This window comes from Balaenoptera ricei, chromosome 1, assembly GCF_028023285.1.
Source record: "Balaenoptera ricei isolate mBalRic1 chromosome 1, mBalRic1.hap2, whole genome shotgun sequence".
Classification (NCBI taxonomy): Eukaryota; Metazoa; Chordata; class Mammalia; order Artiodactyla; family Balaenopteridae; genus Balaenoptera; species Balaenoptera ricei.
In genome coordinates, this window is record NC_082639.1 from 139,739,888 (window position 1) to 139,811,976 (window position 72,089).

Consider the following 72,089-nt stretch of genomic DNA (forward strand, 5'->3'; position numbering starts at 1 on the left):
GTGCTCCATGCCCCTTGTCATCACAATGCTCCATATCTACTGTCATCACAATGATTCATTACCACTTTCATCACAATGATCCATGACCCGTCTCATCACAATGCTCCACGTTGAGGTTTTCTCCATGCTCCGTTCTTCTCCATGCCCAATGCCCTTGTCATCACTATGCTACATGACCCTTTTCATCACAATGTTAAATGGTCATTATCATCAAAATGCTCCATGATCCTTGTAATCGCAATGCTCCATGGCACTTCTCATCACAATGCGCTAAGACCCATATCATCACAATGTTCCATGCAGTGGTCTTCACCATGCTCCATGCCCTTGTCATCACAATTCTACATGACCCCTTTCATCACAAGGCTCCATGACAACTTTCATCCCAATGCTCGATGACACCTGTTGTCACAATTCTCATTGGCCCTTGTCATCACAATGCTACATGACCCCTGTCATCAAAAAGCCTCATGACCCCTTACATCACAATTCTCCATGACTCTTCTCATCACAGTGTTCCATGCCCGAGTCATCACAATGTTCTATGAATTTATCATCACAATACTCCAAGGCCCTTGTCATCACAATGCTCCATGACCCTTGTAATCACAATGCTCCTTGACACTTGTCATCACAATGCTCCCTGGCCCTTATCATCACAATGCCCTATGGTGCTTCCCAACACAATGATCCATGACTCCTTTCATCACAATAGTCAATCACCACTGTCACCACAAAGGTCCATGAACAGTTTCATCACAATTCTCCATGACCCATTTCATCACAATGCTCCATGAACGCTTTCATTACAATGCTCCATGATAGCTATCATCACAATAAACCATGATCCATTCCATCAGAATGCTGCAGTACCCCTTTCATCACAATGCTCCATGGCCCCTGTTATCATAATCCTCCATGACCCTTGTCATCTCAATGCTCCATGAACCCTGCATCACAATGCTCCATGACCCCTGTCATCACAGTGCTCCATGCCCCCTGTTGTCACAATGCTCCATAACAACATATACCACAAAGCCCTATGACCCGTTTCATCACAATGCAAAGAGCCTCTTCTCATCAAAATGTTCGATGAAGCTTGTCATCACAATGCTCCATGCCCAATGTCATCAAAATGCTGCATGACCACATTCATCACAATGCTCCATGACACGTTTCATCACAATGCTCCATGAACGCTTTCATGACAATGCTCCATGACCGCTGTCATCACATTGCTCAATGACCCCTTTCAGAACAATGCTTCATGCCCCCTTTCATCACAATGCTCCATAACAACATATATCACAAAGCCCTATGACCCGTTTCATCACAATGGTAAAAGCCCCTTGTCATCAAAATGTTCGATGGAGCTTGTCATCACAATGCTCCATGCCCAATGTCATCAAAATGCTCCATGACCACATTCATCACAATGCTCCATGACACGTTTCATCACAATGATAAATGGCCCATGTCATCACAATGCTCCACAGCGCTTCTCATCACAATGCTCCATACCCCTTGTCATCACAATGCCCCATAATCCCTTTTATCACAATAATACATGACCCCTTTCATTACAATACTCCAGTATGCCTTTCATCACAATGCTCCATGGCCCTTGTCATCACAATGCTCCATAGCCACTGTCATCACAATGATTCATTACCATTTTCATCACAATGCTCCACTTTGAGGTCTTCTCCATGCTCCGGTCTTCTCCATGCTCCATGCCCTTGTCATCACAATGCAACATGACCATTTTCATCACAATGTAAAATGGCCCTTATCATCAGAATGCTCCAGGACCCTTGTCATCACAATGCTCCATGACCCCTGTCATCAAAATGTTCATGTTCCATGCTGTGGTCTTCACCATGCTCCATGCCCTTGTCATCACAATTCTCCATGACCCCTTTCATCCCAATGCTCCATGACACCTGTTGTCACAATTTTCCATAGCCTTTGTCATCACAATGCTCCATGACTCCTGTCAACAAAAAGCCTCATGACCCCTGTCATCACAATGCCCGATGATCCCTGACATCACAATTCTCCATGACTCTTGTCATCACAATATTCCATGCCCGAGTCATTACAATGTTCCAAGAATTTATCATCACAATCCTCCAAGGCACTTGTCATCACAATGCTCTATGGCCCTTGCCATCACAATGATCCTTGACCCTTTTCATCACAATGCCCCATCACCACTGTCATCACAATGCTCCATGAACGCTGTCATCACATTGCTCCATGACACCTTTCACAACAATGCTCCATGACCCATTTCATCAAAATGCTCCATGAACGCTTTCATCACAATGCTCCATGATCGCTATCATCACAATAAACCATGACCCATTCCATCAGCATGCTGCAGTACCAATTTCATCACAATGCTCCATGGCCCCTCTTATCTCAATGCTCCATGACCCTTGTCATCCCAATGCTCCGTGACCACATTCATCACAAAACTCCATGACCCGTTTCATTACAATGCTAAAAGGCCCTTTTCATCACAATGCTCCATGGCCCTTGTCATCACAATGCTCCATTATCCATTTCATCACAATAATCCATGACCACTTTCATCACAATGCTCCAGACGCCTTTCATCACAATGCTCCATGATACCTGACATCACAATGCTTCATGACCCCAGTCATCACAGTGCTCCATGCCCCGTTTCATCCTAATGCTTCATGACACCTGTCATCACAATGCTCCATTGCCCTTTTTATCATAATGCTCCATGATCCCAGATATCACAATGCTCCGTGCCACATTTCTTCACAGTGATCCATGCCCCCGTCTTTACAATGCCCCATGACCACTGTCATCACAATTCTCCGTCACCACATTCATCACAAAGCTCCATGACACGGTTCATCACAATGCTAAATGGCTCTTGTCATCACAATGCTCCATGGCGCTTCTCATCACAATGCTCCATACACCCTGTCATCACAATGTTCCATGCTGTGGTCTTCTCCATGCTCCATGCCCTTTTCATCACAATTCTACATGACCCCTTTCACCACAATGCTCCATGACGAGTTTCATCCCAATGCTCCATGACACCTGTTGTCACAATTTTCCATAGCCCTTGTCATCACAATGCTCCATGACTCCTGTCAACAAAAAGCCTCATGACCCCTGTCATCACAATGCCCGATGACCCCTGACATCACAATTCTCCATGACTCTTGTCATCACAATATTCCATGCCCGAGTCATTACAATGTTCCAAGAATTTATCATCACAATCCTCCAAGGCACTTGTCATCACAATGCTCTATGGCCCTTGCCATCACAATGATCCTTGACTCTTTTCATAACAATGCCCCATCACCACTGTCATCACAATACTCCATGAACGCTTTCATCCAAAGGCTCCATGACACCTTTCTCAACAATGCTCCATGACCCATTTCATCACAATGCCCAATGAACGCTTTCATCACAATGCTCCATGATCACTATCATCACAATAAACCATGACCCATTCCATCAACATGCTCCAGTACCCCTTTCGTAAAAATGCTCCATGACCCCTGTCATCACAGTGCTCCATGCCCCCTGGCGTCACAATGCTCCATAACAACATATACCACAAAGCCCTATGACCCGTTTCATCACAATGCTAAAAGGCCCTTGTCATCAAAATGTTCGATGGAGCTTGTCATCACAATGCTCCATGCCCAATGTCATCAAAATGCTCCATGACCACATTCATCACAATGCTCCATGACACGTTTCATCAAAATGATAAGTGGCCCTTGTCATCACAATGCTCCATGGCGCTTCTCATCACAATGCTCCATACCCCCTGTCATCACAATGCCCCATAATCCCTTTTATCACAATAATACATCACCCCTTTCATTACAATACTCCAGTATGCCTTTCATCACAATGCTCCATGGCCCTTGTCATCACAATGCTCCATATCCACTGTCATCAAAATGATTCATTACCATTTTCATCACAATGATCCATGACCCGTCTCATCACAATGCTCCATGTTGAGGTCTTCTCCATGCTCTGTTCTTCTCCATGCTCCATGCCCTTGTCATCACAATGCAACATGGCCATTTTCATCACAATTGAAAATGGCCCTTATCATCAAAATTCTTCATGACCCTTGTCATCACAATGCTCCATGACGCCTGTCATCACAATGTTCCATGCTGTGGTCTTCACCATGCTCCATGCCCTTGTCATCACAATTCTACCGGACGCCTTTCATCATCATGCTCCATGACGAGTTTCATCCCAATGCTCCATGACACCTGTTGTCACAATTCTCCATGACTCTTGTCATCACAATGTTCCATGCCCGAGTCATTACAATATTCCAAGAATTTATCATCACAATGCTCCAAGGCACTTGTCATCACAATGCTCTATGTTCCTTGCCATCACAATGATCCTTGACTCTTTTCATCACAATGCTCCATCACCAGTGTCATCACAATGCTCCATGACCGCTGTCACCACTTTGCTCCAGGACCCTTTTCACAACAATGCTCCATGACCCATTTCATCACAGTGCTCCATGAAGGCTTTTATCACAATGCTCCACGATCGCTATCATCATAATAAACCATGACCCATTCCATCAACATGCTGCAGTACCAATTTCATCACAATGCTCCATGGCCCCTCTTATCTCAATGCTCCATGACCCTTGTCATCCCAATGCTCCGTGACCACATTCATCACAAAACTCCATGACCCGTTTCATTACAATGCTAAAAGGCCCTTCTCATCAAAATGCTCCATGGCGCTTATCATCACAATGCTCAATGCCCAATGTCACCACAATGCTCCTTGACCCCTTTCATCACAATGCTCCATGGCCCTTGTCATCACAATGCTCCATGGCCCTTGTCATCACAATGCTCCATTATCCATTTCATCACAATAATCCATGACCACTTTCATCACAATGCTCCAGACGCCTTTCATCACAATGCTCCATGACACCTGACATCACAATGCTTCATGACCCCAGTCATCACAATGCTCCATGCCCCGTTTCATCCTAATGCTTCATGACAGCTTTCATCACAATGCTCAATGACCCCTGTCATCACAATGCTCCATTGCCCTTGTTATCATAATGCTCCATGATCCCTGATATCACAATGCTCCGTGCCACATTTCTTCACAGTGATCCATGCCCCCGTCTTCACAATGCCCCATGACCACTGTCATCACAATGCTCCGTGACCACATTCATCACAAAGCTCCATGACACGTTTCATCACAATGCTAAATGGTTCTTGTCATCACAATGCTCCATGGCGCTTCTCATCACAATGCTCCGTACCCCCTGTCATCACAATGTTCCATGCTGTGGTCTTCTCCATGCTCCATGCCCTTTTCATCACAATTCTACATGACCCCTTTAACCACAATGCTCCATGACGAGTTTTATCCCAATGCTCCATGACACCTGTTGTCACAATTTTCCATAGCCCTTGTCATCACAATGCTCCATGACTCCTGTCAACAAAAAGCCTCATGACCCCTGTCATCACAATGCCCGATGACCCCTGACATCACAATTCTCCATGACTCTTGTCATCACAATATTCCATGCCCGAGTCATTACAATGTTCCAAGAATTTATCATCACAATCCTCCAAGGCACTTGTCATCACAATGCTCTATGGCCCTTGCCATCACAATGATCCTTGACTCTTTTCATCACAATGCCCCATCACCACTGTCATCACAATGCTCCATGAACGCTTTCATCACATTGCTCCATGACACCTTTCACAACAATGCTCCATGACCCATTTCATCAAAATGCTCCATGAACGCTTTCATCACAATGCTCCATGATCGCTATCATCACAATAAACCATGACCCATTCCATCAACATGCTGCAGTACCCATTTCATCACAATGCTCCATGGCCCCTGTTATCCCAAAGCTCCAAGACCCCTGTCATCACAGTGCTCCATGCCCCTTGTCATCACAATGCTCCATATCTACTGTCATCACAATGATTCATTACCACTTTCATCACAATGATCCATGACCCGTCTCATCACAATGCTCCACGTTGAGGTTTTCTCCATGCTCCGTTCTTCTCCATGCCCCATGCCCTTGTCATCACTATGCTACATGACCCTTTTCATCACAATGTTAAATGGTCATTATCATCAAAATGCTCCATGATCCTTGTAATCGCAATGCTCCGTGGCACTTCTCATCACAATGCGCTATGACCCATATCATCACAATGTTCCATGCAGTGGTCTTCACCATGCTCCATGCCCTTGTCATCACAATTCTACATGACCCCTTTCATCACAAGGCTCCATGACAACTTTCATCCCAATGCTCGATGACACCTGTTGTCACAATTCTCATTGGCCCTTGTCATCACAATGCTACATGACACCTGTCATCAAAAAGCCTCATGACCCCTGACATTACAATTCCCGATGACTCCTTACATCACAATTCTCCATGACTCTTGTCATCACAGTGTTCCATGCCCGAGTCATCACAATGTTCTATGAATTTATCATCACAATACTCCAAGGCCCTTGTCATCACAATGCTCCATGACCCTTGTAATCACAATGCTCCTTGACACTTGTCATCACAATGCTCCATGGGCCTTGTCATCACAATGCCCTATGGCGCTTCCCAACACAATGATCCATGACTCCTTTCATCACAATACTAAATCACCACTGTCACCACAAAGGTCCATGAACCGTTTCATAACAACGCTCCATGACCCATTTCATCACAATGCTCCATGAACGCTTTCATTACAATGCTCCATGATCGCTATCATCACAATAAACCATGACCCATTCCATCAAAATGCTCCAGTACCCCTTTCGTAAAAATGCTCCATGGCCCCTGTTATCACAATGCTCAATGACACTTGTCCTCACAATGCTCCATGAACCCTGACATCACAATGCTCCATGACCCCTGTCATCCCAGTGCTCCATGCCCCCTGGCATCACAATGCTCCATAACAACATATACCACAAAGCCCTATGACCCGTTTCATCACAATGCTGAAAGGCCCTTGTCATCAAAATGTTCGATGGAGCTTGTCATCACAATGCTCCATGCCCAATGTCATCAAAATGCTCCATAACCACATTCATCACAATGCTCCATGACACGTTTCATCACAATGCTAAATGGTCCTTGTCATCACAATGCTCCATGGCGCTTCTCATCACAATGCTCCATACCCCCTGTCATCACAATGCCCCATAATCCCTTTTATCACAATAATACATCACCCATTTCATTACAATACTCCAGTATGCCTTTCATCACAATGCTCCATGGCACTTGTCATCACAATTCTCCATGGCCCTTGTCATCACAATGCTCCATTTTCCATTTCATCACAATAATCCATGACCACTTTCATCACAATGCTCCAGACGCCTTTCATCACAATGCTCCATGACACCTGACATCACAATGCTTCATGACCCCAGTCATCACAATGCTCCATGCCCCGTTTCATCCTAATGCTTCATGACAGCTTTTATCACAATGCTCAATGACCCCTGTCATCACAATGCTCCATTGCCCTTGTTATCATAATGCTCCATGATCCCTGATATCACAATGCTCCGTGCCACATTCCTCACAGTGATCCATGCCCCCGTCTTCACAATGCCCCATGAACACTGTCATCACAATGCTCCGTGACCACATTCATCACAAAGCTCCATGACACGTTTCATCACAAGGCTACATGGCTCTTGTCATCACAATGCTCCATGGCGCTTCTCATCACAATGCTCCATACACCCTGTCATCACAATGTTCCATGCTGTGGTCTTCTCCATGCTCCATGCCCTTTTCATCACAATTCTACATGACCCCTTTAACCACAATGCTCCATGACGAGTTTTATCCCAATGCTCCATGACACCTGTTGTCACAATTTTCCATAGCCCTTGTCATCACAATGCTCCATGACTCCTGTCAACAAAAAGCCTCATGACCCCTGTCATCACAATGCCCGATGACCCCTGACATCACAATTCTCCATGACTCTTGTCATCACAATATTCCATGCCCGAGTCATTACAATGTTCCAAGAATTTATCATCACAATCCTCCAAGGCACTTGTCATCACAATGCTCTATGGCCCTTGCCATCACAATGATCCTTGACTCTTTTCATCACAATGCCCCATCACCACTGTCATCACAATGCTCCATGAACGCTTTCATCACATTGCTCCATGACACCTTTCACAACAATGCTCCATGACCCATTTCATCAAAATGCTCCATGAACGCTTTCATCACAATGCTCCATGATCGCTATCATCACAATAAACCATGACCCATTCCATCAACATGCTGCAGTACCCATTTCATCACAATGCTCCATGGCCCCTGTTATCCCAAAGCTCCAAGACCCCTGTCATCACAGTGCTCCATGCCCCTTGTCATCACAATGCTCCATATCTACTGTCATCACAATGATTCATTACCACTTTCATCACAATGATCCATGACCCGTCTCATCACAATGCTCCACGTTGAGGTTTTCTCCATGCTCCGTTCTTCTCCATGCCCCATGCCCTTGTCATCACTATGCTACATGACCCTTTTCATCACAATGTTAAATGGTCATTATCATCAAAATGCTCCATGATCCTTGTAATCGCAATGCTCCGTGGCACTTCTCATCACAATGCGCTATGACCCATATCATCACAATGTTCCATGCAGTGGTCTTCACCATGCTCCATGCCCTTGTCATCACAATTCTACATGACCCCTTTCATCACAAGGCTCCATGACAACTTTCATCCCAATGCTCGATGACACCTGTTGTCACAATTCTCATTGGCCCTTGTCATCACAATGCTACATGACACCTGTCATCAAAAAGCCTCATGACCCCTGACATTACAATTCCCGATGACTCCTTACATCACAATTCTCCATGACTCTTGTCATCACAGTGTTCCATGCCCGAGTCATCACAATGTTCTATGAATTTATCATCACAATACTCCAAGGCCCTTGTCATCACAATGCTCCATGACCCTTGTAATCACAATGCTCCTTGACACTTGTCATCACAATGCTCCATGGGCCTTGTCATCACAATGCCCTATGGCGCTTCCCAACACAATGATCCATGACTCCTTTCATCACAATACTAAATCACCACTGTCACCACAAAGGTCCATGAACCGTTTCATAACAACGCTCCATGACCCATTTCATCACAATGCTCCATGAACGCTTTCATTACAATGCTCCATGATCGCTATCATCACAATAAACCATGACCCATTCCATCAAAATGCTCCAGTACCCCTTTCGTAAAAATGCTCCATGGCCCCTGTTATCACAATGCTCAATGACACTTGTCCTCACAATGCTCCATGAACCCTGACATCACAATGCTCCATGACCCCTGTCATCCCAGTGCTCCATGCCCCCTGGCATCACAATGCTCCATAACAACATATACCACAAAGCCCTATGACCCGTTTCATCACAATGCTGAAAGGCCCTTGTCATCAAAATGTTCGATGGAGCTTGTCATCACAATGCTCCATGCCCAATGTCATCAAAATGCTCCATAACCACATTCATCACAATGCTCCATGACACGTTTCATCACAATGCTAAATGGTCCTTGTCATCACAATGCTCCATGGCGCTTCTCATCACAATGCTCCATACCCCCTGTCATCACAATGCCCCATAATCCCTTTTATCACAATAATACATCACCCATTTCATTACAATACTCCAGTATGCCTTTCATCACAATGCTCCATGGCACTTGTCATCACAATTCTCCATGGCCCTTGTCATCACAATGCTCCATTTTCCATTTCATCACAATAATCCATGACCACTTTCATCACAATGCTCCAGACGCCTTTCATCACAATGCTCCATGACACCTGACATCACAATGCTTCATGACCCCAGTCATCACAATGCTCCATGCCCCGTTTCATCCTAATGCTTCATGACAGCTTTTATCACAATGCTCAATGACCCCTGTCATCACAATGCTCCATTGCCCTTGTTATCATAATGCTCCATGATCCCTGATATCACAATGCTCCGTGCCACATTCCTCACAGTGATCCATGCCCCCGTCTTCACAATGCCCCATGAACACTGTCATCACAATGCTCCGTGACCACATTCATCACAAAGCTCCATGACACGTTTCATCACAAGGCTACATGGCTCTTGTCATCACAATGCTCCATGGCGCTTCTCATCACAATGCTCCATACACCCTGTCATCACAATGTTCCATGCTGTGGTCTTCTCCATGCTCCATGCCCTTTTCATCACAATTCTACATGACCCCTTTCACCACAATGCTCCATTACGAGTTTTATCCCAATGCTCCATGACACCTGTTGTCACAATTTTCCATAGCCCTTGTCATCACAATGCTCCATGACTCCTGTCAACAAAAAGCCTCATGACCCCTGTCATCACAATGCCCGATGACCCCTGACATCACAATTCTCCATGACTCTTGTCATCACAATATTCCATGCCCGAGTCATTACAATGTTCCAAGAATTTATCATCACAATCCTCCAAGGCACTTGTCATCACAATGCTCTATGGCCCTTGCCATCACAATGATCCTTGACTCTTTTCATCACAATGCCCCATCACCACTGTCATCACAATGCTCCATGAACGCTTTCATCCAAAGGCTCCATGACCCTTGTCATCACAATGCTCCATGACCGCTGTCATCACATTGCTCCATGACACCTTTCACAACAATGCTCCATGACCCATTTCATCAAAATGCTCCATGAACGCTTTCATCACAATGCTCCATGATCGCTATCATCACAATAAACCATGACCCATTCCATCAACATGCTGCAGTACCCATTTCATCACAATGCTCCATGGCCCCTGTTATCCCAAAGCTCCAAGACCCCTGTCATCACAGTGCTCCATGCCCCTTGTCATCACAATGCTCCATATCCACTGTCATCACAATGATTCATTACCACTTTCATCACAATGATCCATGACCCGTCTCATCACAATGCTCCACGTTGAGGTTTTCTCCATGCTCCGTTCTTCTCCATGCCCCATGCCCTTTTCATCACTATGCTACATGACCCTTTTCATCACAATGTTAAATGGTCATTATCATCAAAATGCTCCATGATCCTTGTAATCACAATGCTCCATGGCACTTCTCATCACAATGCGCTATGACCCATATCATCACAATGTTCCATGCAGTGGTCTTCACCATGCTCCATGCCCTTGTCATCACAATTCTACATGACCCCTTTCATCACAAGGCTCCATGACAACTTTCATCCCAATGCTCGATGACACCTGTTGTCACAATTCTCATTGGCCCTTGTCATCACAATGCTACATGACCCCTGTCATCAAAAAGCCTCACGACCCCTGACATCACAATTCCCGATGACTCCTTACATCACAATTCTCCATGACTCTTGTCATCACAGTGTTCCATGCCCGAGTCATCACAATGTTCTATGAATTTATCATCACAATACTCCAAGGCCCTTGTCATCACAATGCTCCATGACCCTTGTAATCACAATGCTCCTTGACACTTGTCATCACAATGCTCCATGGCCCTTGTCATCACAATGCCCTATGGCGCTTCCCAACACAATGATCCATGACTCCTTTCATCACAATACTAAATCACCACTGTCACCACAAAGGTCCATGAACCGTTTCATAACAACGCTCCATGACCCATTTCATCACAATGCTCCATGAACGCTTTCATTACAATGCTCCATGATCGCTATCATCACAATAAACCATGACCCATTCCATCAACATGCTCCAGTACCCCTTTCGTAAAAATGCTCCATGGCCCCTGTTATCACAATGCTCAATGACCCTTGTCCTCACAATGCTCCATGAACCCTGACATCACAATGCTCCATGACCCCTGTCATCCCAGTGCTCCATGCCCCCTGGCATCACAATGCTCCATAACAACATATACCACAAAGCCCTATGACCCGTTTCATCACAATGCTAAAAGGCCCTTGTCATCAAAATGTTCGATGGAGCTTGTCATCACAATGCTCCATGCCCAATGTCATCAAAATGCTCCATGACCACATTCATCACAATGCTCCATGACACGTTTCATCACAATGCTAAATGGTCCTTGTCATCACAATGCTCCATGGCGCTTCTCATCACAATGCTCTATACCCCCTGTCATCACAATGCCCTATAATCCCTTTTATCACAATAATACATCACCCCCTTTCATTACAATACTCCAGTAGGCCTTTCATCACAATGCTCCATGGCCCTTGTCATCACAATGCTCCATATCCACTGTCATCAAAATGATTCATTACCATTTTCATCACAATGATCCATGACCCGTCTCATCACAATGCTCCATGTTGAGGTCTTCTCCACGCTCCGGTCTTCTCCATGCTCCATGCCCTTGTCATCACAATGCAACATGGCCATTTTCATCACAATGTAAAATGGCCCTTATCATCAAAAGTCTTCATGACCCTTGTCATCACAATCCTCCATGACGCCTGTCATCACAATGTTCCATGCTGTGGTCTTCACCATGCTCCATGCCCTTGTCATCACAATTCTACCGGACGCCTTTCAGCATCATGCTCCATGAGGAGTTTCATCCCAATGCTCCATGACACCTGTTGTCACAATTCTCCATGGCCCTTTTCATCACAATGCTCCATGACTCCTGTCAACAAAAAGCCTCATGACCCCTGTCATCACAATGCCCGATGACCCCTGACATCACAATTCTCCATGACTCTTGTCATCACAATATTCCATGCCCGAGTCATTACAATGTTCCAAGAATTTATCATCACAATCCTCCAAGGCACTTGTCATCACAATGCTCTATGGCCCTTGCCATCACAATGATCCTTGACTCTTTTCATCACAATGCCCCATCACCACTGTCATCACAATGCTCCATGAACGCTTTCATCCAAAGGCTCCATGACCCTTGTCATCACAATGCTCCATGACCGCTGTCATCACATTGCTCCATGACACCTTTCACAACAATGCTCCATGACCCATTTCATCACAATGCTCCATGAACGCTTTCATCACAATGCTCCATGATCGCTATCATCACAATAAACCATGACCCATTCCATCAACATGCTGCAGTACCCATTTCATCACAATGCTCCATGGCCCCTGTTATCCCAAAGCTCCAAGACCCCTGTCATCACAGTGCTCCATGCCCCTTGTCATCACAATGCTCCATATCCACTGTCATCACAATGATTCATTACCACTTTCATCACAATGATCCATGACCCGTCTCATCACAATGCTCCACGTTGAGGTTTTCTCCATGCACCGTTCTTCTCCATGCCCCATGCCCTTGTCATCACTATGCTACATGACCCTTTTCATCACAATGTTAAATGGTCATTATCATCAAAATGCTCCATGATCCTTGTAATCACAATGCTCCATGGCACTTCTCATCACAATGCGCTATGACCCATATCATCACAATGTTCCATGCAGTGGTCTTCACCATGCTCCATGCCCTTGTCATCACAATTCTACATGACCCCTTTCATCACAAGGCTCCATGACAACTTTCATCCCAATGCTCGATGACACCTGTTGTCACAATTCTCATTGGCCCTTGTCATCACAATGCTACATGACCCCTGTCATCAAAAAGCCTCATGACCCCTGACATCACAATGCCCAATGACCCCTTACATCACAATTCTCCATGACTCTTGTCATCACAGTGTTCCATGCCCGAGTCATCACAATGTTCTATGAATTTATCATCACAGTACTCCTTGGCCCTTGTCATCACAATGCTCCATGACCCTTGTAATCACAATGCTCCTTGACATTTGTCATCACAATGCTCCATGGCCCTTGTCATCACAATGCCCTATGGCGCTTCCCAACACAATGATCCATGACTCCTTTCATCACAATACTAAATCACCACTGTCACCACAAAGGTCCATGAACCGTTTCATAACAACGCTCCATGACCCATTTCATCACAATGCTCCATGAACGCTTTCATTACAATGCTCCATGATCGCTATCATCACAATAAACCATGACCCATTCCATCAACATGCTCCAGTACCCCTATGGTAAAAATTCCCCATGGCCCCTGTTATCACAATGCTCAATGACCCTTGCCCTCACAATGCTCCATGAAACCTAACATCACAATGCTCCATGACCCCTGTCATCACAGTGCTCCATGCCCCCTGGCGTCACAATGCTCCATAACAACATATACCACAAAGCCCTATGACCCGTTTCATCACAATGCTAAAAGGCCCTTGTCATCAAAATGTTCGATGGAGCTTGTCATCACAATGCTCCATGCCCAATGTCATCAAAATGCTCCATGACCACATTCATCACAATGCTCCATGACACGTTTTATCAAAATGATAAATGGCCGTTATCATCACAATGCTCCATGGCGCTTCTCATCACAATGCTCCATACCCCCTGTCATCACAATGCCCCATAATCCCTTTTATCACAATAATACATCACCCCTTTCATTACAATACTCCAGTATGCCTTTCATCACAATGCTCCATGTCCCTTGTCATCACAATGCTCCATATCCACTGTCATCAAAATGATTCATTACCATTTTCATCACAATGATCCATGACCCGTCTCATCAAAATGCTCCATGTTGCGGTGTTCTCCATGCTCCGGTCTTCTCCATGCTCCATGCCCTTGTCATCACAATGCAACATGGTCATTTTCATCACAATTGAAAATGGCCCTTATCATCAAAATTCTTCATGACCCTTGTCATCACAATGCTCCATGACGCCTGTCATCACAATGTTCCATGCTGTGGTCTTCACCATGCTCCATGCCCTTGTCATCACAATTCTACCGGACGCCTTTCATCATCATGCTCCATGACGAGTTTCATCCCAATGCTCCATGACACCTGTTGTCACAATTCTCCATGACTCTTGTCATCACAATGTTCCATGCCCGAGTCATTACAATGTTCCAAGAATTTATCATCACAATGCTCCAAGGCACTTGTCATCACAATGCTCTATGTTCCTTGCCATCACAATGATCCCTGACTCTTTTCATCACAATGCTCCATCACCACTGTCATCACAATGCTCCATGACCGCTGCCACAACTTTCCTCCAGGACCCCTTTCACAACAATGCTCCATGACCCATTTCATCACAATGCTCCATGAAGGCTTTCAACACAATGCTCCATGATCGCTATCATCACAATAAACCATGACCCATTCCATCAACATGCTGCAGTACCAATTTCATCACAATGCTCCATGGCCCCTCTTATCTCAATGCTCCATGACCCTTGTCATCCCAATGCTCCGTGACCACATTCATCACAAAACTCCATGACCCGTTTCATTACAATGCTAAAAGGCCCTTCTCATCAAAATGCTCCATGGCGCTTATCATCACAATGCTCAATGCCCAATGTCACCACAATGCTCCTTGACCCCTTTCATCACAATGCTCCATGGCCCTTGTCATCACAATGCTCCATGGCCCTTGTCATCACAATGCTCCATTATCCATTTCATCACAATAATCCATGACCACTTTCATCACAATGCTCCAGACTCCTTTCATCACAATGCTCCATGACACCTGACATCACAATGCTTCATGACCACAGTCATCACAATGCTCCATGCCCCGTTTCATCCTAATGCTTCATGCCAGCTTTCATCACAATGCTCAATGACCCCTGTCATCACAATGCTCCATTGCCCTTGTTATCATAATGCTCCATGATCCCTGATATCACAATGCTCCGTGCCACATTTCTTCACAGTGATCCATGCCCCCGTCTTCACAATGCCCCATGACCACTGTCATCACAATGCTCCGTGACCACATTCATCACAAAGCTCCATGACACGTTTCATCACAATGCTAAATGGCTCTTGTCATCACAATGCTCCATGGCGCTTCTCATCACAATGCTCCATACCCCCTGTCATCACAATGATCCATGCTGTGGTCTTCTCCATGCTCCATGCCCTTGTCATCACAATTCTACATGACCCCTTTCACCACAATGCTCCATGACGAGTTTTATCCCAATGCTCCATGACACCTGTTGTCACAATTCTCCATAGCCCTTGTCATCACAATGCTCCATGACTCCTGTCAACAAAAAGCCTCATGACCCCTGTCATCACAATGCCCGATGACCCCTGACATCACAATTCTCCATGACTCTTGTCATCACAATATTCCATGCCCGAGTCATTACAATGTTCCAAGAATTTATCATCACAATCCTCCAAGGCACTTGTCATCACAATGCTCTATGGCCCTTGCCATCACAATGATCCTTGACTCTTTTCATCACAATGCCCCATCACCACTGTCATCACAATGCTCCATGAACGCTTTCATCCAAAGGCTCCATGACCCTTGTCATCACAATGCTCCATGACCGCTGTCATCACATTGCTCCATGACACCTTTCACAACAATGCTCCATGACCCATTTCATCAAAATGCTCCATGAACGCTTTCATCACAATGCTCCATGATCGCTATCATCCCAATAAACCATGACCCATTCCATCAACATGCTGCAGTACCCATTTCATCACAATGCTCCATGGCCCCTGTTATCCCAAAGCTCCAAGACCCCTGTCATCACAGTGCTCCATGCCCCTTGTCATCACAATGCTCCATATCCACTGTCATCACAATGATTCATTACCACTTTCATCACAATGATCCATGACCCGTCTCATCACAATGCTCCACGTTGAGGTTTTCTCCATGCTCCGTTCTTCTCCATGCCCCATGCCCTTGTCATCACTATGCTACATGACCCTTTTCATCACAATGTTAAATGGTCATTATCATCAAAATGCTCCATGATCCTTGTAATCGCAATGCTCCGTGGCACTTCTCATCACAATGCGCTATGACCCATATCATCACAATGTTCCATGCAGTGGTCTTCACCATGCTCCATGCCCTTGTCATCACAATTCTACATGACCCCTTTCATCACAAGGCTCCATGACAACTTTCATCCCAATGCTCGATGACACCTGTTTTCACAATTCTCATTGGCCCTTGTCATCACAATGCTACATGACCCCTGTCATCAAAAAGCCTCACGACCCCTGACATCAAAATGCCCGATGACCCCTTACATCACAATTCTCCATGACTCTTGTCATCACAGTGTTCCATGCCCGAGTCATCACAATGTTCTATGAATTTATCATCACAATACTCCAAGGCCCTTGTCATCACAATGCTCCATGACCCTTGTAATCACAATGCTCCTTGACACTTGTCATCACAATGCTCCATGGCCCTTGTCATCACAATGCCCTATGGCGCTTCCCAACACAATGATCCATGACTCCTTTCATCACAATACTAAATCACCACTGTCACCACAAAGGTCCATGAACCGTTTCATAACAACGCTCCATGACCCATTTCATCACAATGCTCCATGAACGCTTTCATTACAATGCTCCATGATCGCTATCATCACAATAAACCATGACCCATTCCATCAACATGCTCCAGTACCCCTTTCGTAAAAATGCTCCATGGCCCCTGTTATCACAATGCTCAATGACCCTTGTCCTCACAATGCTCCATGAACCCTGACATCACAATGCTCCATGAGCCCTGTCATCACAGTGCTCCATGCCCCCTGGCATCACAATGCTCCATAACAACATATACCACAAAGCCCTATGACCCGTTTCATCACAATGCTAAAAGGCCCTTGTCATCAAAATGTTTGATGGAGCTTGTCATCACAATGCTCCATGCCCAATGTCATCAAAATGCTCCATGACCACATTCATCACAATGCTCCATGACACGTTTCATCACAATGCTAAATGGTCCTTGTCATCACAATGCTCCATGGCGCTTCTCATCACAATGCTCCACACCCCCTGTCATCACAATGCCCCATAATCCCTTTTATCACAATAATACATCACCCCTTTCATTACAATACTCCAGTATGCCTTTCATCACAATGCTCCATGTCCCTTGTCATCACAATGCTCCATATCCACTGTCATCAAAATGATTCATTGCCATTTTCATCACAATGATCCATGACCCGTCTCATCACAATGCTCCATGTTGAGGTCTTCTCCATGCTCCGGTCTTCTCCATGCTCCATGCCCTTGTCATCACAATGCAACATGGCCATTTTCATCACAATGTAAAATGGCCCTTATCATCAAAATTCTTCATGACCCTTGTCATCACAATGCTCCATGACGCAGGTCATCACAATGTTCCATGCTGTGGTCTTCACCATGCTCCATGCCCTTGTCATCACAATTCTACCGGACGCCTTTCAGCATCATGCTCCATGAGGAGTTTCATCCCAATGCTCCATGACACCTGTTGTCACAATTCTCCATGGCCCTTTTCATCACAATGCTCCATGACACATGTCAACAAAAAGCCTCATGACCCCTGTCATCACAAGGCCGATGACACCTGACATCACAATTCTCCATGACTCTTGTCATCACAATATTCCATGCCCGAGTCATTACAATGTTCCAAGAATTTATCATCACAATCCTCCAAGGCACTTGTCATCACAATGCTCTATGGCCCTTGCCATCACAATGATCCTTGACTCTTTTCATCACAATGCCCCATCACCACTGTCATCACAATGCTCCATGAACGCTTTCATCCAAAGGCTCCATGACCCTTGTCATCACAATGCTCCATGACCGCTGTCATCACATTGCTCCATGACACCTTTCACAACAATGCTCCATGACCCATTTCATCAAAATGCTCCATGAACGCTTTCATCACAATGCTCCATGATCGCTATCATCACAATAAACCATGACCCATTCCATCAACATGCTGCAGTACCCATTTCATCACAATGCTCCATGGCCCCTGTTATCCCAAAGCTCCAAGACCCCTGTCATCACAGTGCTCCATGCCCCTTGTCATCACAATGCTCCATATCCACTGTCATCACAATGATTCATTACCACTTTCATCACAATGATCCATGACCCGTCTCATCACAATGCTCCACGTTGAGGTTTTCTCCATGCACCTTTCTTCTCCATGCCCCATGCCCTTCTCATCACTATGTTACATGACCCTTTTCATCACAATGTTAAATGGTCATTATCACCAAAATGCTCCATGATCCTTGTAATCGCAATGCTCCATGGCACTTCTCATCACAATGCGCTATGACCCATATCATCACAATGTTCCATGCAGTGGTCTTCACCATGCTCCATGCCCTTGTCATCACAATTCTACATGACCCCTTTCATCACAAGGCTCCATGACAACTTTCATCCCAATGCTCGATGACACCTTTTGTCACAATTCTCATTGGCCCTTGTCATCACAATGCTACATGACCCATGTCATCAAAAAGCCTCATGACCCCTGACATCACAATGCCCGATGACCCCTTACATCACAATTCTCCATGACTCTTGTCATCACAGTGTTCCATGCCCGAGTCATCACAATGTTCTATGAATTTATCATCACAGTACTCCAAGGCCCTTGTCATCACAATGCTCCATGACCCTTCTAATCACAATGCTCCTTGACATTTGTCATCACAATGCTCCATGGCCCTTGTCATCACAATGCCCTATGGCGCTTCCCAACACAATGATCCATGACTCCTTTCATCACAATACTAAATCACCACTGTCACCACAAAGGTCCATGAACCGTTTCATAACAATGCTCCATGACCCATTTCATCACAATGCTCTATGAACGCTTTCATTACAATGCTCCATGATCGCTATCATCACAATAAACCATGACCCATTCCATCAACATGCCCCAGTACCCCTTTCGTAAAAATGCTCCATGGCACCTGTTATCACAATGCTCAATGACCCTTGTCCTCACAATGCTCCATGAACCCTAACATCACAATGCTCCATGACCCCTGTCATCACAGTGCTCCATGCCCCCTGGCGTCACAATGCTCCATAACAACATATACCACAAAGCCCTATGACCCGTTTCATCACAATGCTAAAAGGCCCTTGTCATCAAAATGTTCGATGGAGCTTGTCATCACAATGCTCCATGCCCAATGTCATCAAAATGCTCCATGACCACATTCATCACAATGCTCCATGACACGTTTTATCAAAATGATAAATGGCCGTTATCATCACAATGCTCCATGGCGCTTCTCATCACAATGCTCCATACCCCCTGTCATCACAATGCCCCATAATCCCTTTTATCACAATAATACATCACCCCTTTCATTACAATACTCCAGTATGCCTTTCATCACAATGCTCCATGTCCCTTGTCATCACAATGCTCCATATCCACTGTCATCAAAATGATTCATTACCATTTTCATCACAATGATCCATGACCCGTCTCATCAAAATGCTCCATGTTGCGGTGTTCTCCATGCTCCGGTCTTCTCCATGCTCCATGCCCTTGTCATCACAATGCAACATGGTCATTTTCATCACAATTGAAAATGGCCCTTATCATCAAAATTCTTCATGACCCTTGTCATCACAATGCTCCATGACGCCTGTCATCACAATGTTCCATGCTGTGGTCTTCACCATGCTCCATGCCCTTGTCATCACAATTCTACCGGACGCCTTTCATCATCATGCTCCATGACGAGTTTCATCCCAATGCTCCATGACACCTGTTGTCACAATTCTCCATGACTCTTGTCATCACAATGTTCCATGCCCGAGTCATTACAATGTTCCAAGAATTTATCATCACAATGCTCCAAGGCACTTGTCATCACAATGCTCTATGTTCCTTGCCATCACAATGATCCCTGACTCTTTTCATCACAATGCTCCATCACCACTGTCATCACAATGCTCCATGACCGCTGCCACAACTTTCCTCCAGGACCCCTTTCACAACAATGCTCCATGACCCATTTCATCACAATGCTCCATGAAGGCTTTCAACACAATGCTCCATGATCGCTATCATCACAATAAACCATGACCCATTCCATCAACATGCTGCAGTACCAATTTCATCACAATGCTCCATGGCCCCTCTTATCTCAATGCTCCATGACCCTTGTCATCCCAATGCTCCGTGACCACATTCATCACAAAACTCCATGACCCGTTTCATTACAATGCTAAAAGGCCCTTCTCATCAAAATGCTCCATGGCGCTTATCATCACAATGCTCAATGCCCAATGTCACCACAATGCTCCTTGACCCCTTTCATCACAATGCTCCATGGCCCTTGTCATCACAATGCTCCATGGCCCTTGTCATCACAATGCTCCATTATCCATTTCATCACAATAATCCATGACCACTTTCATCACAATGCTCCAGACTCCTTTCATCACAATGCTCCATGACACCTGACATCACAATGCTTCATGACCACAGTCATCACAATGCTCCATGCCCCGTTTCATCCTAATGCTTCATGCCAGCTTTCATCACAATGCTCAATGACCCCTGTCATCACAATGCTCCATTGCCCTTGTTATCATAATGCTCCATGATCCCTGATATCACAATGCTCCGTGCCACATTTCTTCACAGTGATCCATGCCCCCGTCTTCACAATGCCCCATGACCACTGTCATCACAATGCTCCGTGACCACATTCATCACAAAGCTCCATGACACGTTTCATCACAATGCTAAATGGCTCTTGTCATCACAATGCTCCATGGCGCTTCTCATCACAATGCTCCATACCCCCTGTCATCACAATGATCCATGCTGTGGTCTTCTCCATGCTCCATGCCCTTGTCATCACAATTCTACATGACCCCTTTCACCACAATGCTCCATGACGAGTTTTATCCCAATGCTCCATGACACCTGTTGTCACAATTCTCCATAGCCCTTGTCATCACAATGCTCCATGACTCCTGTCAACAAAAAGCCTCATGACCCCTGTCATCACAATGCCCGATGACCCCTGACATCACAATTCTCCATGACTCTTGTCATCACAATATTCCATGCCCGAGTCATTACAATGTTCCAAGAATTTATCATCACAATCCTCCAAGGCACTTGTCATCACAATGCTCTATGGCCCTTGCCATCACAATGATCCTTGACTCTTTTCATCACAATGCCCCATCACCACTGTCATCACAATGCTCCATGAACGCTTTCATCCAAAGGCTCCATGACCCTTGTCATCACAATGCTCCATGACCGCTGTCATCACATTGCTCCATGACACCTTTCACAACAATGCTCCATGACCCATTTCATCAAAATGCTCCATGAACGCTTTCATCACAATGCTCCATGATCGCTATCATCCCAATAAACCATGACCCATTCCATCAACATGCTGCAGTACCCATTTCATCACAATGCTCCATGGCCCCTGTTATCCCAAAGCTCCAAGACCCCTGTCATCACAGTGCTCCATGCCCCTTGTCATCACAATGCTCCATATCCACTGTCATCACAATGATTCATTACCACTTTCATCACAATGATCCATGACCCGTCTCATCACAATGCTCCACGTTGAGGTTTTCTCCATGCTCCGTTCTTCTCCATGCCCCATGCCCTTGTCATCACTATGCTACATGACCCTTTTCATCACAATGTTAAATGGTCATTATCATCAAAATGCTCCATGATCCTTGTAATCGCAATGCTCCGTGGCACTTCTCATCACAATGCGCTATGACCCATATCATCACAATGTTCCATGCAGTGGTCTTCACCATGCTCCATGCCCTTGTCATCACAATTCTACATGACCCCTTTCATCACAAGGCTCCATGACAACTTTCATCCCAATGCTCGATGACACCTGTTTTCACAATTCTCATTGGCCCTTGTCATCACAATGCTACATGACCCCTGTCATCAAAAAGCCTCACGACCCCTGACATCAAAATGCCCGATGACCCCTTACATCACAATTCTCCATGACTCTTGTCATCACAGTGTTCCATGCCCGAGTCATCACAATGTTCTATGAATTTATCATCACAATACTCCAAGGCCCTTGTCATCACAATGCTCCATGACCCTTGTAATCACAATGCTCCTTGACACTTGTCATCACAATGCTCCATGGCCCTTGTCATCACAATGCCCTATGGCGCTTCCCAACACAATGATCCATGACTCCTTTCATCACAATACTAAATCACCACTGTCACCACAAAGGTCCATGAACCGTTTCATAACAACGCTCCATGACCCATTTCATCACAATGCTCCATGAACGCTTTCATTACAATGCTCCATGATCGCTATCATCACAATAAACCATGACCCATTCCATCAACATGCTCCAGTACCCCTTTCGTAAAAATGCTCCATGGCCCCTGTTATCACAATGCTCAATGACCCTTGTCCTCACAATGCTCCATGAACCCTGACATCACAATGCTCCATGAGCCCTGTCATCACAGTGCTCCATGCCCCCTGGCATCACAATGCTCCATAACAACATATACCACAAAGCCCTATGACCCGTTTCATCACAATGCTAAAAGGCCCTTGTCATCAAAATGTTTGATGGAGCTTGTCATCACAATGCTCCATGCCCAATGTCATCAAAATGCTCCATGACCACATTCATCACAATGCTCCATGACACGTTTCATCACAATGCTAAATGGTCCTTGTCATCACAATGCTCCATGGCGCTTCTCATCACAATGCTCCACACCCCCTGTCATCACAATGCCCCATAATCCCTTTTATCACAATAATACATCACCCCTTTCATTACAATACTCCAGTATGCCTTTCATCACAATGCTCCATGTCCCTTGTCATCACAATGCTCCATATCCACTGTCATCAAAATGATTCATTGCCATTTTCATCACAATGATCCATGACCCGTCTCATCACAATGCTCCATGTTGAGGTCTTCTCCATGCTCCGGTCTTCTCCATGCTCCATGCCCTTGTCATCACAATGCAACATGGCCATTTTCATCACAATGTAAAATGGCCCTTATCATCAAAATTCTTCATGACCCTTGTCATCACAATGCTCCATGACGCAGGTCATCACAATGTTCCATGCTGTGGTCTTCACCATGCTCCATGCCCTTGTCATCACAATTCTACCGGACGCCTTTCAGCATCATGCTCCATGAGGAGTTTCATCCCAATGCTCCATGACACCTGTTGTCACAATTCTCCATGGCCCTTTTCATCACAATGCTCCATGACACATGTCAACAAAAAGCCTCATGACCCCTGTCATCACAAGGCCGATGACACCTGACATCACAATTCTCCATGACTCTTGTCATCACAATATTCCATGCCCGAGTCATTACAATGTTCCAAGAATTTATCATCACAATCCTCCAAGGCACTTGTCATCACAATGCTCTATGGCCCTTGCCATCACAATGATCCTTGACTCTTTTCATCACAATGCCCCATCACCACTGTCATCACAATGCTCCATGAACGCTTTCATCCAAAGGCTCCATGACCCTTGTCATCACAATGCTCCATGACCGCTGTCATCACATTGCTCCATGACACCTTTCACAACAATGCTCCATGACCCATTTCATCAAAATGCTCCATGAACGCTTTCATCACAATGCTCCATGATCGCTATCATCACAATAAACCATGACCCATTCCATCAACATGCTGCAGTACCCATTTCATCACAATGCTCCATGGCCCCTGTTATCCCAAAGCTCCAAGACCCCTGTCATCACAGTGCTCCATGCCCCTTGTCATCACAATGCTCCATATCCACTGTCATCACAATGATTCATTACCACTTTCATCACAATGATCCATGACCCGTCTCATCACAATGCTCCACGTTGAGGTTTTCTCCATGCACCTTTCTTCTCCATGCCCCATGCCCTTCTCATCACTATGTTACATGACCCTTTTCATCACAATGTTAAATGGTCATTATCACCAAAATGCTCCATGATCCTTGTAATCGCAATGCTCCATGGCACTTCTCATCACAATGCGCTATGACCCATATCATCACAATGTTCCATGCAGTGGTCTTCACCATGCTCCATGCCCTTGTCATCACAATTCTACATGACCCCTTTCATCACAAGGCTCCATGACAACTTTCATCCCAATGCTCGATGACACCTTTTGTCACAATTCTCATTGGCCCTTGTCATCACAATGCTACATGACCCATGTCATCAAAAAGCCTCATGACCCCTGACATCACAATGCCCGATGACCCCTTACATCACAATTCTCCATGACTCTTGTCATCACAGTGTTCCATGCCCGAGTCATCACAATGTTCTATGAATTTATCATCACAGTACTCCAAGGCCCTTGTCATCACAATGCTCCATGACCCTTCTAATCACAATGCTCCTTGACATTTGTCATCACAATGCTCCATGGCCCTTGTCATCACAATGCCCTATGGCGCTTCCCAACACAATGATCCATGACTCCTTTCATCACAATACTAAATCACCACTGTCACCACAAAGGTCCATGAACCGTTTCATAACAATGCTCCATGACCCATTTCATCACAATGCTCTATGAACGCTTTCATTACAATGCTCCATGATCGCTATCATCACAATAAACCATGACCCATTCCATCAACATGCCCCAGTACCCCTTTCGTAAAAATGCTCCATGGCACCTGTTATCACAATGCTCAATGACCCTTGTCCTCACAATGCTCCATGAACCCTAACATCACAATGCTCCATGACCCCTGTCATCACAGTGCTCCATGCCCCCTGGCGTCACAATGCTCCATAACAACATATACCACAAAGCACTATGACCCGTTTCATCACAATGCTAAAAGGCCCTTGTCATCAAAATGTTCGATGGAGCTTGTCATCACAATGCTCCATGCCCAATGTCATCAAAATGCTCTATGACCACATTCATCACAATGCTCCATGACACGTTTCATCAAAATGATAAATGGCCCTTGTCATCACAATGCTCCATGGCGCTTCTCATCACAATGCTCCATACCCCCTGTCATCACAATGCCCCATAATCCCTTTTATCACAATAATACATCACCCCTTTCATTACAATACTCCAGTATGCCTTTCATCACAATGCTCCATGTCCCTTGTCATCATAATGCTCCATATCCACTGTCATCAAAATGATTCATTACCATTTTCATCACAATGATCCATGACCCGTCTCATCACAATGCTCCATGTTGCGGTCTTCTCCATGCTCCGGTCTTCTCCATATTCCATGCCGTTGTCATCACAATGCAACATGGCCATTTTCATCACAATGGAAAATGGCCCTTATCATCAAAATTCTTCATGACCCTTGTCATCACAATGCTCCATGACGCCTGTCATCACAATGTTCCATGCTGTGGTCTTCACCATGCTCCATGCCCTTGTCATCACAATTCTACCGGACGCCTTTCATCATCATGCTCCATGACGAGTTTCATCCCAATGCTCCATGACACCTGTTGTCACAATTCTCCATGACTCTTGTCATCACAATGTTCCATGCCCGAGTCATTACAATGTTCCAAGAATTTATCATCACAATGCTCCAAGGCACTTGTCATCACAATGCTCTATGTTCCTTGCCATCACAATGATCCTTGACTCTTTTCATCACAATGCTCCATCACCACTGTCATCACAATGCTCCATGACCGCTGCCACAACTTTGCTCCAGGACCCCTTTCACAACAATGCTCCATGACCCATTTCATCACAATGCTCCATGAAGGCTTTCATCACAATGCTCCATGATCGCTATCATCACAATAAACCATGACCCATTCCATCAACATGCTGCAGTACCAATTTCATCACAGTGCTCCATGGCCCCTCTTATCTCAATGCTCCATGACCCTTGTCATCCCAATGCTCCGTGACCACATTCATCACAAAACTCCATGACCCGTTTCATTACAATGCTAAAAGGCCCTTCTCATCAAAATGCTCCATGGCGCTTATCATCACAATGCTCAATGCCCAATGTCACCACAATGCTCCTTGACCCCTTTCATCACAATGCTCCATGGCCCTTGTCATCACAATGCTCCATGGCCCTTGTCATCACAATGCTCCATTATCCATTTCATCACAATAATCCATGACCACTTTCATCACAATGCTCCAGACGCCTTTCATCACAATGCTCCATGACACCTGACATCACAATGCTTCATGACCCCAGTCATCACAATGCTCCATGCCCCGTTTCATCCTAATGCTTCATAACAGCTTTCATCACAATGCTCAATGACCCCTGTCATCACAATGCTCCATTGCCCTTGTTATCATAATGCTTCATGATCCCTGATATCACAATGCTCCGTGACACATTTCTTCACAGTGATCCATGCCCCCGTATTCACAATGCCCCATGACCACTGTCATCACAATGCTCCGTGACCACATTCATCACAAAGCTCCATGACACGTTTCATCACAATGCTAAATGGCTCTTGTCATCACAATGCTCCATGGCGCTTCTCATCACAATGCTCCATACCCCCTGTCATCACAATGTTCCATGCTGTGGTCTTCTCCATGCTCCATGCCCTTTTCATCACAATTCTACCTGACCCCTTTCACCACAATGCTCCATGACGAGTTTTATCCCAATGCTCCATGACACCTGTTGTCACAATTTTCCATAGCCCTTGTCATCACAATGCTCCATGACTCCTGTCAACAAAAAGCCTCATGAACCCTGTCATCACAATGCCCGATGACCCCTGACATCACAATTCTCCATGACTCTTGTCATCACAATATTCCATGCCCGAGTCATTACAATGTTCCAAGAATTTATCATCACAATCCTCCAAGGCACTTGTCATCACAATGCTCTATGGCCCTTGCCATCACAATGATCCTTGACTCTTTTCATCACAATGCCCCATCACCACTGTCATCACAATGCTCCATGAACGCTTTCATCCAAAGGCTCCATGACCCTTGTCATCACAATGCTCCATGACCGCTGTCATCACATTGCTCCATGACACCTTTCACAACAATGCTCCATGACCCATTTCATCAAAATGCTCCATGAACGCTTTCATCACAATGCTCCATGATCGCTATCATCACAATAAACCATGACCCATTCCATCAACATGCTGCAGTACCCATTTCATCACAATGCTCCATGGCCCCTGTTATCCCAAAGCTCCAAGACCCCTGTCATCACAGTGCTCCATGCCCCTTGTCATCACAATGCTCCATATCCACTGTCATCACAATGATTCATTACCACTTTCATCACAATGATCCATGACCCGTCTCATCACAATGCTCCACGTTGAGGTTTTCTCCATGCACCTTTCTTCTCCATGCCCCATGCCCTTCTCATCACTATGTTACATGACCCTTTTCATCACAATGTTAAATGGTCATTATCATCAAAATGCTCCATGATCCTTGTAATCGCAATGCTCCATGGCACTTCTCATCACAATGCGCTATGACCCATATCATCACAATGTTCCATGCAGTGGTCTTCACCATGCTCCATGCCCTTGTCATCACAATTCTACATGACCCCTTTCATCACAAGGCTCCATGACAACTTTCATCCCAATGCTCGATGACACCTTTTGTCACAATTCTCATTGGCCCTTGTCATCACAATGCTACATGACCCCTGTCATCAAAAAGCCTCATGACCCCTGACATCACAATGCCCGATGACCCCTTACATCACAATTCTCCATGACTCTTGTCATCACAGTGTTCCATGCCCGAGTCATCACAATGTTCTATGAATTTATCATCACAGTACTCCAAGGCCCTTGTCATCACAATGCTCCATGACCCTTCTAATCACAATGCTCCTTGACATTTGTCATCACAATGCTCCATGGCCCTTGTCATCACAATGCCCTATGGCGCTTCCCAACACAATGATCCATGACTCCTTTCATCACAATACTAAATCACCACTGTCACCAGAAAGGTCCATGAACCGTTTCATAACAATGCTCCATGACCCATTTCATCACAATGCTCTATTAACGCTTTCATTACAATGCTCCATGATCGCTATCATCACAATAAACCATGACCCATTCCATCAACATGCCCCAGTACCCCTTTCGTAAAAATGCTCCATGGCACCTGTTATCACAATGCTCAATGACCCTTGTCCTCACAATGCTCCATGAACCCTAACATCACAATGCTCCATGACCCCTGTCATCACAGTGCTCCATGCCCCCTGGCGTCACAATGCTCCATAACAACATATACCACAAAGCCCTATGACCCGTTTCATCACAATGCTAAAAGGCCCTTGTCATCAAAATGTTCGATGGAGCTTGTCATCACAATGCTCCATGCCCAATGTCATCAAAATGCTCCATGACCACATTCATCACAATGCTCCATGACACATTTCATCACAATGCTCCATGGCCCTTGTCATCACAATGCTCCATATCCACTGTCATGAAAATGATTCATTACCATTTTCATCACAATGATCCATGACCCGTCTCATCACAATACTCCATGTTGAGGTCTTCTCCATGCTCTGTTCTTCTCCATGCTCCATGCCCTTGTCATCACAATGCAACATGGCCATTTTCATCACAATTGAAAATGGCCCTTATCATCAAAATTCTTCATGACCCTTGTCATCACAATGCTCCATGACGCCTGTCATCACAATGTTCCATGCTGTGGTCTTCACCATGCTCCATGCCCTTGTCATCACAATTCTACCGGACGCCTTTTATCATCATGCTCCATGACGAGTTTCATCCCAATGCTCCATGACACCTGTTGTCACAATTCTCCATCACTCTTGTCATCACAATGTTCCATGCCCGAGTCATTACAATGTTCCAAGAATTTATCATCACAATGCTCCAAGGCACTTGTCATCACAATGCTCTATGTTCCTTGCCATCACAATGATCCTTGACTCTTTTCATCACAATGCTCCATCACCAGTGTCATCACAATGCTCCATGACCGCTGTCACCACTTTGCTCCAGGACCCTTTTCACAACAATGCTCCATGACCCATTTCATCACAGTGCTCCATGAAGGCTTTCATCACAATGCTCCACGATCGCTATCATCACAATAAACCATGACCCATTCCATCAACATGCTGCAGTTCCAATTTCATCACAATGCTCCATGGCCCCTCTTATCTCAATGCTCCATGACCCTTGTCATCCCAATGCTCCGTGACCACATTCATCACAAAACTCCATGACCCGTTTCATTACAATGCTAAAAGGCCCTTCTCATCAAAATGCTCCATGGCGCTTATCATCACAATGCTCAATGCCCAATGTCACCACAATGCTCCTTGACCCCTTTCATCACAATGCTCCATGGCCCTTGTCATCACAATGCTCCATGGCCCTTGTCATCACAATGCTCCATTATCCATTTCATCACAATAATCCATGACCACTTTCATCACAATGCTCCAGACGCCTTTCATCACAATGCTCCATGACACCTGACATCACAATGCTCCATTGCCCTTGTTATCATAATGCTTCATGATCCCTGATATCACAATGCTCCGTGCCACATTTCTTCACAGTGATCCATGCCCCCGTATTCACAATGCCCCATGACCACTGTCATCACAATGCTCCGTGACCACATTCATCACAAAGCTCCATGACACGTTTCATCACAATGCTAAATGGCTCTTGTCATCACAATGCTCCATGGCGCTTCTCATCACAATGCTCCATACCCCCTGTCATCACAATGTTCCATGCTGTGGTCTTCTCCATGCTCCATGCCCTTTTCATCACAATTCTACCTGACCCCTTTCACCACAATGCTCCATGACGAGTTTTATCCCAATGCTCCATGACACCTGTTGTCACAATTTTCCATAGCCCTTGTCATCACAATGCTCCATGACTCCTGTCAACAAAAAGCCTCATGAACCCTGTCATCACAATGCCCGATGACCCCTGACATCACAATTCTCCATGACTCTTGTCATCACAATATTCCATGCCCGAGTCATTACAATGTTCCAAGAATTTATCATCACAATCCTCCAAGGCACTTATCATCACAATGCTCTATGGCCCTTGCCATCACAATGATCCTTGACTCTTTTCATCACAATGCCCCATCACCACTGTCATCACAATGCTCCATGAACGCTTTCATCCAAAGGCTCCATGACCCTTGTCATCACAATGCTCCATGACCGCTGTCATCACATTGCTCCATGACACCTTTCACAACAATGCTCCATGACCCATTTCATCAAAATGCTCCATGAACGCTTTCATCACAATGCTCCATGATCGCTATCATCACAATAAACCATGACCCATTCCATCAACATGCTGCAGTACCCATTTCATCACAATGCTCCATGGCCCCTGTTATCCCAAAGCTCCAAGACCCCTGTCATCACAGTGCTCCATGCCCCTTGTCATCACAATGCTCCATATCCACTGTCATCACAATGATTCATTACCACTTTCATCACAATGATCCATGACCCGTCTCATCACAATGCTCCACGTTGAGGTTTTCTCCATGCTCCGTTCTTCTCCATGCCCCATGCCCTTGTCATCACTATGCTACATGACCCTTTTCATCACAATGTTAAATGGTCATTATCATCAAAATGCTCCATGATCCTTGTAATCGCAATGCTCCGTGGCACTTCTCATCACAATGCGCTATGACCCATATCATCACAATGTTCCATGCAGTGGTCTTCACCATGCTCCATGCCCTTGTCATCACAATTCTACATGACCCCTTTCATCACAAGGCTCCATGACAACTTTCATCCCAATGCTCGATGACACCTGTTGTCACAATTCTCATTGGCCCTTGTCATCACAATGCTACATGACCCCTGTCATCAAAAAGCCTCACGACCCCTGACATCAAAATGCCCGATGACCCCTTACATCACAATTCTCCATGACTCTTGTCATCACAGTGTTCCATGCCCGAGTCATCACAATGTTCTATGAATTTATCATCACAATACTCCAAGGCCCTTGTCATCACAATGCTCCATGACCCTTGTAATCACAATGCTCCTTGACACTTGTCATCACAATGCTCCATGGCCCTTGTCATCACAATGCCCTATGGCGCTTCCCAACACAATGATCCATGACTCCTTTCATCACAATACTAAATCACCACTGTCACCACAAAGGTCCATGAACCGTTTCATAACAACGCTCCATGACCCATTTCATCACAATGCTCCATGAACGCTTTCATTACAATGCTCCATGATCGCTATCATCACAATAAACCATGACCCATTCCATCAACATGCTCCAGTACCCCTTTCGTAAAAATGCTCCATGGCCCCTGTTATCACAATGCTCAATGACCCTTGTCCTCACAATGCTCCATGAACCCTGACATCACAATGCTCCATGAGCCCTGTCATCACAGTGCTCCATGCCCCCTGGCATCACAATGCTCCATAACAACATATACCACAAAGCCCTATGACCCGTTTCATCACAATGCTAAAAGGCCCTTGTCATCAAAATGTTTGATGGAGCTTGTCATCACAATGCTCCATGCCCAATGTCATCAAAATGCTCCATGACCACATTCATCACAATGCTCCATGACACGTTTCATCACAATGCTAAATGGTCCTTGTCATCACAATGCTCCATGGCGCTTCTCATCACAATGCTCCACACCCCCTGTCATCACAATGCCCCATAATCCCTTTTATCACAATAATACATCACCCCTTTCATTACAATACTCCAGTATGCCTTTCATCACAATGCTCCATGTCCCTTGTCATCACAATGCTCCATATCCACTGTCATCAAAATGATTCATTGCCATTTTCATCACAATGATCCATGACCCGTCTCATCACAATGCTCCATGTTGAGGTCTTCTCCATGCTCCGGTCTTCTCCATGCTCCATGCCCTTGTCATCACAATGCAACATGGCCATTTTCATCACAATGTAAAATGGCCCTTATCATCAAAATTCTTCATGACCCTTGTCATCACAATGCTCCATGACGCAGGTCATCACAATGTTCCATGCTGTGGTCTTCACCATGCTCCATGCCCTTGTCATCACAATTCTACCGGACGCCTTTCAGCATCATGCTCCATGACGAGTTTTATCCCAATGCTCCATGACACCTGTTGTCACAATTCTCCATGGCCCTTTTCATCACAATGCTCCATGACACATGTCAACAAAAAGCCTCATGACCCCTGTCATCACAAGGCCGATGACACCTGACATCACAATTCTCCATGACTCTTGTCATCACAATATTCCATGCCCGAGTCATTACAATGTTCCAAGAATTTATCATCACAATCCTCCAAGGCACTTGTCATCACAATGCTCTATGGCCCTTGCCATCATAATGATCCTTGACTCTTTTCATCACAATGCCCCATCACCACTGTCATCACAATGCTCCATGAACGCTTTCATCCAAAGGCTCCATGACCCTTGTCATCACAATGCTCCATGACCGCTGTCATCACATTGCTCCATGACACCTTTCACAACAATGCTCCATGACCCATTTCATCAAAATGCTCCATGAACGCTTTCATCACAATGCTCCATGATCGCTATCATCACAATAAACCATGACCCATTCCATCAACATGCTGCAGTACCCATTTCATCACAATGCTCCATGGCCCCTGTTATCCCAAAGCTCCAAGACCCCTGTCATCACAGTGCTCCATGCCCCTTGTCATCACAATGCTCCATATCCACTGTCATCACAATGATTCATTACCACTTTCATCACAATGATCCATGACCCGTCTCATCACAATGCTCCACGTTGAGGTTTTCTCCATGCACCTTTCTTCTCCATGCCCCATGCCCTTCTCATCACTATGTTACATGACCCTTTTCATCACAATGTTAAATGGTCATTATCATCAAAATGCTCCATGATCCTTGTAATCGCAATGCTCCATGGCACTTCTCATCACAATGCGCTATGACCCATATCATCACAATGTTCCATGCAGTGGTCTTCACCATGCTCCATGCCCTTGTCATCACAATTCTACATGACCCCTTTCATCACAAGGCTCCATGACAACTTTCATCCCAATGCTCGATGACACCTTTTGTCACAATTCTCATTGGCCCTTGTCATCACAATGCTACATGACCCCTGTCATCAAAAAGCCTCATGACCCCTGACATCACAATGCCCGATGACCCCTTACATCACAATTCTCCATGACTCTTGTCATCACAGTGTTCCATGCCCGAGTCATCACAATGTTCTATGAATTTATCATCACAGTACTCCAAGGCCCTTGTCATCACAATGCTCCATGACCCTTCTAATCACAATGCTCCTTGACATTTGTCATCACAATGCTCCATGGCCCTTGTCATCACAATGCCCTATGGCGCTTCCCAACACAATGATCCATGACTCCTTTCATCACAATACTAAATCACCACTGTCACCACAAAGGTCCATGAACCGTTTCATAACAATGCTCCATGACCCATTTCATCACAATGCTCTATGAACGCTTTCATTACAATGCTCCATGATCGCTATCATCACAATAAACCATGACCCATTCCATCAACATGCCCCAGTACCCCTTTCGTAAAAATGCTCCATGGCACCTGTTATCACAATGCTCAATGACCCTTGTCCTCACAATGCTCCATGAACCCTAACATCACAATGCTCCATGACCCCTGTCATCACAGTGCTCCATGCCCCCTGGCGTCACAATGCTCCATAACAACATATACCACAAAGCACTATGACCCGTTTCATCACAATGCTAAAAGGCCCTTGTCATCAAAATGTTCGATGGAGCTTGTCATCACAATGCTCCATGCCCAATGTCATCAAAATGCTCTATGACCACATTCATCACAATGCTCCATGACACGTTTCATCAAAATGATAAATGGCCCTTGTCATCACAATGCTCCATGGCGCTTCTCATCACAATGCTCCATACCCCCTGTCATCACAATGCCCCATAATCCCTTTTATCACAATAATACATCACCCCTTTCATTACAATACTCCAGTATGCCTTTCATCACAATGCTCCATGTCCCTTGTCATCATAATGCTCCATATCCACTGTCATCAAAATGATTCATTACCATTTTCATCACAATGATCCATGACCCGTCTCATCACAATGCTCCATGTTGCGGTCTTCTCCATGCTCCGGTCTTCTCCATGTTCCATGCCGTTGTCATCACAATGCAACATGGCCATTTTCATCACAATGGAAAATGGCCCTTATCATCAAAATTCTTCATGACCCTTGTCATCACAATGCTCCATGACGCCTGTCATCACAATGTTCCATGCTGTGGTCTTCACCATGCTCCATGCCCTTGTCATCACAATTCTACCGGACGCCTTTCATCATCATGCTCCATGACGAGTTTCATCCCAATGCTCCATGACACCTGTTGTCACAATTCTCCATGACTCTTGTCATCACAATGTTCCATGCCCGAGTCATTACAATGTTCCAAGAATTTATCATCACAATGCTCCAAGGCACTTGTCATCACAATGCTCTATGTTCCTTGCCATCACAATGATCCTTGACTCTTTTCATCACAATGCTCCATCACCACTGTCATCACAATGCTCCATGACCGCTGCCACAACTTTGCTCCAGGACCCCTTTCACAACAATGCTCCATGACCCATTTCATCACAATGCTCCATGAAGGCTTTCATCACAATGCTCCATGATCGCTATCATCACAATAAACCATGACCCATTCCATCAACATGCTGCAGTACCAATTTCATCACAATGCTCCATGGCCCCTCTTATCTCAATGCTCCATGACCCTTGTCATCCCAATGCTCCGTGACCACATTCATCACAAAACTCCATGACCCGTTTCATTACAATGCTAAAAGGCCCTTCTCATCAAAATGCTCCATGGCGCTTATCATCACAATGCTCAATGCCCAATGTCACCACAATGCTCCTTGACCCCTTTCATCACAATGCTCCATGGCCCTTGTCATCACAATGCTCCATGGCCCTTGTCATCACAATGCTCCATTATCCATTTCATCACAATAATCCATGACCACTTTCATCACAATGCTCCAGACGCCTTTCATCACAATGCTCCATGACACCTGACATCACAATGCTTCATGACCCCAGTCATCACAATGCTCCATGCCCCGTTTCATCCTAATGCTTCATAACAGCTTTCATCACAATGCTCAATGACCCCTGTCATCACAATGCTCCATTGCCCTTGTTATCATAATGCTTCATGATCCCTGATATCACAATGCTCCGTGACACATTTCTTCACAGTGATCCATGCCCCCGTATTCACAATGCCCCATGACCACTGTCATCACAATGCTCCGTGACCACATTCATCACAAAGCTCCATGACACGTTTCATCACAATGCTAAATGGCTCTTGTCATCACAATGCTCCATGGCGCTTCTCATCACAATGCTCCATACCCCCTGTCATCAAAATGTTCCATGCTGTGGTCTTCTCCATGCTCCATGCCCTTTTCATCACAATTCTACCTGACCCCTTTCACCACAATGCTCCATGACGAGTTTTATCCCAATGCTCCATGACACCTGTTGTCACAATTTTCCATAGCCCTTGTCATCACAATGCTCCATGACTCCTGTCAACAAAAAGCCTCATGAACCCTGTCATCACAATGCCCGATGACCCCTGACATCACAATTCTCCATGACTCTTGTCATCACAATATTCCATGCCCGAGTCATTACAATGTTCCAAGAATTTATCATCACAATCCTCCAAGGCACTTGTCATCACAATGCTCTATGGCCCTTGCCATCACAATGATCCTTGACTCTTTTCATCACAATGCCCCATCACCACTGTCATCACAATGCTCCATGAACGCTTTCATCCAAAGGCTCCATGACCCTTGTCATCACAATGCTCCATGACCGCTGTCATCACATTGCTCCATGACACCTTTCACAACAATGCTCCATGACCCATTTCATCAAAATGCTCCATGAACGCTTTCATCACAATGCTCCATGATCGCTATCATCACAATAAACCATGACCCATTCCATCAACATGCTGCAGTACCCATTTCATCACAATGCTCCATGGCCCCTGTTATCCCAAAGCTCCAAGACCCCTGTCATCACAGTGCTCCATGCCCCTTGTCATCACAATGCTCCATATCCACTGTCATCACAATGATTCATTACCACTTTCATCACAATGATCCATGACCCGTCTCATCACAATGCTCCACGTTGAGGTTTTCTCCATGCACCTTTCTTCTCCATGCCCCATGCCCTTCTCATCACTATGTTACATGACCCTTTTCATCACAATGTTAAATGGTCATTATCATCAAAATGCTCCATGATCCTTGTAATCACAATGCTCCATGGCACTTCTCATCACAATGCGCTATGACCCATATCATCACAATGTTCCATGCAGTGGTCTTCACCATGCTCCATGCCCTTGTCATCACAATTCTACATGACCCCTTTCATCACAAGGCTCCATGACAACTTTCATCCCAATGCTCGATGACACCTTTTGTCACAATTCTCATTGGCCCTTGTCATCACAATGCTACATGACCCCTGTCATCAAAAAGCCTCATGACCCCTGACATCACAATGCCCGATGACCCCTTACATCACAATTCTCCATGACTCTTGTCATCACAGTGTTCCATGCCCGAGTCATCACAATGTTCTATGAATTTATCATCACAGTACTCCAAGGCCCTTGTCATCACAATGCTCCATGACCCTTCTAATCACAATGCTCCTTGACATTTGTCATCACAATGCTCCATGGCCCTTGTCATCACAATGCCCTATGGCGCTTCCCAACACAATGATCCATGACTCCTTTCATCACAATACTAAATCACCACTGTCACCAGAAAGGTCCATGAACCGTTTCATAACAATGCTCCATGACCCATTTCATCACAATGCTCTATTAACGCTTTCATTACAATGCTCCATGATCGCTATCATCACAATAAACCATGACCCATTCCATCAACATGCCCCAGTACCCCTTTCGTAAAAATGCTCCATGGCACCTGTTATCACAATGCTCAATGACCCTTGTCCTCACAATGCTCCATGAACCCTAACATCACAATGCTCCATGACCCCTGTCATCACAGTGCTCCATGCCCCCTGGCGTCACAATGCTCCATAACAACATATACCACAAAGCCCTATGACCCGTTTCATCACAATGCTAAAAGGCCCTTGTCATCAAAATGTTCGATGGAGCTTGTCATCACAATGCTCCATGCCCAATGTCATCAAAATGCTCCATGACCACATTCATCACAATGCTCCATGACACATTTCATCAAAATGATAAATGGCCCTTGTCATCACAATGCTCCATGGCGCTTCTCATCACAATGCTCCATACCCCCTGTCATCACAATGCCGCATAATCCCTTTTATCACAATAATACATCACCCCTTTCATTACAATACTCCAGTATGCCTTTCATCACAATGCTCCATGGCCCTTGTCATCACAATGCTCCATATCCACTGTCATGAAAATGATTCATTACCATTTTCATCACAATGATCCATGACCCGTCTCATCACAATACTCCATGTTGAGGTCTTCTCCATGCTCTGTTCTTCTCCATGCTCCATGCCCTTGTCATCACAATGCAACATGGCCATTTTCATCACAATTGAAAATGGCCCTTATCATCAAAATTCTTCATGACCCTTGTCATCACAATGCTCCATGACGCCTGTCATCACAATGTTCCATGCTGTGGTCTTCACCATGCTCCATGCCCTTGTCATCACAATTCTACCGGACGCCTTTTATCATCATGCTCCATGACGAGTTTCATCCCAATGCTCCATGACACCTGTTGTCACAATTCTCCATCACTCTTGTCATCACAATGTTCCATGCCCGAGTCCTTACAATGTTCCAAGAATTTATCATCACAATGCTCCAAGGCACTTGTCATCACAATGCTCTATGTTCCTTGCCATCACAATGATCCTTGACTCTTTTCATCACAATGCTCCATCACCAGTGTCATCACAATGCTCCATGACCGCTGTCACCACTTTGCTCCAGGACCCTTTTCACAACAATGCTCCATGACCCATTTCATCACAGTGCTCCATGAAGGCTTTCATCACAATGCTCCACGATCGCTATCATCACAATAAACCATGACCCATTCCATCAACATGCTGCAGTTCCAATTTCATCACAATGCTCCATGGCCCCTCTTATCTCAATGCTCCATGACCCTTGTCATCCCAATGCTCCGTGACCACATTCATCACAAAACTCCATGACCCGTTTCATTACAATGCTAAAAGGCCCTTCTCATCAAAATGCTCCATGGCGCTTATCATCACAATGCTCAATGCCCAATGTCACCACAATGCTCCTTGACCCCTTTCATCACAATGCTCCATGGCCCTTGTCATCACAATGCTCCATGGCCCTTGTCATCACAATGCTCCATTATCCATTTCATCACAATAATCCATGACCACTTTCATCACAATGCTCCAGACGCCTTTCATCACAATGCTCCATGACACCTGACATCACAATGCTTCATGACCCCAGTCATCACAATGCTCCATGCCCCGTTTCATCCTAATGCTTCATAACAGCTTTCATCACAATGCTCAATGACCCCTGTCATCACAATGCTCCATTGCCCTTGTTATCATAATGCTTCATGATCCCTGATATCACAATGCTCCGTGACACATTTCTTCACAGTGATCCATGCCCCTGTATTCACAATGCCCCATGACCACTGTCATCACAATGCTCCGTGACCACATTCATCACAAAGCTCCATGACACGTTTCATCACAATGCTAAATGGCTCTTGTCATCACAATGCTCCATGGCGCTTCTCATCACAATGCTCCATACCCCCTGTCATCACAATGTTCCATGCTGTGGTCTTCTCCATGCTCCATGCCCTTTTCATCACAATTCTACCTGACCCCTTTCACCACAATGCTCCATGACGAGTTTTATCCCAATGCTCCATGACACCTGTTGTCACAATTTTCCATAGCCCTTGTCATCACAATGCTCCATGACTCCTGTCAACAAAAAGCCTCATGAACCCTGTCATCACAATGCCCGATGACCCCTGACATCACAATTCTCCATGACTCTTGTCATCACAATATTCCATGCCCGAGTCATTACAATGTTCCAAGAATTTATCATCACAATCCTCCAAGGCACTTATCATCACAATGCTCTATGGCCCTTGCCATCACAATGATCCTTGACTCTTTTCATCACAATGCCCCATCACCACTGTCATCACAATGCTCCATGAACGCTTTCATCCAAAGGCTCCATGACCCTTGTCATCACAATGCTCCATGACCGCTGTCATCACATTGCTCCATGACACCTTTCACAACAATGCTCCATGACCCATTTCATCAAAATGCTCCATGAACGCTTTCATCACAATGCTCCATGATCGCTATCATCACAATAAACCATGACCCATTCCATCAACATGCTGCAGTACCCATTTCATCACAATGCTCCATGGCCCCTGTTATCCCAAAGCTCCAAGACCCCTGTCATCACAGTGCTCCATGCCCCTTGTCATCACAATGCTCCATATCCACTATCATCACAATGATTCATTACCACTTTCATCACAATGATCCATGACCCGTCTCATCACAATGCTCCACGTTGAGGTTTTCTCCATGCTCCGTTCTTCTCCATGCCCCATGCCCTTGTCATCACTATGCTACATGACCCTTTTCATCACAATGTTAAATGGTCATTATCATCAAAATGCTCCATGATCCTTGTAATCGCAATGCTCCATGGCACTTCTCATCACAATGCACTATGACCCATATCATCACAATGTTCCATGCAGTGGTCTTCACCATGCTCCATGCCCTTGTCATCACAATTCTACATGACCCCTTTCATCACAAGGCTCCATGACAACTTTCATCCCAATGCTCGATGACACCTGTTGTCACAATTCTCATTGGCCCTTGTCATCACAATGCTACATGACCCCTGTCATCAAAAAGCCTCACGACCCCTGACATCACAATGCCCGATGACCCCTTACATCACAATTCTCCATGACTCTTGTCATCACAGTGTTCCATGCCCGAGTCATCACAATGTTCTATGAATTTATCATCACAATACTCCAAGGCCCTTGTCATCACAATGCTCCATGACCCTTGTAATCACAATGCTCCTTGACACTTGTCATCACAATGCTCCATGGCCCTTGTCATCACAATGCCCTATGGCGCTTCCCAACACAATGATCCATGACTCCTTTCATCACAATACTAAATCACCACTGTCACCACAAAGGTCCATGAACCGTTTCATAACAACGCTCCATGACCCATTTCATCACAATGCTCCATGAACGCTTTCATTACAATGCTCCATGATCGCTATCATCACAATAAACCATGACCCATTCCATCAACATGCTCCAGTACCCCTTTCGTAAAAATGCTCCATGGCCCCTGTTATCACAATGCTCAATGACCCTTGTCCTCACAATGCTCCATGAACCCTGACATCACAATGCTCCATGACCCCTGTCATCCCAGTGCTCCATGCCCCCTGGCATCACAATGCTCCATAACAACATATACCACAAAGCCCTATGACCCGTTTCATCACAATGCTAAAAGGCCCTTGTCATCAAAATGTTCGATGGAGCTTGTCATCACAATGCTCCATGCCCAATGTCATCAAAATGCTCCATGACCACATTCATCACAATGCTCCATGACACGTTTCATCACAATGCTAAATGGTCCTTGTCATCACAATGCTCCATGGCGCTTCTCATCACAATGCTCCATACCCCCTGTCATCACAATGCCCCATAATCCCTTTTATCACAATAATACATCACCCCTTTCATTACAATACTCCAGTATGCCTTTCATCACAATGCTCCATGTCCCTTGTCATCACAATGCTCCATATCCACTGTCATCAAAATGATTCATTACCATTTTCATCACAATGATCCATGACACGTCTCATCACAATGCTCCATGTTGAGGTCTTCTCCATGCTCCGGTCTTCTCCATGCTCCATGCCGTTGTCATCACAATGCAACATGGCCATTTTCATCACAATGTAAAATGGCCCTTATCATCAAAATTCTTCATGACCCTTGTCATCACAATGCTCTATGACGCCTGTCATCACAATGTTCCATGCTGTGGTCTTCACCATGCTCCATGCCCTTGTCATCACAATTCTACCGGACGCCTTTCAGCATCATGCTCCATGAGGAGTTTCATCCCAATGCTCCATGACACCTGTTGTCACAATTCTCCATGGCCCTTTTCATCACAATGCTCCATGACCCATGTCAACAAAAAGCCTCATGACCCCTGTCATCACAAGGCCGATGACCCCTGACATCACAATTCTCCATGACTCTTGTCATCACAATATTCCATGCCCGAGTCATTACAATGTTCCAAGAATTTATCATCACAATCCTCCAAGGCACTTGTCATCACAATGCTCTATGGCCCTTGCCATCACAATGATCCTTGACTCTTTTCATCACAATGCCCCATCACCACTGTCATCACAATACTCCATGAACGCTTTCATCCAAAGGCTCCATGACACCTTTCTCAACAATGCTCCATGACCCATTTCATCACAATGCCCAATGAACGCTTTCGTCACAATGCTCCATGATCACTATCATCACAATAAACCATGACCCATTCCATCAGCATGCTGCAGTACCCATTTCATCACAATGCTCCATGGCCCCTGTTATGCCAAAGCTCCAAGATCCCTGTCATCACAGTGCTCCATGACCCTTGTCCTCACAATGCTCCATGAACCCTAACATCACAATGCTCCATGACCCATGTCATCACAGTGCTCCATGCCCCCTGGCGTCACAATGCTCCATAACAACATATACCACAAAGCCCTATGACCCGTTTCATCACAATGCTAAAAGGCCCTTGTCATCAAAATGTTCGATGGAGCTTGTCATCACAATGCTCCATGCCCAATGTCATCAAAATGCTCCATGACCACATTCATCACAATGCTCCATGACACATTTCATCAAAATGATAAATGGCCCTTGTCATCACAATGCTCCATGGCGCTTCTCATCACAATGCTCCATACCCCCTGTCATCACAATGCCCCATAATCCCTTTTATCACAATAATACATCACCCCTTTCATTACAATACTCCAGTATGCCTTTCATCACAATGCTCCATGGCCCTTGTCATCACAATGCTCCATATCCACTGTCATCAAAATGATTCATTACCATTTTCATCACAATGATCCATGACCCGTCTCATCACAATGCTCCATGTTGAGGTCTTCTCCATGCTCTGTTCTTCTCCATGCTCCATGCCCTTGTCATCACAATGCAACATGGCCATTTTCATCACAATTGAAAATGGCCCTTATCATCAAAATTCTTCATGACCCTTGTCATCACAATGCTCCATGACGCCTGTCATCACAATGTTCCATGCTGTGGTCTTCACCATGCTCCATGCCCTTGTCATCACAATTCTACCGGACGCCTTTTATCATCATGCTCCATGACGAGTTTCATCCCAATGCTCCATGACACCTGTTGTCACAATTCTCCATGACTCTTGTCATCACAATGTTCCATGCCCGAGTCATTACAATGTTCCAAGAATTTATCATCACAATGCTCCAAGGCACTTGTCATCACAATGCTCTATGTTCCTTGCCATCACAATGATCCTTGACTCTTTTCATCACAATGCTCCATCACCAGTGTCATCACAATGCTCCATGACCGCTGTCACCACTTTGCTCCAGGACCCTTTTCACAACAATGCTCCATGACCCATTTCATCACAGTGCTCCATGAAGGCTTTCATCACAATGCTCCACGATCGCTATCATCACAATAAACTATGACCCATTCCATCAGCATGCTGCAGTACCAATTTCATCACAATGCTCCATGGCCCCTCTTATCTCAATGCTCCGTGACCCTTGTCATCCCAATGCTCCGTGACCACATTCATCACAAAACTCCATGACCCGTTTCATTACAATGCTAAAAGGCCCTTCTCATCAAAATGCTCCATGGCGCTTATCATCACAATGCTCAATGCCCAATGTCACCACAATGCTCCTTGACCCCTTTCATCACAATGCTCCATGGCCCTTGTCATCACAATGCTCCATGGCCCTTGTCATCACAATGCTCCATTATCCATTTCATCACAATAATCCATGACCACTTTCATCACAATGCTCCAGACGCCTTTCATCACAATGCTCCATGACACCTGACATCACAATGTTTCATGACCCCAGTCATCACAATGCTCCATGCCCCGTTTCATCCTAATGCTTCATAACAGCTTTCATCACAATGCTCAATGACCCCTGTCATCACAATGCTCCATTGCCCTTGTTATCATAATGCTTCATGATCCCTGATATCACAATGCTCCGTGACACATTTCTTCACAGTGATCCATGCCCCCGTATTCACAATGCCCCATGACCACTGTCATCACAATGCTCCGTGACCACATTCATCACAAAGCTCCATGACACGTTTCATCACAATGCTAAATGGCTCTTGTCATCACAATGCTCCATGGCGCTTCTCATCACAATGCTCCATACCCCCTGTCATCACAATGTTCCATGCTGTGGTCTTCTCCATGCTCCATGCCCTTGTCATCACAATTCTACCTGACCCCTTTCACCACAATGCTCCATGACGAGTTTTATCCCAATGCTCCATGACACCTGTTGTCACAATTTTCCATAGCCCTTGTCATCACAATGCTCCATGACTCCTGTCAACAAAAAGCCTCATGACCCCTGTCATCACAATGCCCGATGACCCCTGACATCACAATTCTCCATGACTCTTGTCATCACAATATTCCATGCCCGAGTCATTACAATGTTCCAAGAATTTATCATCACAATCCTTCAAGGCACTTGTCATCACAATGCTCTATGGCCCTTGCCATCACAATGATCCTTGACTCTTTTCATCACAATGCCCCATCACCACTGTCATCACAATGCTCCATGAACGCTTTCATCCAAAGGCTCCATGACCCTTGTCATCACAATGCTCCATGACCGCTGTCATCACATTGCTCCATGACACCTTTCACAACAATGCTCCATGACCCATTTCATCAAAATGCTCCATGAACGCTTTCATCACAATGCTCCATGATCGCTATCATCACAATCAACCATGACCCATTCCATCAACATGCTGCAGTACCCATTTCATCACAATGCTCCATGGCCCCTGTTATGCCAAAGCTCCAAGACCCCTGTCATCACAGTGCTCCATATCCACTGTCATCACAATGATTCATTACCACTTTCATCACAATGATCCATGACCCGTCTCATCACAATGCTCCACGTTGAGGTTTTCTCCATGCTCCGTTCTTCTCCATGCCCCATGCCCTTGTCATCACTATGCTACATGACCCTTTTCATCACAATGTTAAATGGTCATTATCATCAAAATGCTCCATGATCCTTGTAATCGCAATGCTCCATGGCACTTCTCATCACAATGCGCTATGACCCATATCATCACAATGTTCCATGCAGTGGTCTTCACCATGCTCCATGCCCTTGTCATCACAATTCTACATGACCCCTTTCATCACAAGGCTCCATGACAACTTTCATCCCAATGCTCGATGACACCTGTTGTCACAATTCTCATTGGCCCTTGTCATCACAATGCTACATGACCCCTGTCATCAAAAAGCCTCACGACCCCTGACATTACAATTCCCGATGACTCCTTACATCACAATTCTCCATGACTCTTGTCATCACAGTGTTCCATGCCCGAGTCATCACAATGTTCTATGAATTTATCATCACAATACTCCAAGGCCCTTGTCATCACAATGCTCCATGACCCTTGTAATCACAATGCTCCTTGACACTTGTCATCACAATGCTCCATGGCCCTTGTCATCACAATGCCCTATGGCGCTTCCCAACACAATGATCCATGACTCCTTTCATCACAATACTAAATCACCACTGTCACCACAAAGGTCCATGAACCGTTTCATAACAACGCTCCATGACCCATTTCATCACAATGCTCCATGAACGCTTTCATTACAATGCTCCATGATCGCTATCATCACAATAAACCATGACCCATTCCATCAACATGCTCCAGTACCCCTTTCGTAAAAATGCTCCATGGCCCCTGTTATCACAATGCTCAATGACCCTTGTCCTCACAATGCTCCATGAACCCTGACATCACAATGCTCCATGACCCCTGTCATCACAGTGCTCCATGCCCCCTGGCATCACAATGCTCCATAACAACATATACCACAAAGCCCTATGACCCGTTTCATCACAATGCTAAAAGGCCCTTGTCATCAAAATGTTCGATGGAGCTTGTCATCACAATGCTCCATGCCCAATGTCATCAAAATGCTCCATGACCACATTCATCACAATGCTCCATGACACGTTTCATCACAATGCTAAATGGTCCTTGTCATCACAATGCTCCATGGCGCTTCTCATCACAATGCTCCATACCCCCTGTCATCACAATGCCCCATAATCCCTTTTATCACAATAATACATCACCCCTTTCATTACAATACTCCAGTATGCCTTTCATCACAATGCTCCATGTCCCTTGTCATCACAATGCTCCATATCCACTGTCATCAAAATGATTCATTACCATTTTCATCACAATGATCCATGACCCGTCTCATCACAATGCTCCATGTTGAGGTCTTCTCCATGCTCCGGTCTTCTCCATGCTCCATGCCCTTGTCATCACAATGCAACATGGCCATTTTCATCACAATGTAAAATGGCCCTTATCATCAAAATTCTTCATGACCCTTGTCATCACAATGCTCTATGACGCCTGTCATCACAATGTTCCATGCTGTGGTCTTCACCATGCTCCATGCCCTTGTCATCACAATTCTACCGGACGCCTTTCAGCATCATGCTCCATGAGGAGTTTCATCCCAATGCTCCATGACACCTGTTGTCACAATTCTCCATGGCCCTTTTCATCACAATGCTCCATGACCCATGTCAACAAAAAGCCTCATGACCCCTGTCATCACAAGGCCGATGACCCCTGACATCACAATTCTCCATGACTCTTGTCATCACAATATTCCATGCCCGAGTCATTACAATGTTCCAAGAATTTATCATCACAATCCTCCAAGGCACTTGTCATCACAATGCTCTATGGCCCTTGCCATCACAATGATCCTTGACTCTTTTCATCACAATGCCCCATCACCACTGTCATCACAATGCTCCATGAACGCTTTCATCCAAAGGCTCCATGACCCTTGTCATCACAATGCTCCATGACCGCTGTCATCACATTGCTCCATGACACCTTTCACAACAATGCTCCATGACCCATTTCATCAAAATGCTCCATGAACGCTTTCATCACAATGCTCCATGATCGCTATCATCACAATAAACCATGACCCATTCCATCAACATGCTGCAGTACCCATTTCATCACAATGCTCCATGGCCCCTGTTATCCCAAAGCTCCAAGACCCCTGTCATCACAGTGCTCCATGCCCCTTGTCATCACAATGCTCCATATCCACTGTCATCACAATGATTCATTACCACTTTCATCACAATGATCCATGACCCGTCTCATCACAATGCTCCACGTTGAGGTTTTCTCCATGCACCTTTCTTCTCCATGCCCCATGCCCTTCTCATCACTATGCGACATGACCCTTTTCATCACAATGTTAAATGGTCATTATCATCAAAATGCTCCATGATCCTTGTAATCACAATGCTCCATGGCACTTCTCATCACAATGCGCTATGACCCATATCATCACAATGTTCCATGCAGTGGTCTTCACCATGCTCCATGCCCTTGTCATCACAATTCTACATGACCCCTTTCATCACAAGGCTCCATGACAACTTTCATCCCAATGCTCGATGACACCTGTTGTCACAATTCTCATTGGCCCTTGTCATCACAATGCTACATGACCCCTGTCATCAAAAAGCCTCATGACCCCTGACATCACAATGCCCGATGACCCCTTACATCACAATTCTCCATGACTCTTGTCATCACAGTGTTCCATGCCCGAGTCATCACAATGTTCTATAAATTTATCATCACAGTACTCCAAGGCCCTTGTCATCACAATGCTCCATGACCCTTGTAATCACAATGCTCCTTGACACTTGTCATCACAATGCTCCATGGCCCTTGTCATCACAATGCCCTATGGCGCTTCCCAGCACAATGATCCATGACTCCTTTCATCACAATACTAAATCACCACTGTCACCACAAAGGTCCATGAACCGTTTCATAACAACGCTCCATGACCCATTTCATCACAATGCTCCATGAACGCTTTCATTACAATGCTCCATGATCGCTATCATCACAATAAACCATGACCCATTCCATCAACATGCCCCAGTACCCCTTTCGTAAAAATGCTCCATGGCCCCTGTTATCACAATGCTCAATGACCCTTGTCCTCACAATGCTCCATGAACCCTAACATCACAATGCTCCATGACCCCTGTCATCACAGTGCTCCATGCCCCCTGGCGTCACAATGCTCCATAACAACATATACCACAAAGCCCTATGACCCGTTTCATCACAATGCTAAAAGGCCCTTGTCATCAAAATGTTCGATGGAGCTTGTCATCGCAATGCTCCATGCCCAATGTCATCAAAATGCTCCATGACCACATTCATCACAATGCTCCATGACACGTTTCATCAAAATGATTAATGGCCCTTGTCATCACAATGCTCCATGGCGCTTCTCATCACAATGCTCCATACCCCCTGTCATCACAATGCCCCATAATCCCTTTTATCACAATAATACATCACCCCTTTCATTACAATACTCCAGTATGCCTTTCATCACAATGCTCCATGGCCCTTGTCATCACAATGCTCCATATCCACTGTCATCAAAATGATTCATTACCATTTTCATCACAATGATCCATGACCCGTATCATCACAATGCTCCATGTTGAGGTCTTCTCCATGCTCTGTTCTTCTCCATGCTCCATGCCCTTGTCATCACAATGCAACATGGCCATTTTCATCACTATTGAAAATGGCCCTTATCATCAAAATTCTTCATGACCCTTGTCATCACAATGCTCCATGACGCCTGTCATCACAATGTTCCATGCTGTGGTCTTCACCATGCTCCATGCCCTTGTCATCACAATTCTACAGGACGCCTTTCATCATCATGCTCCATGACGAGTTTCATCCCAATGCTCCATGACACCTGTTGTCACAATTCTCCATGACTCTTGTCATCACAATGTTCCACGCCCGAGTCATTACAATGTTCCAAGAATTTATCATCACAATGCTCCAAGGCACTTGTCATCACAATGCTCTATGTTCCTTGCCATCACAATGATCCTTGACTCTTTTCATCACAATGCTCCATCACCAGTGTCATCACAATGCTCCATGACCGCTGTCACCACTTTGCTCCAGGACCCTTTTCACAACAATGCTCCATGACCCATTTCATCACAGTGCTCCATGAAGGCTTTCATCACAATGCTCCACGATCGCTATCATCACAATAAACTATGACCCATTCCATCAGCATGCTGCAGTACCAATTTCATCACAATGCTCCATGGCCCCTCTTATCTCAATGCTCCGTGACCCTTGTCATCCCAATGCTCCGTGACCACATTCATCACAAAACTCCATGACCCGTTTCATTACAATGCTAAAAGGCCCTTCTCATCAAAATGCTCCATGGCGCTTATCATCACAATGCTCAATGCCCAATGTCACCACAATGCTCCTTGACCCCTTTCATCACAATGCTCCATGGCCCTTGTCATCACAATGCTCCATGGCCCTTGTCATCACAATGCTCCATTATCCATTTCATCACAATAATCCATGACCACTTTCATCACAATGCTCCAGACGCCTTTCATCACAATGCTCCATGACACCTGACATCACAATGCTTCATGACCCCAGTCATCACAATGCTCCATGCCCCGTTTCATCCTAATGCTTCATAACAGCTTTCATCACAATGCTCAATGACCCCTGTCATCACAATGCTCCATTGCCCTTGTTATCATAATGCTTCATGATCCCTGATATCACAATGCTCCGTGACACATTTCTTCACAGTGATCCATGCCCCCGTATTCACAATGCCCCATGACCACTGTCATCACAATGCTCCGTGACCACATTCATCACAAAGCTCCATGACACGTTTCATCACAATGCTAAATGGCTCTTGTCATCACAATGCTCCATGGCGCTTCTCATCACAATGCTCCATACCCCCTGTCATCACAATGTTCCATGCTGTGGTCTTCTCCATGCTCCATGCCCTTGTCATCACAATTCTACCTGACCCCTTTCACCACAATGCTCCATGACGAGTTTTATCCCAATGCTCCATGACACCTGTTGTCACAATTTTCCATAGCCCTTGTCATCACAATGCTCCATGACTCCTGTCAACAAAAAGCCTCATGACCCCTGTCATCACAATGCCCGATGACCCCTGACATCACAATTCTCCATGACTCTTGTCATCACAATATTCCATGCCCGAGTCATTACAATGTTCCAAGAATTTATCATCACAATCCTTCAAGGCACTTGTCATCACAATGCTCTATGGCCCTTGCCATCACAATGATCCTTGACTCTTTTCATCACAATGCCCCATCACCACTGTCATCACAATGCTCCATGAACGCTTTCATCCAAAGGCTCCATGACCCTTGTCATCACAATGCTCCATGACCGCTGTCATCACATTGCTCCATGACACCTTTCACAACAATGCTCCATGACCCATTTCATCAAAATGCTCCATGAACGCTTTCATCACAATGCTCCATGATCGCTATCATCACAATCAACCATGACCCATTCCATCAACATGCTGCAGTACCCATTTCATCACAATGCTCCATGGCCCCTGTTATGCCAAAGCTCCAAGACCCCTGTCATCACAGTGCTCCATATCCACTGTCATCACAATGATTCATTACCACTTTCATCACAATGATCCATGACCCGTCTCATCACAATGCTCCACGTTGAGGTTTTCTCCATGCTCCGTTCTTCTCCATGCCCCATGCCCTTGTCATCACTATGCTACATGACCCTTTTCATCACAATGTTAAATGGTCATTATCATCAAAATGCTCCATGATCCTTGTAATCGCAATGCTCCATGGCACTTCTCATCACAATGCGCTATGACCCATATCATCACAATGTTCCATGCAGTGGTCTTCACCATGCTCCATGCCCTTGTCATCACAATTCTACATGACCCCTTTCATCACAAGGCTCCATGACAACTTTCATCCCAATGCTCGATGACACCTGTTGTCACAATTCTCATTGGCCCTTGTCATCACAATGCTACATGACCCCTGTCATCAAAAAGCCTCACGACCCCTGACATTACAATTCCCGATGACTCCTTACATCACAATTCTCCATGACTCTTGTCATCACAGTGTTCCATGCCCGAGTCATCACAATGTTCTATGAATTTATCATCACAATACTCCAAGGCCCTTGTCATCACAATGCTCCATGACCCTTGTAATCACAATGCTCCTTGACACTTTTCATCACAATGCTCCATGGCCCTTGTCATCACAATGCCCTATGGCGCTTCCCAACACAATGATCCATGACTCCTTTCATCACAATACTAAATCACCACTGTCACCACAAAGGTCCATGAACCGTTTCATAACAACGCTCCATGACCCATTTCATCACAATGCTCCATGAACGCTTTCATTACAATGCTCCATGATCGCTATCATCACAATAAACCATGACCCATTCCATCAACATGCTCCAGTACCCCTTTCGTAAAAATGCTCCATGGCCCCTGTTATCACAATGCTCAATGACCCTTGTCCTCACAATGCTCCATGAACCCTGACATCACAATGCTCCATGACCCCTGTCATCCCAGTGCTCCATGCCCCCTGGCATCACAATGCTCCATAACAACATATACCACAAAGCCCTATGACCCGTTTCATCACAATGCTAAAAGGCCCTTGTCATCAAAATGTTCGATGGAGCTTGTCATCACAATGCTCCATGCCCAATGTCATCAAAATGCTCCATGACCACATTCATCACAATGCTCCATGACACGTTTCATCACAATGCTAAATGGTCCTTGTCATCACAATGCTCCATGGCGCTTCTCATCACAATGCTCCATACCCCCTGTCATCACAATGCCCCATAATCCCTTTTATCACAATAATACATCACCCCTTTCATTACAATACTCCAGTATGCCTTTCATCACAATGCTCCATGTCCCTTGTCATCACAATGCTCCATATCCACTGTCATCAAAATGATTCATTACCATTTTCATCACAATGATCCATGACCCGTCTCATCACAATGCTCCATGTTGAGGTCTTCTCCATGCTCCGGTCTTCTCCATGCTCCATGCCCTTGTCATCACAATGCAACATGGCCATTTTCATCACAATGTAAAATGGCCCTTATCATCAAAATTCTTCATGACCCTTGTCATCACAATGCTCTATGACGCCTGTCATCACAATGTTCCATGCTGTGGTCTTCACCATGCTCCATGCCCTTGTCATCACAATTCTACCGGACGCCTTTCAGCATCATGCTCCATGAGGAGTTTCATCCCAATGCTCCATGACACCTGTTGTCACAATTCTCCATGGCCCTTTTCATCACAATGCTCCATGACCCATGTCAACAAAAAGCCTCATGACCCCTGTCATCACAAGGCCGATGACCCCTGACATCACAATTCTCCATGACTCTTGTCATCACAATATTCCATGCCCGAGTCATTACAATGTTCCAAGAATTTATCATCACAATCCTCCAAGGCACTTGTCATCACAATGCTCTATGGCCCTTGCCATCACAATGATCCTTGACTCTTTTCATCACAATGCCCCATCACCACTGTCATCACAATGCTCCATGAACGCTTTCATCCAAAGGCTCCATGACCCTTGTCATCACAATGCTCCATGACCGCTGTCATCACATTGCTCCATGACACCTTTCACAACAATGCTCCATGACCCATTTCATCAAAATGCTCCATGAACGCTTTCATCACAATGCTCCATGATCGCTATCATCACAATAAACCATGACCCATTCCATCAACATGCTGCAGTACCCATTTCATCACAATGCTCCATGGCCCCTGTTATCCCAAAGCTCCAAGACCCCTGTCATCACAGTGCTCCATGCCCCTTGTCATCACAATGCTCCATATCCACTGTCATCACAATGATTCATTACCACTTTCATCACAATGATCCATGACCCGTCTCATCACAATGCTCCACGTTGAGGTTTTCTCCATGCACCTTTCTTCTCCATGCCCCATGCCCTTCTCATCACTATGCTACATGACCCTTTTCATCACAATGTTAAATGGTCATTATCATCAAAATGCTCCATGATCCTTGTAATCACAATGCTCCATGGCACTTCTCATCACAATGCGCTATGACCCATATCATCACAATGTTCCATGCAGTGGTCTTCACCATGCTCCATGCCCTTGTCATCACAATTCTACATGACCCCTTTCATCACAAGGCTCCATGACAACTTTCATCCCAATGCTCGATGACACCTGTTGTCACAATTCTCATTGGCCCTTGTCATCACAATGCTACATGACCCCTGTCATCAAAAAGCCTCATGACCCCTGACATCACAATGCCCGATGACCCCTTACATCACAATTCTCCATGACTCTTGTCATCACAGTGTTCCATGCCCGAGTCATCACAATGTTCTATAAATTTATCATCACAGTACTCCAAGGCCCTTGTCATCACAATGCTCCATGACCCTTGTAATCACAATGCTCCTTGACACTTGTCATCACAATGCTCCATGGCCCTTGTCATCACAATGCCCTATGGCGCTTCCCAGCACAATGATCCATGACTCCTTTCATCACAATACTAAATCACCACTGTCACCACAAAGGTCCATGAACCGTTTCATAACAACGCTCCATGACCCATTTCATCACAATGCTCCATGAACGCTTTCATTACAATGCTCCATGATCGCTATCATCACAATAAACCATGACCCATTCCATCAACATGCCCCAGTACCCCTTTCGTAAAAATGCTCCATGGCCCCTGTTATCACAATGCTCAATGACCCTTGTCCTCACAATGCTCCATGAACCCTAACATCACAATGCTCCATGACCCCTGTCATCACAGTGCTCCATGCCCCCTGGCGTCACAATGCTCCATAACAACATATACCACAAAGCCCTATGACCCGTTTCATCACAATGCTAAAAGGCCCTTGTCATCAAAATGTTCGATGGAGCTTGTCATCGCAATGCTCCATGCCCAATGTCATCAAAATGCTCCATGACCACATTCATCACAATGCTCCATGACACGTTTCATCAAAATGATTAATGGCCCTTGTCATCACAATGCTCCATGGCGCTTCTCATCACAATGCTCCATACCCCCTGTCATCACAATGCCCCATAATCCCTTTTATCACAATAATACATCACCCCTTTCATTACAATACTCCAGTATGCCTTTCATCACAATGCTCCATGGCCCTTGTCATCACAATGCTCCATATCCACTGTCATCAAAATGATTCATTACCATTTTCATCACAATGATCCATGACCCGTCTCATCACAATGCTCCATGTTGAGGTCTTCTCCATGCTCTGTTCTTCTCCATGCTCCATGCCCTTGTCATCACAATGCAACATGGCCATTTTCATCACTATTGAAAATGGCCCTTATCATCAAAATTCTTCATGACCCTTGTCATCACAATGCTCCATGACGCCTGTCATCACAATGTTCCATGCTGTGGTCTTCACCATGCTCCATGCCCTTGTCATCACAATTCTACAGGACGCCTTTCATCATCATGCTCCATGACGAGTTTCATCCCAATGCTCCATGACACCTGTTGTCACAATTCTCCATGACTCTTGTCATCACAATGTTCCACGCCCGAGTCATTACAATGTTCCAAGAATTTATCATCACAATGCTCCAAGGCACTTGTCATCACAATGCTCTATGTTCCTTGCCATCACAATGATCCTTGACTCTTTTCATCACAATGCTCCATCACCACTGTCATCACAATGCTCCATGACCGCTTCCACAACTTTGCTCCAGGACCCCTTTCACAACAATGCTCCATGACCCATTTCATCACAATGCTCCATGAAGGCTTTCATCACAATGCTCCATGATCGCTATCATCACAATAAACCATGACCCATTCCATCAACATGCTGCAGTACCAATTTCATCACAATGCTCCATGGCCCCTCTTATCTCAATGCTCCATGACCCTTGTCATCCCAATGCTCCGTGACCACATTCATCACAAAACTCCATGACCCGTTTCATTACAATGCTAAAAGGCCCTTCTCATCAAAATGCTCCATGGCGCTTATCATCACAATGCTCAATGCCCAAAGTTACCACAATGCTCCTTGACCCCTTTCATCACAATGCTCCATGGCCCTTGTCATCACAATGCTCCATGGCCCTTGTCATCACAATGCTCCATTATCCATTTCATCACAATAATCCATGACCACTTTCATCACAATGCTCCAGACGCCTTTCATCACAATGCTCCATGACACCTGACATCACAATGCTTCATGACCCCAGTCATCACAATGCTCCAGGCCCCGTTTCATCCTAATGCTTCATGACAGCTTTTATCGCAATGCTCAATGACACCTGTCATCACAATGCTCCATTGCCCTTGTTATCATAATGCTCCATGATCCCAGATATCACAATGCTCCGTGCCACATTTCTTCACAGTGATCCATGCCCCCGTCTTTACAATGCCCCATGACCACTGTCATCACAATTCTCCGTGACCACATCCATCACAAAGCTCCATGACACGGTTCATCACAATGCTAAATGGCTCTTGTCATCACAATGCTCCATGGCGCTTCTCATCACAATGCTCCATACACCATGTCATCACAATGTTCCATGCTGTGGTCTTCTCCATGCTCCATGCCCTTTTCATCACAATTCTACATGACCCCTTTCACCACAATGCTCCATGACGAGTTTCATCCCAATGCTCCATGACACCTGTTGTCACAATTTTCCATAGCCCTTGTCATCACAATGCTCCATGACTCCTGTCAACAAAAAGCCTCATGACCCCTGTCATCACAATGCCCGATGACCCCTGACATCACAATTCTCCATGACTCTTGTCATCACAATATTCCATGCCCGAGTCATTACAATGTTCCAAGAATTTATCATCACAATCCTCCAAGGCACTTGTCATCACAATGCTCTATGGCCCTTGCCATCACAATGATCCTTGACTCTTTTCATCACAATGCCCCATCACCACTGTCATCACAATGCTCCATGAACACTTTCATCCAAAGGCTCCATGACCCTTGTCATCACAATGCTCCATGACCGCTGTCATCACATTGCTCCATGACACCTTTCACAACAATGCTCCATGACCCATTTCATCAAAATGCTCCATGAACGCTTTCATCACAATGCTCCATGATCGCTATCATCACAATAAACCATGACCCATTCCATCAACATGCTGCAGTACCCATTTCATCACAATGCTCCATGGCCCCTGTTATCCCAAAGCTCCAAGACCCCTGTCATCACAGTGCTCCATGCCCCTTGTCATCACAATGCTCCATATCCACTGTCATCACAATGATTCATTGCCACTTTCATCACAATGATCCATGACCCGTCTCATCACAATGCTCCACGTTGAGGTTTTCTCCATGCACCGTTCTTCTCCATGCCCCATGCCCTTCTCATCACTATGCTACATGACCCTTTTCATCACAATGTTAAATGGTCATTATCATCAAAATGCTCCATGATCCTTGTAATCGCAATGCTCCATGGCACTTCTCATCACAATGCGCTATGACCCATATCATCACAATGTTCCATGCAGTGGTCTTCACCATGCTCCATGCCCTTGTCATCACAATTCTACATGACCCCTTTCATCACAAGGCTCCATGACAACTTTCATCCCAATGCTCGATGACACCTGTTGTCAAAATTCTCATTGGCCCTTGTCATCACAATGCTACATGTCCCCTGTCATCAAAAAGCCTCACGACCCCTGACATTACAATTCCCGATGACTCCTTACATCACAATTCTCCATGACTCTTGTCATCACAGTGTTCCATGCCCGAGTCATCACAATGTTCTATGAATTTATCATCACAATACTCCAAGGCCCTTGTCATCACAATGCTCCATGACCCTTGTAATCACAATGCTCCTTGACACTTGTCATCACAATGCTCCATGGCCCTTGTCATCACAATGCCCTATGGCGCTTCCCAACACAATGATCCATGACTCCTTTCATCACAATACTAAATCACCACTGTCACCACAAAGGTCCATGAACCGTTTCATAACAACGCTCCATGACCCATTTCATCACAATGCTCCATGAACGCTTTCATTACAATGCTCCATGATCGCTATCATCACAATAAACCATGACCCATTCCATCAACATGCTCCAGTACCCCTTTCGTAAAAATGCTCCATGGCCCCTGTTATCACAATGCTCAATGACCCTTGTCCTCACAATGCTCCATGAACCCTGACATCACAATGCTCCATGACCCCTGTCATCCCAGTGCTCCATGCCCCCTGGCATCACAATGCTCCATAACAACATATACCACAAAGCCCTATGACCCGTTTCATCACAATGCTAAAAGGCCCTTGTCATCAAAATGTTCGATGGAGCTTGTCATCACAATGCTCCATGCCCAATGTCATCAAAATGCTCCATGACCACATTCATCACAATGCTCCATGACACGTTTCATCACAATGCTAAATGGTCCTTGTCATCACAATGCTCCATGGCGCTTCTCATCACAATGCTCCATACCCCCTGTCATCACAATGCCCCATAATCCCTTTTATCACAATAATACATCACCCCTTTCATTACAATACTCCAGTATGCCTTTCATCACAATGCTCCATGTCCCTTGTCATCACAATGCTCCATATCCACTGTCATCAAAATGATTCATTACCATTTTCATCACAATGATCCATGACCCGTCTCATCACAATGCTCCATGTTGAGGTCTTCTCCATGCTCCGGTCTTCTCCATGCTCCATGCCCTTGTCATCACAATGCAACATGGCCATTTTCATCACAATGTAAAATGGCCCTTATCATCAAAATTCTTCATGACCCTTGTCATCACAATGCTCTATGACGCCTGTCATCACAATGTTCCATGCTGTGGTCTTCACCATGCTCCATGCCCTTGTCATCACAATTCTACCGGACGCCTTTCAGCATCATGCTCCATGAGGAGTTTCATCCCAATGCTCCATGACACCTGTTGTCACAATTCTCCATGGCCCTTTTCATCACAATGCTCCATGACCCATGTCAACAAAAAGCCTCATGACCCCTGTCATCACAAGGCCGATGACCCCTGACATCACAATTCTCCATGACTCTTGTCATCACAATATTCCATGCCCGAGTCATTACAATGTTCCAAGAATTTATCATCACAATCCTCCAAGGCACTTGTCATCACAATGCTCTATGGCCCTTGCCATCACAATGATCCTTGACTCTTTTCATCACAATGCCCCATCACCACTGTCATCACAATACTCCATGAACGCTTTCATCCAAAGGCTCCATGACACCTTTCTCAACAATGCTCCATGACCCATTTCATCACAATGCCCAATGAACGCTTTCGTCACAATGCTCCATGATCACTATCATCACAATAAACCATGACCCATTCCATCAGCATGCTGCAGTACCCATTTCATCACAATGCTCCATGGCCCCTGTTATGCCAAAGCTCCAAGATCCCTGTCATCACAGTGCTCCATGACCCTTGTCCTCACAATGCTCCATGAACCCTAACATCACAATGCTCCATGACCCCTGTCATCACAGTGCTCCATGCCCCCTGGCGTCACAATGCTCCATAACAACATATACCACAAAGCCCTATGACCCGTTTCATCACAATGCTAAAAGGCCCTTGTCATCAAAATGTTCGATGGAGCTTGTCATCACAATGCTCCATGCCCAATGTCATCAAAATGCTCCATGACCACATTCATCACAATGCTCCATGACACATTTCATCAAAATGATAAATGGCCCTTGTCATCACAATGCTCCATGGCGCTTCTCATCACAATGCTCCATACCCCCTGTCATCACAATGCCCCATAATCCCTTTTATCACAATAATACATCACCCCTTTCATTACAATACTCCAGTATGCCTTTCATCACAATGCTCCATGGCCCTTGTCATCACAATGCTCCATATCCACTGTCATCAAAATGATTCATTACCATTTTCATCACAATGATCCATGACCCGTCTCATCACAATGCTCCATGTTGAGGTCTTCTCCATGCTCTGTTCTTCTCCATGCTCCATGCCCTTGTCATCACAATGCAACATGGCCATTTTCATCACAATGTAAAATGGCCCTTATCATCAAAATTCTTCATGACCCTTGTCATCACAATGCTCCATGACGCCTGTCATCACAATGTTCCATGCTGTGGTCTTCACCATGCTCCATGCCCTTGTCATCACAATTCTACAGGACGCCTTTTATCATCATGCTCCATGACGAGTTTCATCCCAATGCTCCATGACACCTGTTGTCACAATTCTCCATGACTCTTGTCATCACAATGTTCCATGCCCGAGTCATTACAATGTTCCAAGAATTTATCATCACAATGCTCCAAGGCACTTGTCATCACAATGCTCTATGTTCCTTGCCATCACAATGATCCTTGACTCTTTTCATCACAATGCTCCATCACCAGTGTCATCACAATGCTCCATGACCGCTGTCACCACTTTGCTCCAGGACCCTTTTCACAACAATGCTCCATGACCCATTTCATCACAGTGCTCCATGAAGGCTTTCATCACAATGCTCCACGATCGCTATCATCACAATAAACTATGACCCATTCCATCAGCATGCTGCAGTACCAATTTCATCACAATGCTCCATGGCCCCTCTTATCTCAATGCTCCGTGACCCTTGTCATCCCAATGCTCCGTGACCACATTCATCACAAAACTCCATGACCCGTTTCATTACAATGCTAAAAGGCCCTTCTCATCAAAATGCTCCATGGCGCTTATCATCACAATGCTCAATGCCCAATGTCACCACAATGCTCCTTGACCCCTTTCATCACAATGCTCCATGGCCCTTGTCATCACAATGCTCCATGGCCCTTGTCATCACAATGCTCCATTATCCATTTCATCACAATAATCCATGACCACTTTCATCACAATGCTCCAGACGCCTTTCATCACAATGCTCCATGACACCTGTCATCACAATGCTTCATGACCCCAGTCATCACAATGCTCCATGCCCCGTTTCATCCTAATGCTTCATAACAGCTTTCATCACAATGCTCAATGACCCCTGTCATCACAATGCTCCATTGCCCTTGTTATCATAATGCTTCATGATCCCTGATATCACAATGCTCCGTGACACATTTCTTCACAGTGATCCATGCCCCCGTATTCACAATGCCCCATGACCACTGTCATCACAATGCTCCGTGACCACATTCATCACAAAGCTCCATGACACGTTTCATCACAATGCTAAATGGCTCTTGTCATCACAATGCTCCATGGCGCTTCTCATCACAATGCTCCATACCCCCTGTCATCACAATGTTCCATGCTGTGGTCTTCTCCATGCTCCATGCCCTTTTCATCACAATTCTACCTGACCCCTTTCACCACAATGCTCCATGACGAGTTTTATCCCAATGCTCCATGACACCTGTTGTCACAATTTTCCATAGCCCTTGTCATCACAATGCTCCATGACTCCTGTCAACAAAAAGCCTCATGACCCCTGTCATCACAATGCCCGATGACCCCTGACATCACAATTCTCCATGACTCTTGTCATCACAATATTCCATGCCCGAGTCATTACAATGTTCCAAGAATTTATCATCACAATCCTTCAAGGCACTTGTCATCACAATGCTCTATGGCCCTTGCCATCACAATGATCCTTGACTCTTTTCATCACAATGCCCCATCACCACTGTCATCACAATGCTCCATGAACGCTTTCATCCAAAGGCTCCATGACCCTTGTCATCACAATGCTCCATGACCGCTGTCATCACATTGCTCCATGACACCTTTCACAACAATGCTCCATGACCCATTTCATCAAAATGCTCCATGAACGCTTTCATCACAATGCTCCATGATCGCTATCATCACAATCAACCATGACCCATTCCATCAACATGCTGCAGTACCCATTTCATCACAATGCTCCATGGCCCCTGTTATGCCAAAGCTCAGAGACCCCTGTCATCACAGTGCTCCATATCCACTGTCATCACAATGATTCATTACCACTTTCATCACAAAGATCCATGACCCGTCTCATCACAATGCTCCACGTTTAGGTTTTCTCCATGCTCCGTTCTTCTCCATACCCCATGCCCTTGTCATCACTATGCTACATGACCCTTTTCATCACAATGTTAAATGGTCATTATCATCAAAATGCTCCATGATCCTTGTAATCGCAATGCTCCATGGCACTTCTCATCACAATGCGCTATGACCCATATCATCACAATGTTCCATGCAGTGGTCTTCACCATGCTCCATGCCCTTGTCATCACAATTCTACATGACCCCTTTCATCACAAGGCTCCATGACAACTTTCATCCCAATGCTCGATGACACCTGTTGTCACAATTCTCATTGGCCCTTGTCATCACAATGCTACATGACCCCTGTCATCAAAAAGCCTCACGACCCCTGACATTACATTTCCCGATGACTCCTTACATCACAATTCTCCATGACTCTTGTCATCACAGTGTTCCATGCCCGAGTCATCACAATGTTCTATGAATTTATCATCACAATACTCCAAGGCCCTTGTCATCACAATGCTCCATGACCCTTGTAATCACAATGCTCCTTGACACTTGTCATCACAATGCTCCATGGCCCTTGTCATCACAATGCCCTATGGCGCTTCCCAACACAATGATCCATGACTCCTTTCATCACAATACTAAATCACCACTGTCACCACAAAGGTCCATGAACCGTTTCATAACAACGCTCCATGACCCATTTCATCACAATGCTCCATGAACGCTTTCATTACAATGCTCCATGATCGCTATCATCACAATAAACCATGACCCATTCCATCAACATGCTCCAGTACCCCTTTCGTAAAAATGCTCCATGGCCCCTGTTATCACAATGCTCAATGACCCTTGTCCTCACAATGCTCCATGAACCCTGACATCACAATGCTCCATGACCCCTGTCATCACAGTGCTCCATGCCCCCTGGCATCACAATGCTCCATAACAACATATACCACAAAGCCCTATGACCCGTTTCATCACAATGCTAAAAGGCCCTTGTCATCAAAATGTTCGATGGAGCTTGTCATCACAATGCTCCATGCCCAATGTCATCAAAATGCTCCATGACCACATTCATCACAATGCTCCATGACACGTTTCATCACAATGCTAAATGGTCCTTGTCATCACAATGCTCCATGGCGCTTCTCATCACAATGCTCCATACCCCCTGTCATCACAATGCCCCATAATCCCTTTTATCACAATAATACATCACCCCTTTCATTACAATACTCCAGTATGCCTTTCATCACAATGCTCCATGTCCCTTGTCATCACAATGCTCCATATCCACTGTCATCAAAATGATTCATTACCATTTTCATCACAATGATCCATGACCCGTCTCATCACAATGCTCCATGTTGAGGTCTTCTCCATGCTCCGGTCTTCTCCATGCTCCATGCCCTTGTCATCACAATGCAACATGGCCATTTTCATCACAATGTAAAATGGCCCTTATCATCAAAATTCTTCATGACCCTTGTCATCACAATGCTCTATGACGCCTGTCATCACAATGTTCCATGCTGTGGTCTTCACCATGCTCCATGCCCTTGTCATCACAATTCTACCGGACGCCTTTCAGCATCATGCTCCATGAGGAGTTTCATCCCAATGCTCCATGACACCTGTTGTCACAATTCTCCATGGCCCTTTTCATCACAATGCTCCATGACCCATGTCAACAAAAAGCCTCATGACCCCTGTCATCACAAGGCCGATGACCCCTGACATCACAATTCTCCATGACTCTTGTCATCACAATATTCCATGCCCGAGTCATTACAATGTTCCAAGAATTTATCATCACAATCCTCCAAGGCACTTGTCATCACAATGCTCTATGGCCCTTGCCATCACAATGATCCTTGACTCTTTTCATCACAATGCCCCATCACCACTGTCATCACAATGCTCCATGAACGCTTTCATCCAAAGGCTCCATGACCCTTGTCATCACAATGCTCCATGACCGCTGTCATCACATTGCTCCATGACACCTTTCACAACAATGCTCCATGACCCATTTCATCAAAATGCTCCATGAACGCTTTCATCACAATGCTCCATGATCGCTATCATCACAATAAACCATGACCCATTCCATCAACATGCTGCAGTACCCATTTCATCACAATGCTCCATGGCCCCTGTTATCCCAAAGCTCCAAGACCCCTGTCATCACAGTGCTCCATGCCCCTTGTCATCACAATGCTCCATATCCACTGTCATCACAATGATTCATTACCACTTTCATCACAATGATCCATGACCCGTCTCATCACAATGCTCCACGTTGAGGTTTTCTCCATGCACCTTTCTTCTCCATGCCCCATGCCCTTCTCATCACTATGCTACATGAACCTTTTCATCACAATGTTAAATGGTCATTATCATCAAAATGCTCCATGATCCTTGTAATCACAATGCTCCATGGCACTTCTCATCACAATGCGCTATGACCCATATCATCACAATGTTCCATGCAGTGGTCTTCACCATGCTCCATGCCCTTGTCATCACAATTCTACATGACCCCTTTCATCACAAGGCTCCATGACAACTTTCATCCCAATGCTCGATGACACCTGTTGTCACAATTCTCATTGGCCCTTGTCATCACAATGCTACATGACCCCTGTCATCAAAAAGCCTCATGACCCCTGACATCACAATGCCCGATGACCCCTTACATCACAATTCTCCATGACTCTTGTCATCACAGTGTTCCATGCCCGAGTCATCACAATGTTCTATAAATTTATCATCACAGTACTCCAAGGCCCTTGTCATCACAATGCTCCATGACCCTTGTAATCACAATGCTCCTTGACACTTGTCATCACAATGCTCCATGGCCCTTGTCATCACAATGCCCTATGGCGCTTCCCAGCACAATGATCCATGACTCCTTTCATCACAATACTAAATCACCACTGTCACCACAAAGGTCCATGAACCGTTTCATAACAACGCTCCATGACCCATTTCATCACAATGCTCCATGAACGCTTTCATTACAATGCTCCATGATCGCTATCATCACAATAAACCATGACCCATTCCATCAACATGCCCCAGTACCCCTTTCGTAAAAATGCTCCATGGCCCCTGTTATCACAATGCTCAATGACCCTTGTCCTCACAATGCTCCATGAACCCTAACATCACAATGCTCCATGACCCCTGTCATCACAGTGCTCCATGCCCCCTGGCGTCACAATGCTCCATAACAACATATACCACAAAGCCCTATGACCCGTTTCATCACAATGCTAAAAGGCCCTTGTCATCAAAATGTTCGATGGAGCTTGTCATCGCAATGCTCCATGCCCAATGTCATCAAAATGCTCCATGACCACATTCATCACAATGCTCCATGACACGTTTCATCAAAATGATTAATGGCCCTTGTCATCACAATGCTCCATGGCGCTTCTCATCACAATGCTCCATACCCCCTGTCATCACAATGCCCCATAATCCCTTTTATCACAATAATACATCACCCCTTTCATTACAATACTCCAGTATGCCTTTCATCACAATGCTCCATGGCCCTTGTCATCACAATGCTCCATATCCACTGTCATCAAAATGATTCATTACCATTTTCATCACAATGATCCATGACCCGTCTCATCACAATGCTCCATGTTGAGGTCTTCTCCATGCTCTGTTCTTCTCCATGCTCCATGCCCTTGTCATCACAATGCAACATGGCCATTTTCATCACTATTGAAAATGGCCCTTATCATCAAAATTCTTCATGACCCTTGTCATCACAATGCTCCATGACGCCTGTCATCACAATGTTCCATGCTGTGGTCTTCACCATGCTCCATGCCCTTGTCATCACAATTCTACAGGACGCCTTTCATCATCATGCTCCATGACGAGTTTCATCCCAATGCTCCATGACACCTGTTGTCACAATTCTCCATGACTCTTGTCATCACAATGTTCCACGCCCGAGTCATTACAATGTTCCAAGAATTTATCATCACAATGCTCCAAGGCACTTGTCATCACAATGCTCTATGTTCCTTGCCATCACAATGATCCTTGACTCTTTTCATCACAATGCTCCATCACCACTGTCATCACAATGCTCCATGACCGCTGCCACAACTTTGCTCCAGGACCCCTTTCACAACAATGCTCCATGACCCATTTCATCACAATGCTCCATGAAGGCTTTCATCACAATGCTCCATGATCGCTATCATCACAATAAACCATGACCCATTCCATCAACATGCTGCAGTACCAATTTCATCACAATGCTCCATGGCCCCTCTTATCTCAATGCTCCATGACCCTTGTCATCCCAATGCTCCGTGACCACATTCATCACAAAACTCCATGACCCGTTTCATTACAATGCTAAAAGGCCCTTCTCATCAAAATGCTCCATGGCGCTTATCATCACAATGCTCAATGCCCAAAGTTACCACAATGCTCCTTGACCCCTTTCATCACAATGCTCCATGGCCCTTGTCATCACAATGCTCCATGGCCCTTGTCATCACAATGCTCCATTATCCATTTCATCACAATAATCCATGACCACTTTCATCACAATGCTCCAGACGCCTTTCATCACAATGCTCCATGACACCTGACATCACAATGCTTCATGACCCCAGTCATCACAATGCTCCAGGCCCCGTTTCATCCTAATGCTTCATGACAGCTTTCATCGCAATGCTCAATGACACCTGTCATCACAATGCTCCATTGCCCTTGTTATCATAATGCTCCATGATCCCAGATATCACAATGCTCCGTGCCACATTTCTTCACAGTGATCCATGCCCCCGTCTTTACAATGCCCCATGACCACTGTCATCACAATTCTCCGTGACCACATCCATCACAAAGCTCCATGACACGGTTCATCACAATGCTAAATGGCTCTTGTCATCACAATGCTCCATGGCGCTTCTCATCACAATGCTCCATACACCATGTCATCACAATGTTCCATGCTGTGGTCTTCTCCATGCTCCATGCCCTTTTCATCACAATTCTACATGACCCCTTTCACCACAATGCTCCATGACGAGTTTCATCCCAATGCTCCATGACACCTGTTGTCACAATTTTCCATAGCCCTTGTCATCACAATGCTCCATGACTCCTGTCAACAAAAAGCCTCATGACCCCTGTCATCACAATGCCCGATGACCCCTGACATCACAATTCTCCATGACTCTTGTCATCACAATATTCCATGCCCGAGTCATTACAATGTTCCAAGAATTTATCATCACAATCCTCCAAGGCACTTGTCATCACAATGCTCTATGGCCCTTGCCATCACAATGATCCTTGACTCTTTTCATCACAATGCCCCATCACCACTGTCATCACAATGCTCCATGAACGCTTTCATCCAAAGGCTCCATGACCCTTGTCATCACAATGCTCCATGACCGCTGTCATCACATTGCTCCATGACACCTTTCACAACAATGCTCCATGACCCATTTCATCAAAATGCTCCATGAACGCTTTCATCACAATGCTCCATGATCGCTATCATCACAATAAACCATGACCCATTCCATCAACATGCTGCAGTACCCATTTCATCACAATGCTCCATGGCCCCTGTTATCCCAAAGCTCCAAGACCCCTGTCATCACAGTGCTCCATGCCCCTTGTCATCACAATGCTCCATATCCACTGTCATCACAATGATTCATTGCCACTTTCATCACAATGATCCATGACCCGTCTCATCACAATGCTCCACGTTGAGGTTTTCTCCATGCACCGTTCTTCTCCATGCCCCATGCCCTTCTCATCACTATGCTACATGACCCTTTTCATCACAATGTTAAATGGTCATTATCATCAAAATGCTCCATGATCCTTGTAATCGCAATGCTCCATGGCACTTCTCATCACAATGCGCTATGACCCATATCATCACAATGTTCCATGCAGTGGTCTTCACCATGCTCCATGCCCTTGTCATCACAATTCTACATGACCCCTTTCATCACAAGGCTCCATGACAACTTTCATCCCAATGCTCGATGACACCTGTTGTCAAAATTCTCATTGGCCCTTGTCATCACAATGCTACATGTCCCCTGTCATCAAAAAGCCTCACGACCCCTGACATTACAATTCCCGATGACTCCTTACATCACAATTCTCCATGACTCTTGTCATCACAGTGTTCCATGCCCGAGTCATCACAATGTTCTATGAATTTATCATCACAATACTCCAAGGCCCTTGTCATCACAATGCTCCATGACCCTTGTAATCACAATGCTCCTTGACACTTGTCATCACAATGCTCCATGGCCCTTGTCATCACAATGCCCTATGGCGCTTCCCAACACAATGATCCATGACTCCTTTCATCACAATACTAAATCACCACTGTCACCACAAAGGTCCATGAACCGTTTCATAACAACGCTCCATGACCCATTTCATCACAATGCTCCATGAACGCTTTCATTACAATGCTCCATGATTGCTATCATCACAATAAACCATGACCCATTCCATCAACATGCTCCAGTACCCCTGTCGTAAAAATGCTCCATGGCCCCTGTTATCACAATGCTCAATGACCCTTGTCCTCACAATGCTCCATGAACCCTGACATCACAATGCTCCATGACCCCTGTCATCACAGTGCTCCATGCCCCCTGGCATCACAATGCTCCATAACAACATATACCACAAAGCCCTATGACCCGTTTCATCACAATGCTAAAAGGCCCTTGTCATCAAAATGTTCGATGGAGCTTGTCATCACAATGCTCCATGCCCAATGTCATCAAAATGCTCCATGACCACATTCATCACAATGCTCCATGACTCGTTTCATCACAATACTAAATGGTCCTTGTCATCACAATGCTCCATGGCGCTTCTCGTCACAATGCTCCATACCCCCTGTCATCACAATGCCCCATAATCCCTTTTATCACAATAATACATCACCCCTTTCATTACAATACTCCAGTATGCCTTTCATCACAATGCTCCATGGCCCTTGTCATCACAATGCTCCATATCCACTGTCATCAAAATGATTCATTACCATTTTCATCACAATGATCCATGACCCGTCTCATCACAATGCTCCATGTTGATGTCTTCTCCATGCTCCGGTCTTCTCCATGCTCCATGCCCTTGTCATCACAATGCAACATGGCCATTTTCATCACAATGTAAAATGGCCCTTATCATCAAAATTCTTCATGACCCTTGTCATCACAATGCTCCATGACGCCTGTCATCACAATGTTCCATGCTGTGGTCTTCACCATGCTCCATGCCCTTGTCATCACAATTCTACCGGACGCCTTTCAGCATCATGCTCCATGAGGAGTTTCATCCCAATGCTCCATGACACCTGTTGTCACAATTCTCCATGGCCCTTTTCATCACAATGCTCCATGACCCATGTCAACAAAAAGCCTCATGACCCCTGTCATCACAAGGCCGATGACCCCTGACATCACAATTCTCCATGACTCTTGTCATCACAATATTCCATGCCCGAGTCATTACAATGTTCCAAGAATTTATCATCACAATCCTCCAAGGCACTTGTCATCACAATGCTCTATGGCCCTTGCCATCACAATGATCCTTGACCCTTTTCATCACAATGCCCCATCACCACTGTCATCACAATGCTCCATGAACGCTTTCATCCAAAGGCTCCATGACCCTTGTCATCACAATGCTCCATGACCGCTGTCATCACATTGCTCCATGACACCTTTCACAACAATGCTCCATGACCCATTTCATCAAAATGCTCCATGAACGCTTTCATCACAATGCTCCATGATCGCTATCATCACAATAAACCATGACCCATTCCATCAATATGCTGCAGTACCCATTTCATCACAATGCTCCATGGCCCCTGTTATCCCAAAGCTCCAAGACCCCTGTCATCACAGTGCTCCATGCCCCTTGTCATCACAATGCTCCATATCCACTGTCATCACAATGATTCATTACCACTTTCATCACAAAGATCCATGACCCGTCTCATCACAATGCTCCACGTTGAGGTTTTCTCCATGCTCCGTTCTTCTCCATGCCCAATGCCCTTGTCATCACTATGCTACATGACCCTTTTCATCACAATGTTAAATGGTCATTATCATCAAAATGCTCCATGATCCTTGTAATCGCAATGCTCCATGGCACTTCTCATCACAATGCGCTATGACCCATATCATCACAATGTTCCATGCAGTGGTCTTCACCATGCTCCATGCCCTTGTCATCACAATTCTACATGACCCCTTTCATCACAAGGCTCCATGACAACTTTCATCCCAATGCTCGATGACACCTGTTGTCAAAATTCTCATTGGCCCTTGTCATCACAATGCTACATGTCCCCTGTCATCAAAAAGCCTCACGACCCCTGACATTACAATTCCCGATGACTCCTTACATCACAATTCTCCATGACTCTTGTCATCACAGTGTTCCATGCCCGAGTCATCACAATGTTCTATGAATTTATCATCACAATACTCCAAGGCCCTTGTCATCACAATGCTCCATGACCCTTGTAATCAAAATGCTCCTTGACACTTGTCATCACAATGCTCCATGGCCCTTGTCATCACAATGCCCTATGGCGCTTCCCAACACGATGATCCATGACTCCTTTCATCACAATACTAAATCACCACTGTCACCACAAAGGTCCATGAACCGTTTCATAACAACGCTCCATGACCCATTTCATCACAATGCTCCATGAATGCTTTCATTACAATGCTCCATGATCGCTATCATCACAATAAACCATGACCCATTCCATCAACATGCTCCAGTACCCCTTTCGTAAAAATGCTCCATGACCCCTGTCATCACAGTGCTCCATGCCCCCTGGCGTCACAATGCTCCATAACAACATATACCACAAAGCCCTATGACCCGTTTCATCACAATGCTAAAAGGCCCTTGTCATCAAAATGTTCGATGGAGCTTGTCATCACAATGCTCCATGCCCAATGTCATCAAAATGCTCCATGACCACATTCATCACAATGCTCCATGACACGTTTCATCACAATGCTAAATGGTCCTTGTCATCACAATGCTCCATGGCGCTTCTCATCACAATGCTCCATACCCCCTGTCATCACAATGCCCCATAATCCCTTTTATCACAATAATACATCACCCCTTTCATTACAATACTCCAGTATGCCTTTCATCACAATGCTCCATGTCCCTTGTCATCACAATGCTCCATATCCACTGTCATCAAAATGATTCATTACCATTTTCATCACAATGATCCATGACCCGTCTCATCACAATGCTCCATGTTGAGGTCTTCTCCATGCTCCGGTGTTCTCCATGCTCCATGCCCTTGTCATCACAATGCAACATGGCCATTTTCATCACAATTGAAAATGGCCCTTATCATCAAAATTCTTCATGACCCTTGTCATCACAATGCTCCATGACGCCTGTCATCACAATGTTCCATGCTGTGGTCTTCACCATGCTCCATGCCCTTGTCATCACAATTCTACCGGACGCCTTTTATCATCATGCTCCATGACGAGTTTCATCCCAATGCTCCATGACACCTGTTGTCACAATTCTCCATGACTCTTGTCATCACAATGTTCCATGTCCGAGTCATTACAATGTTCCAAGAATTTATCATCACAATGCTCCAAGGCACTTGTCATCACAATGCTGTATGTTCCTTGCCATCACAATGATCCTTGACTCTTTTCATCACAATGCTCCATCACCAGTGTCATCACAATGCTCCATGACCGCTGTCACCACTTTGCTCCAGGACCCTTTTCACAACAATGCTCCATGACCCATTTCATCACAGTGCTCCATGAAGGCTTTCATCACAATGCTCCACGATCGCTATCATCACAATAAACCATGACCCATTTCATCAACATGCTGCAGTACCAATTTCATCACAATGCTCCATGGCCCCTCTTATCTCAATGCTCCATGACCCTTGTCATCCCAATGCTCCGTGACCACATTCATCACAAAACTCCATGACCCGTTTCATTACAATGCTAAAAGGCCCTTCTCATCAAAATGCTCCATGGCGCTTATCATCACAATGCTCAATGCCCAATGTCACCACAATGCTCCTTGACCCCTTTCATCACAATGCTCCATGGCCCTTGTCATCACAATGCTCCATGGCCCTTGTCATCACAATGCTCCATTATCCATTTCATCACAATAATCCATGACCACTT